Source organism: Lagenorhynchus albirostris, chromosome X (assembly GCF_949774975.1).
Source record: "Lagenorhynchus albirostris chromosome X, mLagAlb1.1, whole genome shotgun sequence".
NCBI lineage: Eukaryota > Metazoa > Chordata > Mammalia > Artiodactyla > Delphinidae > Lagenorhynchus > Lagenorhynchus albirostris.
In genome coordinates this window covers 16,329,339-16,401,427 of record NC_083116.1, presented here as the reverse complement: position 1 = coordinate 16,401,427, position 72,089 = coordinate 16,329,339, and the positions used below count along the sequence as shown (strand labels likewise).

Sequence of the window (72,089 nt, the reverse complement as noted above, 5' to 3'; positions counted from 1 at the left end):
GGAGCACAGAGTCTTAACCACTGGACCACCAGGGTAGTCCCTGTCTCTTTTCTTTTCTCAGCTTCTATACTACACATAAAATTATATAAAGTAATAATTGTAACATTGCATGTTTGGGTTTGTAACATATATAGATGTGATATGTATAACAATAATAGCACAAAATGGGGAAGAAGGAACGGAGCCATATAGGAGTATAATACTTCTATATGTTGCTGGAGTTAAGTTAGTATAAATGTAAAGTAGATTCTGGTAAGTTCAGATGTATATGAGAAGCCCTAGAGCAACCACTAAGAAAGCAACTTTAAAAGCAGAATAAAAAAATCATTAAAAGTATGAAATTGTTACACTAGGAAATACTTAATGCAAAAGAAAGCAGTAAGGAAGAATAGAGGAGTATAAAAGGCATGAGGTTACAGTTGACCCTTGAACAACATGGGGCGTCAACTCCCCCACCTCTGCGGTCGAAAATCCGAGTATAATTTAGAGTCAGCCCTCCATATGTGCAGTTCCTCTGTATCCACAGTTCTGCATCGGCGGATTCAACCAACCAGGGATTGTGTAGTAGTGTAGTATATGCATTTATTAAAAAAAAATCCATGTATAAGTGGACACACACAGTTCAAACCCATGTTGTTCAAAGGTCAAACGTATATAGTAAACAAAACCGGAAATATCAATGAAAGTCCAACTATATCAATAATAAAATCAAAAGTGAATGGATTAAACAAGCCAATCAAAAGGCAGAGAATGTCAGTCTTGAGAAAAGAAAATAAGATCCTACTATATGTTGTCTACTAGAGGAGTCACACTTTGGATTTAACGATGCAAATACGATAAAAATCAAAGGATGGAAAAAGATACATCATGCAAGTAGCAACCATAAGAAAGCTGGAGTGGCTATACTAATATCAGACAAAGTAGACACCAAGACAAAATCATCACTAGACACAAAGAAGGACATTTTATATTGATAAAAGAGTCACTCCATCAAGATCATATATGAAGGGTTTCCCTGGTGGCACAGTGGTTAAGAATCCACCTGCCAATGCAGGGGACACGGGTTCAAGCCCTGGTCCTGGAAGATCCCACATGCTGCGGAACAACTAAGCCTGTGCCCCACAACTACTGAGCCTGCGCTCTAGAGGCCGTGAGCCACAACTACTGAAGCCCGCATGCCTAGAGCCTGTGCTCCGCAACAGGAGAAGCCACCGCAAAGAGATGCCCGCGCACTGCAATGAAGAGTAGCCCCTGCTCGCTGCAACTAGAGAAAGCCCGTGCGCAGCAACAAAGACCCAACGAAGCCAAAGATAAATAAAATTAAAAAAAAATAATATATGAAGTATAAACATATACACCTACTACAGAGTCCCAAAATACATGAAGCAAAAACTGCCATAAGTGAAACAAGAAATTAGACAATTCAACAATAATAATTGAAGATTTCAATACTTCACTTCTGATAATGGATAGAAAAACCATGCAGAAGATGAAAAGGAAATAGTCTTTTTTTCTTCCAGTTTTATTGAGATATAATTGACATTTCTCACTGTATAAGTTTAAAGTGTACAGCATAATGATTTGACTTACATACGTCATGAAATGATGACCACAGTAAGTTTAGTGAACATCCATCGTCTCATAGAGATACAAGAATTAAGGAAATAGAAAAACAATGCTTTTTCCTTGTGATCAGAACTCTTAGGATTTACTCTCTCAACAGCTTTCATATATAACATATAGCAATGTTAATTCTATTGATCATGTTGTACATTACATCACTAGTACTTGTTTATCTTATAACTGCAAGTTTGTACCTTTTGACCACCTTCATCCAATTCCTCTTCCCCCTACCCCTTGTCTCGGGTAACCACAAATCTGATCTCTTTTTCTATGAGTTTGTTTGTTTTTGAAGTATAATTGACCTACAACACTACGCTAGTTCTTGCTACACAACCTACTGATTTGATATTTCTATACATTTCAAAATGATCAGCATGATAAGTCAAGTTATCATCTGTCACCATACAAAGGTATGGCATTATTATTGCATATATTCCCCACACTGTACATTTCATCCCTGTGACTCATTTATTTTGCAACTGGAAGTTTGTACCTCTCAATCTCCCTCACCTATTTCTCTCCTCCCCCCACCCCCATCTCCCCTGGAAACCACCTGTTTGTCCTCTGCATCCGTATCTCTATTTCTGTTTTGTTATGTTTGTTCATTGGTTTTGTTTTTTAGATTCCACATATAAGTGAAATCATACAGTATTTGTCTTTCTCTGACTTATTTGATTTAGCATAATACCTTCTAAGTCCCTTCATGTTGTCACAAATGGCAAGATTTCATTCTTTTTTATGGCTGAGTAGTATTCCATTGTATATATCTTCTTTATCCATTCATCTATTGATGGGCACTTAGGTTGCTTCTATATCTTGGCTATCGTAAATAATGCTGCAGTAAACATAGGAGTGCATATAGGAAATAGAAGTGTTAAATAACACTATAAACCAACTAGAACTAATAGATATATATGTATTGCTATATACAGATATATATGTATATCTATCTATCTATCTATCTATCTCCACAAAATAAAAGCAGAATATACATTCTTCTCAAGTGCACATGGGACATTTTTCAGGATAGACTATATATTAGGCAATATCATAAGCCTCAATACATTTAAAAGAATTGAAACCATACAATGTTATCTGATGACAGTGGAGTAAAATTAGAAATTAATAACATAAAAATACTGGGAAACTCACAAACATGTGGAAATTAAACAACATATTCCTAAATAAACAATGAGCCAAAGAAATCACAAGAGTGATTACAGAATATTTTGAGATAAATGAAACTGTAGGCACAACAAACAAAATTTATGGGATCCAACTGAAGTAGTGTTTACAGGGAAATGTATAGCTGTAAACACCTACATTAAAAAAGAAGAAAGATTCAAATCAATAACCTACCTTTCCACCTTAAGAAACTTAAGACAAAAGAACTAAACCCAAACCAATTAGAAGGAAATAATAAAGATTAGAGTAGAAATTAATAAAGTAGAGAATAGGAAAAGAATAGAGAAAATTAATGAACCAAAAAGTTGGTTCTTTGAAAAGTTCAAGAAAATTGAAAAAACATTTAACTAGATTAACCAGGAAAAAAAAGAGAAGACTCAATTTACTAAAAACAGGAATGAAATAGAGGACATTACTACCAACCTTGCAGAAATAAAAAGGATTATAAATGTATACTATGAACAACTATATAACAAATTAGTTAACAGACAAAATGAACAAATTGCTAGAGAGACACAAACTACCATACCTGACAGAAAAGGAAATAGAAAATTATGAATAGAACTATAATAAGCAGAGAGACTGAATTAGTAATTTTAAAACTACCCACAAGGAAAAAAACAAAACAAAACAAAACTAAGGATTTAAAGACTTTACTGGTGAATTCTACCAAATATTTAAAGAAGAATTAATAGCACTTTTTCATAAACTCTTCTAAAAACTAGAAGAGGAGGGAACACTTCCTAACTCATTTTATGAGGCCAGTATTACTTTGCCACCAAAATCAGACAAAAACATAGCAAGTAAAGAAAGCTAAAGACCAATATATCTTATGAAAACAGAAACAAAAATCCTCAACCAAATACTGGCAAACTGAATCCAGCAACATACAAAATTAATTATATACCATGACCAAGTGGGATTCATCCCAGGATTCCAAGGATGTTTTAACAACCAAAAATCAATTAATGTAATGCACCATATAAATAGAATAAAGGACAAAGCTCACATGATCATCTCAATAGATGCAGAAAAAGTATTTGACGAAATTCACCATCCCTTAATGATAAAAATGCTCCATAAACTAAGAATTGAAGGAAACTTTCTCAACCTGATGAAGGACGTCTTTGAAAAAACCCACAACTAACATTATATTTAATGGTGAAAGTTTTTCCCTAAGATCAGGAGTGAAACATGGATGTCTGCTCTAGTCACTTGTATTCAACATTTTTTACTGAAATATTTTTGACATATAACATTGTGTGAATTTAAGGTATACAACATTTTGTTTTGATACATTTATATATTATAATATGATTCTCATTGTAGGGATAGTTAGCACCTCCATCACATCATATAATTATCATTTCTTTTTTTGTGGTGGGAATAATTAAGATCTAGTCTCTTTGCAAGTTTGATAATCATAATACAATATTGTTGTCTATATTCACTACACTGTGTATTAGATTTCCAGGATTTATTTACCTACTAGTTGCAAGTTTTTATCCCTAAACAACGTCTCTTCTATTCAACATTGTACTGGTGGTTCTAACTAGGGCTTTGGCAAGAAAAAAAAAAAGGCATCCAGATTGGAAATGAAAAAGTAAATAATATTATCTCTATTTGCAGATAATATGATCCTGTATATAGCAAATCCTAAGGAATACACTAAAAACCTACTAGATATAATAAATGGTTCAGCAAGGTCATGGACACAGGACCAAAATACAAAAATCACTTGTATTTCTATACACTAGCAATGAACAAATTGAAAATGAAATTAAGAAAATGATTCCAGCAGATGCAAACTATTATATATAGAATGGATAAAAAACAAGGTCCTACTGTATAGCACAGGGAAATACATTCAATATCCTGTGATAAACCATAATAAAAAAATATAAAGAAGAATGTATATATACGTATGATCGAATCACTTTGCTGTACAGCAGAAATTAACACAACATTGTAAATCAACTATACTTCAATTTAAAAAAAATGATTCCATTTACAATGGTATCAAGGAGAAATAGGAATAAATTTACTTAGGAATAAATTTAACAAAAGATGTGCTGACTTGTACACTGAAAACTACAAAATACTGATGAAAGAAATTAAAAACCTAAAATATTAAAAATCATCCCTAAAAATCTGCTTAATGAAATATTTAAATAAATTTGAACACTTTAAAAAAAATCATCCCACATTCATGATTGGAAGACTTAATATTGCAAAGATGGCAATACTTTCCAAACTGACCTACAGATTCAAATCAATCCTTTATCAAGAACCCAGCTGTTTTTGTTGCAGAATTTGATAAGCTGATCCTAAAATTCATCTGTAACTTCAAAGGACCCAGAATAGCCAAAACGACCTTGCAAAGGAAGAACAAATTTGGAGGATTCACATTTCCTAATTTCAAAACTTTCTGCAAAGCTATAATAATCAAGACAGTGTGATCAATGGAAGAGCACTGAAAGTCCAGAAATAAACTCTTACATTTATGGTCAACTGATTGTCAACAAGGTGCCAAGACCATTCAATCGGGAAAGAATGGTGTTTTCAACAAACGGTGCTGGGGCAACTGGATATCCATGTGCAAAAGGATAAAGTTGAAACCCTACCTCCCACCATATGCAAAAATTAACTAAAAATTGATCAAAGACTTAAATGTAAGAGCTAAAATATCTTCTCAACAAAAGTGTTGAGCACAGAATACGTAGATTTTACTAAGTAGAAACATCAGATTTCTAGACTTGCAGGAATTAGTTTCCAGCTCTCCAAAAATGTACATTCATTCACTTTGTTATCTTCAAGATACCTTTGTTAGATTAGCTGTTTGCAATCAGGTCCTTTGCACCTATAAATTCATTGTATAGGCTTATCCATGCTTAAAATGCCCATAATTTTTACTCATCATAAAGGATTCTGGATGTCATCAAAACTTAACCCTTTTTTTCTCAGGAAAAGTGTTCTCGGGGAAAAAAAGTACAGAGGTGACTTGAAATTGTGAAATCAAAATTGGATTCCAAATAAGTTAGAGTTTTCATAAGAAATTGAGGAAGCACTGTTTAATTTGACTGCCCTTTACTGGGTGACATTTTATTTTGAGTTCTAAAGCCATCTGATTTCCAAAATTTACATTGGCACTGTCTACTGAATATGCAGAACGATGAGCAAAGTTGATAAGATATCAACAATCTTTAGTTTTATATTTTTTGCAGCTTCACTATGATCTTAAAAGAAATCAAGAAGATGATTTGAAATTCTCCTTTTAAAATCAAAGTATCTAAAAGCTAGGAGGAACATTTTTCAGTTGCCATGATTTGACACATCATTTGATTTACTGTAGAAAGCATGATTCTTGGTAAGATCTGACAAAATCAACTCCATACTGCTAGGGGCCAACCCATCTTGTACCAAAATTTCCCCTTTTGTTCACCCACAGGACATTTTAGTTGCTATCTTGGAATGAGGAAACGTAACTTTATTCAAAGAGCAATGAAGAGAAAGATAGAATAATGCATGTTTGTTGGTATGGTGTATCTAGGGTAAATCAGTGGCCACCAATTTCAGCTGAACATTAATGTCTTTCTGGAAGACCCAAAGCATCTAATTGATTTATAAGCACTTATCTGTCTTATACTTCACTTGTGATATTCAATCTCCATATATGCTTACACATCCTGTTCTCTGCCACGCCCAGTCCCAAATTCTTTTCAGTTTATTGCGCAGTTATGTTCTGTTTTGGTTGTTCACCTCCCTAAGCCAGTTGTATGTGCCCTTCTATCTGTCATCAAAATAACATAGTCATTTATTTAGTTTTCTTTTTGGGTGATTTCTGGGTCAAGCTGGAGTTGGTATTGTGATTGTATTCATTTTCTTTATCTGACCACTCAGAGCACAATGCTCATAATGTTAAAAATTAAAGTACCACTATCTCCATACAAATTGCAACAGTTAATCCACAGGCAAAGTCAAAGACAGAATGTTACAAATCATGACTGAAATACATGTAAATTACAAACAAAGTTGCATTCCTCTGAGTGATACAACAATGAATGATGGGCTATTGTGAACAGCGGATCATGGTTGCCAACATCAGTGGTCAGGGTTAAAGACAGCAACAGTGACTACGGATAGATAATCGATGCCATTGGACACTGAAAATAGCATTGCTTTCAGCCCCTGCTTTTGGAGCCACAGTATGGGTTTGGTACCTTTCCCTCAAACATGAGCAACCATTGCTGAAAATTGATTTTTTGCATACTGGGGAAGAGTTTCCTGGGATGCAGGACTTTCAGTGCTAAAACTGGGACAGTACCAAGGAAATCAGGATAATTGGTCCCCCTATTATGTCTTTGGTAGCCTTCCAGAACACTGGAAGGGCTGTTTCTGTCAGTTTTGTCCAGCTTTTTTTTTTTTTTGCGGTACGCGGGCCTCTCACTGCTGTGGCCTCTCCCGTTGCGGAGCACAGGTTCTGGACGCGCAGGCTCAGCGGCCATGGCTCACGGGCTCAGCCGCTCCGCGGCAAGTGGGATCTTCCCGGACCGGGGCACGAACCCGTGTCCCCTGCATCGGCAGGCGGACTCTCAACCGCTGCGCCACCAGGGAAGCCCCGTCCAGCTTTATAGTTGCTTTTGGGGGGAGAAGATGTGTTAACTTTCTTAATTTATCATGCTGGAAATAAATCTCTCATACTATGTATACTATATGTTATTTTTAGTGTGCCTCTCTTTTACTAAACTGTAAACTCCATGACAATGGGGATTTTTGCTTGTTTTGACCACTGCTGTATCTCCGGTGCTTCGCACATCATTCGTAGGCACTCAATAAATTTTTTTTTCTTTTTTTCAATAAATATTTTTTGATGAATAAATGAATTAATGACACCTGCAGGAGTGCTGGAGATTAAATTGGAAGAGGGAAAATTAAATCAGATAGCCAAGTCAGTAAACTGGTAGAGTGGTCCAGGTAGGAGATGGTAGAGACAGTGGAGATAATGAATAGTAGGCTGATTTTAGAGATAATTAGGAGTCAAAATTGCCACGATTACTGATAGAGTAATCTATCAGTAGATTGATGAGTGGGGGGAGTGAAATAGAGGGTGGTGTCAAGGATGACTCCTTGATCTATGGCCTAAAGAACTGGGTGGATAGAGGTGCCAGTCAGTGAGTTAGCAAACAGTGGACCAGGTTTATAGGGAGAAGATCACCAGTTCTGTTTCAGACATACTGAGTTTGAGATGCTTTTGAGGTGACTAAGCAATTTCAAATAGGCAGTTGGATATATGGCCCTAGAATTCAGAGGAGAAATGTTGACTAGAGAGCTAAATGAATGTTTTGTCAGTCCCAGTGGGTGGTAAATAAAGTGGTGGGTGTGAATGATTACCAAGGAAGAGAGAGAACAGGGTCTAAGATCAAGCTGCAATTGTACTCTGCATGTGCTTAAGTTTTTCCTTGGATTAAAGAAAGGAAATCACTTGATTGTCAACTGGAGCCTAAGTTAGGATTTCAAATCATAAACGTTTTAATGATTTTGCAATGCAACAATTAGAAGAAGTTTCCAGGTTTTCTCCTACTTTTCTTTTAGGTCCCATTTTTAGAGACGAGGCATGTTCATGGCATGTTCATGGTATCCATTGGTTGTGCTTTTTTTAAATTTTGGTGAAGGTTGTGACTTTTAAGTATTTCTCATGTCCTCTTGTGTTTTCAGCACTGTGCTAGGTGCTACGGAGAATATAAGAGATACCTACCTTGTTGACTCCTGAGGAGTCTTCTAACTATTGGTAGGAAGAATTGCATATTAAAATTGGAAGAGATCTTAAAGATAATCTAGTCTGATTTCATCATGTTTTTTAGAACCTGAAAGTGTGTCCCAGAAAGATGAAGTGACATTTCAAGTTCAACATGAAGTGATAGAGATCTGATTAGAAGCCAGGGCTCCTGATTTCTGTCTAATCAAGTTCACTACTGTTTTTCACTAAATCACTCATTCATTTAACAAACACTGAGTGTCTAAATGTTCTAGGCACTTGTGGTAAATTATGCTACTTTTTCTTTTTTCTCCCGCTGCGGAGCACAGGCTCCAGACGCGCAGGCCCAACGGCCATGGCTCACGGGCCCAGCCGCTCCGCGGCATGTGGGATCTTCCCGGACCGGGGCACGAACCCGTGTCCCCTGCATCGGCAGGCAGACTCTCAACCACTGTGCCACCAGGGAAGCCCTATGCTACTTTTTCATTAGCATTCACGTCTGGTGATTAATAGTAGCATCCATGATACCCTGGGCATTCAATAAGCAGACTTGATGGACAACTGGGTGTGGCTTATAGCTAGATCATCCACTTTCCATTTATAGCCATTTCTTCTCTTAATGCCCGAGGGAAGAGGAAGTAAGTGGTAGATTAACATATGAAGCAATTAGAGAATAACATAGTGTATACAGTGTGTAATTAATTGCTAAATTGCATTAAATGATTCTAAGTGCAACAGAGAGTTGTAGGAGCCAAGGCCCAGAATACAAGACAGCAGTCTCAGACAGGAAAACGTCTCCCAACAGCAGTAACCACTGGCTCCCTGGCATGTTCCTGGCATGTCCAACATTTATGGGACAAGCACTATGCTAGGTGCGAAAGGGTAGAAAAAGGATTAGGACATGGTCTCTCCTCCCAAAGAGCTCACTGTCTAGTGGGAAAGACAGAAGTACATATAATTTCAATATAATGTGGTAAATGATGAGATCGAGGTCTGGCCAGGATGCTATGGGAGCAGAGGAGGGGAGCTTCACCCAATCAAAGGGTAATTAAAGCTTCCAGGAAGTGAAGGGCTGACACCTGAACCAGGTTTTGAAGGCTGCTAGGTCCTAGCAAGTCGAAGAAAGCTGTCAGAGGAGTTGTAGGAAGCAAGAACAGCAGAAATAAAGAAACAAAGGCCTTTTGTCTCCCTATTCCACTTATCGGAAAACCTGGAGACAGCTATAGCTACTCTTAAGTAGAACACTCCATATGGCTGCCCATAAAGCTAGCTCTTGTAGCTAATGGTTATTGAGCTCTGTGGGCCAGGAACTGTGCCAGGTGCTGCATGTGGATTATCTCAAGCAATCCTCAAAAAACAAATCCTTGCGACAGGTACTTCCGTCATCCTCAGTTTACAGATGAGGAAACTAAGGCTGAAGTAACTGAGAAGTTAACCTGAAACTCGGATTTTTGTCCAGGCCATTTGGTTTTTGTCTCCTGGCACAGACTATATCTCATTGTGAATATTAGCTCCCCACAAATCTTATTCATATATAATTCCTCTAGTTTTTAGACTTATTATTATAATATGTGAGATTAGTGTAGACTTGTCTTATCATGTTATTTAACCAACAGCAAAAATAGGGCCAAGGAACAAAGATGCTCAAGATTACCTGGGACCCAATGGCAAAGCCAATTATAAGGATGTGACCTCACATGTCCTCACTAACAACTATGTCTAAGAATGATATTTATCAGAATGAAGTCTCTTGGGCACTCAGATGAAACTGATGACATGCCCAAGTGAAAAGGTTTGTTTTTTTTCTTGTTTTCAGCTTGAAGGCTATAGGTCAGTGGTTCTCAAACTTTCGTGTCTATAACAGTCTTACCTGGGGAGCTTGCTAAAAATATAGTAGCTGGGCCCCATTTCATATCTATGCCAGAATTACTGGGGTGGGGGGCTTGGGCTGCTGTTTTATTAACAAACTCTTGAGATGATGTCATTCCATTCCAATTCCACTTCTCCCTGTTCTTCATTACAGTCTCTTTCCCATTCTCCATTTTCTACTCTTTTCCATTGTCCATTCTCCACACCCAGCTTCAAATTGCTAAACTAGGGAAAGACATCAACACAAAGTCTCCCGAGGTCCCCATCTCCTCACTTAGGTACAAGGGTAGCTCCGTAGGGTGGCCAACAACAACAAAAACTAAGTAGAGGGACTTCCCTGGTGGCGCAGTGGTTAAGAATCTGCCTGCCAATGCAGGGGACAAGGGTTCAAGCCCTGGTCCGGCAAGATCCCACATGCCGCAGAGCAAATAATCCCATGCGCCACAACTACTGAGCCTGTGCTCTAGACCCCACGAGCCACAGCTACTGAGCCCCTGTGCTGCAACTATTGAAGCCCACACGCCTAGAGCCCGTGCTTTCACAACAAGAGAAGCCACCGTAATGAGAAGCCCGCGCACTGCATTGAAGAGTAGCCCCCGCTCGCTGCAACTAGAGAAAACCTGCGCACAGCAACGAAGACGCAATGCAGCCTAAAATAAAATAAATTAATTTTTTAAAAAACTTAGAAAAAACAACCTAAGTAGAAGAGCATAGGCACCAAATGCTGGTAGCCTACATTAGCAGGTAGACCAAACAGATGATATGGCAGTTAAGGGATACAAAGAATAATAATAATTGTCCTTCATATTTATTGGGGCAAGAACTTTAATGTACGTCATTATCTGTCTTTGTGCTCCATAACAGCTTTGCAAGTAACAGTAATCTCATTTGACTGATGTATAAACAAAGGCTCAGAGAAGTCAAATGAATAACCCGAGGTAACTCTGCTAGTTAGTGGCAGGCCAGCAATTCAAACCCAGGTCTTCTGACTCTTATGCAGCATCTCACACAAATATATAGCATTCTATCGTTTTTCACAGAAACATTTAATATACTTAATCCATCAACTTTAAAAATAAAGAATAAAAAATATAAAATGTATCCAACATACAAAACACAAGTAGACTTCAGTTCCATGTAAGTGACATTTGCTTCCTTCTGAACCAATCGTGCAAAAGTTGTCATAATTTTACAGTGGTTTATGTGATTAATTGATTAAGGTCTTTCTCCCCCACTACACCCAAATGGACCATGTCCATATTTATCTAACACATAGTAGGTGATCAATAGGTACTTAATGAATGAATGCATAATCCACTGGTGTTGATTACAGCTAGAAGGGAGTGAATTTAGGCACTACGTGAATTTAGCCTTTGGTTTAGGCAGGAGCAGAAATGCTAGCGGTATCTTACACAAAAACACTGAAGATGGGGAAAAAATTACTTTTTAGTTGCTGGATAGGATGAACTTGCTTGTACTAGACATAGTGATTTGAGCTCAAGGACAGGGCTAATCTAACCAGAGCAGATGCAGTTGCTAAATGGTTGTTTACAGGGTAGTGAAAGTCAAGAGACTGTATCAATTCTACAAAAAAAGAATGAGGGAAGTTTCTTAATGTGTGGTCCTCAACAGATTGGCATCAGACTATCTGGGCAGTTTAAGAAGGCAGATTCCTGGACCCAAACCTTCAGAATCCTCCAGGTGCCAAAGAATCTGCATTTTTAACAAACTTCCAAAGTTTAAGACTGGCTGGACTGGAAGGGGGTGGGGGTCTAGGACTCTGTCTAGGGAGAAGCCTACATTTAAAAAGAGAAGAAGAGAAACATACAAAAGAGACTGAAATAGCAGCCAGGGAGCCAGAGTCAGAGTCCATGTTACAAGACAAGGAAGGTGAAAGTTTCAGAACAAGTAAATGGCCTAAAGTGTCAAATGTAACAGAGACGTCAAGAATGAAGACGGAGAAAAGTTGTGAAGATGGGATCCAGATTTTTCTGGATCTGGACCTGTCTTTTAAGACCCAACTCAAAACATTTCCTCCCCAGGGATGTATTTCCTGCTCCACTGGACAGAGTCCACCAAACTTTGCCGTATGTAATTCTATTATAGCATTTCACCTATTGCACTGAAATTCTGTTTTTCTTTCTCATTAGAAATACCTGTTTTTCTTTCTCATTAGACTGAGAATTCCTTGAAGGCAGGAGCCGTGTCTTACTCCTTTTCAAATGTCCAATGTCTGGCATAATACCTGGCATACAGAAAATATCTGCAAATGTCTGCCGAATGAGTGATGGGAGAGCAATGGGAGGGAAAGAACACAGTCTGGCAGTGAAGGTAGAGTCTAGCACTGAAGGTAAATGAGAGCAGGGCAATTGATGCTGCTGGAGCAGAAAATAAGTAGGGAATCAGTTCCTCCAGAGTACAGAAAAGATGTGATTAAAGCCACAGCTTTAGCTTTAAAAAGCAGAAAGGACAATTCTCTCTCTGAATCTTGAAGGAAGCCAGAGAGGATGGGTGTACAAGATAAAGTAGCTTAGCTCAGATGGCCCTACTCTAAATAAGTCAGGAAGTTAAAGACTTTGCTGAGAGTGAGGTACAAAAAAAAGCAGGATCTAGGGCCTGAAGCAAAAAGTGAAAGGAAAAGGAAGAGTGTTGGTGGAAGTGTGCTGGTGAATCAATAAGAGATGAAGAGATCCAATGCTCTATCCTCAGGCATTGTTAAGAGCACGTTATCACAATCTGACTCCTTTCTGTAGCCCTTGAAATAACAGGCTGCATCTATCAGTCATGCTAACTGGAACTGGCTACCAGACCTGGGACCTGAAACTAACTGGAGTCACTGATCTCTTCCTCTCCTGAACTCTCCCTGCACTTCCTTTCCACCGCAAATGCACGTGCTGCAGTCCATCCTCTATAGTAGCTATTTGTCTTTTCCTTGTTAGACTGTAAATAGTTGAGGGCAAAGGCTGTGTCTTATTCACTGTTGCATTGTACCTTAGCATAGTGCTTTGTACATAATAGAGGATGTCTGTACCAGGCACACACCTAATATAGCATTTATCACATCATACTGTGTTTGTTTGCTTCTCTGTCTCCCTTTTTAGACCATGAGCTCAAGGTCAGGGATTGAGTTGATCTATGTCTCTCTTGTGTTTGGAACTTAGCAGCTGTGCAGATGTTTATTCAATCAAATTTTGTTAGAAGGAATGCATGGATGAGAGAATGAATAAAAGAGAGTAAAATATGGGGATTTGTGAAGAAATCTAAAAAGATGACATACTGCACAGGCACTAAATTTTGTCAATTACACAATCTTCAGTCTCATCCTGACATCAGTAAGTGTGTAAAGTTGGTGGAAAATGATGCTGGGCCTGGGGGGAGGACCTGTTTTCAAACACACTGTGAATATTTGGAATACACATTCTGGATCTTCTTATGTAAATTTCCAGCCACTCCCTTTCAAGGGTACAGGGCCTGGGTGAAAGGGCTAAGGGTGCTGCTTTATCCACCCTTATTAGGTACCTGTTCGTATGGGATACAAGGTTACATCAAACATGGTTACTGTTCCCTTGAGGATTACAATTTAATGTTGTCATTGCAGTGAAAAATAAAAAGAATGATGAAGTAGCATAGAAACAGCAGTGGATCAAAACAATGAAAATCCACTGCTTTCCCCCGCCCCCTTTTTTTTTACAGGAAAAATAGCTACTTGAAGGGCATCTTTAAAATTTCATTGGTTTGTTAGGAACTTCTTTTCTTTTCTTTTAAACCACTGGCTAGCAGTCTGTGAGCCCAGTAGAAAATAACAAAAGCTGACCCTTACATAGGGCATACTATGTGCCCAAGCGTTATTCTATGTGATTTACATATATTAACTCATTTCTCTTAACAATCCTATGAGATGGACACCACTGTGATCTCCATTTTGGATGTGCTGAAACTGAGGGACAGAGGTAATGCAACGTGCTCAAGGTCATAGAGCTAGAAGTGGGGGAGCTGAGATTCAAACCCACACAATCTGGCTTCATACATCAGAGGAAAGCGCTCAGTTTAGGTGTCAGGTTTACCTGTGTGAAATATGAAGAAAATCACTTATCTTTTCTGATTATGAAAAATCTCAGAATTTATACAGGGCCTGTTATACGCCAGGGACGCTAATACACGGTTTACTGGCATTATCTCATTTCTTCCTCACAATAAACCCGTGAGATACTATTTTTAATCCCCATTTTAAAGACACAAATTTAAGGCACGGAGATGAAAAATTATTCGCCCAAAGATTGAAATCCAGGCAGACTGACTCCACTACGAGCTTCTCAGTCTTTCCTGGCAGTAAAACGAGAGAACGGGGGACCTCAAAGGGATGCCACGAGAGTACAATGAAATAATGGATATGAAAAGGCCTCGGTGAACAAGTGCAAGGGATAAGGCCTACCCACTTGAATCACTGTTGAAAACTGGTTACCCGGGGCCTCTGGCCAACGGTTTCTAGTCCCAACCCAGCCCCTTCTCCGCCCAACCCACAGCGATATCTTTGAATCTCTTTCTCTATCTCCTCGGATCCTGCCCCCAAACACTTGGCTGAGCGGCGGACCGGAGAATAGAAGGTACGCGCGCGAGCAGGAGGCGGGGCCTGCCGCCCCGATCCGTACCGGGGGTGGCTTCTGCACATGCGTTGTGGCTCTACGGCTTCAGCTGCCTCCTCGCTGCAGCCAATCAGGGCCCGCGGCGCGCTCGAGACGTATTAACGCTGTGTGAGTCGTTGCGTGCGAGGGGGGCGACGTAAGGGCGCTCCGCGAGCCCGTCTGTTCTCGAATGAAAGGAAACAACCTCCGGCGACAGAACCCCGCTCCCAGGCGCTGCCGGAGAACCAAGACCGAGTTCTTTCTCTTTCCCCTCATTGGCGCTTCTCCCCTGCCGTTCGCCTCTGGGCCCCGCCGGTGAGTCCCCACGGTACCTTGGGGCCCCCCATTCTCTGCCCGGCGGGAGAAGACAAGGAGGATGGCGGTGGCCAGGCCGCCGCCCCTGCCCGTTGTTAAGGGGGACTCTTGGTGGTCTCGCTTTATTGTCAGGGACCCCAGAAGCGCCGCTCATTGAAGGCGCTTGGCAGAGAGGCTGCTGAGAAAAGTGCTTCGGAGGAGCCAAGGGAGAGGTTAGGCTTAAGCCTAGACTTCGGGGGAGGGGGCGCAACATTTAAGGAGGACAAAATACCGGGAATTTTTAGCCTTTGCCATCGCTTAGGACATATTTGGGAAGGAGGGAGACTCCCAGTTTGGGAAGAGTGAGAGGAAGAATTGTTAGGATGGCAAGAAGGGTAACCTTACGGAATGAGGAAAAACTCCGGGGTGGGGGGAATTAGGGGTGAAACTGAGATAGGAAACGAAGACTATTAGAGGGCGAACTCCTGGCGGGAGGAGGGTTAAAGAAAGTGGTAGGGTGATATTTTCCTGGATCCAGGAGGATTGGAAAAGGACAATTAGGGGACCCTGACTTTACGACCGAAAGGAACCTGCTAAAGTGCTTTATTGGAAGATAGTTTTGCGAGTTTATCTAGCGCTTGATTAGAGAGAGATCTTGGAGTCTAGTGTGTATTGAGGAATAAATAACGGAGAGGCTCCGGTACGTTATGTGTACCATCCTTTATTATATGGACGAGCAGCACGGCATTCTTTTGAAATTTCTTCGTTTCGATATTCTGCGTGGAAGTTGAAAAATCCTTTAATTTCGAAAAACCTTTTCTTTTTATCGGCTTACTACGTAATATCAGGTCTTATTCATACAGTTCAAATTCTTTCTCTACCCTTGGGTTTGAAACAACTGGAAAATTCCTTTAGTTTCCTTTTGAATAACCGCAAAAAGCAGTGCGAAGCATGTAATAATATCGTGCAACCAAATTCAGGTGCCCTTCCGGTTCATCTCTTATTCGTTTATTTCTCTCCAGTGTAACTTTCCTGACAGAAATACTGCTTCTTGGATCGTTTATATATTTTGATCTGTATATTTCAACTTCCTTGCGTGTGGAATTGTTTGATCTTCCGGAACTGCAGTTTTTGTTTTGTTTTGTTTTTCCGTGAAAATGGTCTTTCAGATATCAGACACTGAATGAGCTCTCGAGTTGGTTCTTGAATGCTCTCCTTGATGTTTCAGGTTATTTCCACCTTGGTGCTTTAAAGCATCTTGGAAAATCTGAAATGCACTGATTGCTTCAGCCTAACTAATCGGGTTTTTATATTTTTTCGGACATTTAAATTATGTTTCTCACGCTGTTATATTTGCCTCTTTATTTCTGCTTTATAACATTATCCATAATGCTATGTTTCTTTTAAGGAAAAGGTTTCATTGTTGGGTGGAAGCATCAAAGTTTGATCTCCGCATGCCCTGAAAAACCTTTTAGACTAAAATTAAAATGCCATATACTGTATGGATCATTATGAACCCCTTAATATTGGTCCTTGGAATGCCCTTATTCTCCTCAAGTAGAGACCACAAATGTGACAGCATTAGATAAAAATCTGCATTTTTATGATGAAGACATTTTTACTAGGAGTCATTGTTTCCATGATGTTCTCCACTTCATGTTTTACAAGGAGGCTGTAAAAAAAATTAGCAAGATATGCACAGATGCATTATTTGAATTTTAGTGGAAAAATCCATTTACTCATTGCACGTTGGGGAAAGTTTTTAATTGGTTTGGTGCACTTTTATGTGCGTTTCTGTTCACTTTACAAATTATATTTAAACTGATTACAGGAAAAATACACTAGAGTATTTTTGAATGCAAAATAAAGTGTACCTTTTTTTCTCTTTTAGATTTTGGGGTCTTTGATACCTAGAAAAGTAGGTTCTCAAAATTAGGATGAGAAATTTACCTGTTTATAAGTGGAAAGAGGCAGGATTCAATATGGGTAGAATTTTGGGGACACCATTTTCAGAATTAATTTTAAGAATAAAAAGTGATGTTCTAATCTAGGAATTTACTTTGTCTTAAGCTGTTTTTATAGCTTATGCTAAGGTTGTACAGAAATTACACATTAAGACGTCTGTATAGATTGGATTCATAATGTGCCATCCTTTCAGCTGGCCAAGGATGACCAGGAGAAATGCTGAATACATTACAGTGCTTTCAGAGTGCTTACTGTTCATTGCACAGTAGTAAAGAAAGCTAATTTAGAACTCAAGTAGCAAATTCTGGAGCTATTTATGAATTTTGATGTTTTGCATATTTAATTCTAAAGATGTTGGCAGCTACATTCTTGATAAAGCAACTGAACACATATTTGCCTGAGCAAATGCAAACACACTTCCCCTTTTGTTTCTTTTGTTTCTCTGTTATGTTCTTTTTTTTTTTCTTTAATCCTAAAAGTATTTGCTGCCTGTTTTCAATCAGTTTCACGGTTTATAGCCAGTGCTATGAATACAGTACTGTTGTAAAGTATCCGATGCCATTTGGAAGAGTGAAGTATTTAAAATTGTAAATAGCCTTAAGAGTTTGTTAAACCCATCAATGCAGAGACTGTCAGGGCCTTTGAAGTTTCATTAAAGAGAAAAACCTAGATGTAAATTGCTGAGAAGACCTGTTTCTTTGTGACTTCGTGCTCAGTTTTAAGCATTTGCGTTGTTACATTGTAAAGCACTGAATGGTTTGCAGCTACCACCTTGCTGGCTTCCAGCTGCTCCTGTTCTTGTTGGTGAGCAAGTGCTTCTCAGAAAGAAACAGTGTAGTGTTAGTGAGTCCATTTTTTCAACATATTTTGAAAATGTTCAAATGTATGGAGGAATGGAAAGAATTTAGTAAATGTTAACACAAAAATTTGAGATTTTATTGACTGTAATGTGTGTTGTGGTAACCTGGGTCCTGAACTGCTTAGTTATGTTGATTTGGGAAACCTCCACAGTTCAAATAACTGATTCTACATTTGTTTATAGTCTTCTGAAGAATCCATGTTGAGATTGATGATCTAAATCTGAAACCTTCCATGTTAGAGCTTTTCTTCCCTTTTTTTGTTTGACTATACTACCTATAGTTATAATTTGACTAAATTTAAGGCTCATTCAGAAAAATTTCCCTTTCTTTATACAGTATTACTAATTAAGGTATGAAAGTTACTACATTTAGAACACGACTGTCAGTTTGTAACTTTAATAAGCATATTTTTGGAGTAAATCTCAGAGTCAGATAATACAGTTGTTTTTATAAATGATTGGTTCCTAAAGTCTGCGTTTTTGAATAGACTGGTGTAAAGCTGAATGTTTTCCTTACTTGCAAAAGGAATACAATAGCAAAAACTAATAAAGATGTATAAATGGTTTTTTTAAACTTGAAAATAATTCAGCTTTTAAAAATAAGTGTTCCAAAGTCATGGTTATGTAAATTCATTTCTCATTTGTTGGACTATCAATATGTGAGCTTTAAGGAGTTGTGCAGTTACAGAATTCTGTTCACCCTGGATATTGTGTAGTTCTCTTATTAGTTTTTGCTCTGCTCTTAGATGTATAATTCTTTGTCTCCTTGAAGGGGCACCTAGCTAGCTATACATGAAAAATGTTTTTCATTAATTATGTCAGCAGATGACTATTTTAATATCATACACTGTTCGTGTTTTATGTATCCATGCAGAAATAGTTCTAATTATTTCACATGTCCCTTAATTTGAGAGCAGTTTGATTTTTCTCAGTACTTCATTAACTTATCTTTATGCATATGCTGTACATTTTTTAAAATTACAGAGGTTTGAATATTAATTTGTCTATACTAAATAGCTATTTTTAAATGCATATATTAAGACCTAGGTCAAATATTAAGCAATTTATATTACTGTGTAAACTGATTTTTAAAACAAAATTAACCATTTTGTTGCCCTTCTTATTCTCTGTAGCATTTCTTGAGACATAAAGTGGCATTCTAAAGGCAATTTAAAAATCATGTCAAGCTCAGTTGAACAGAAAAAAGGGCCTACAAGACAGCGCAAATGTGGCTTTTGTAAGTCAAATAGAGACAAGGAATGTGGACAGTTACTAATATCTGAAAACCAGAAGGTGGCAGCACACCATAAGTGCATGGTAAGTATGCCCGCAGCAACCAAGAGATCTGAAACCATGAGAATCTTAATAATGAATATTCCTGATTACTAAACAAAACAAAACAGCAAAACCAGTTAAACTTCTAAGAAATGGTTTCTCCCTAATGCTATGCCATTTTTACTTGAATATTTCCTTTTAAATTTAGCATCTTATTCACTGTTTCACTGTAATTTCTTTATATATGAACCTTAATTTTTTTTAAATGTAATTTATAGCTCTTTTCATCTGCTTTGGTATCATCACACTCTGATAACGAAAGTCTTGGTGGATTTTCTATTGAAGATGTCCAAAAGGAAATTAAAAGAGGCACGAAGCTGGTAAGTTGGTATTTCTGCCTCTTGAGAATAAAACTTACTTTAAGCTCATTAAGGAGGAAATTGCTTATTTTAGAGCGTATCGTGTTATTAACTGAGTGTAATTTTTTTAATTGCAGTCTTATTTTTTTCCCCAAATCAGCAAATTGCAAGGCTAGGTTTAACTTATTTGTCAATCAGTGAAAAAGGAGTGAATCAATATGTATATTCATTTTTTTCTTTTCAAAAAGAATTAAAATCTTCTTGGAGGCCATGTTGACTTACAAAACAAGCAGTTTGCTTAATTTGAATATTTCATGTGTTAAAGTCTTCATTCACGTATATTTTGATAATTAAAATTCTGAAATGTTTTCATTTTCCATTAATAAAGTAATTGTGATCATTACAAATGAAGATGACAGAACCCTTTCAACAGGAAAATGTTAGTAGTTGCTGCACAACGTATTTTACCATGGTTCAGCTATACAACACAGCATTTCTGACTTTGGATAACTTTTGGTGAATCTTACAGTTTTTCTGAAGCTGTGCTAAGTGTAATGTTCCTACAGTTGTCTTCACTACCAAGTAACCAGTTTGGCAAGATACTGTATTGCTCTGTTGGAGAGGTAGTGTCGTCTCTGTTGCTATTTAATACATTATGGTTTACATTGAGACAGTGTCTTCTCATTTGGTTATTTTTCTCCTCTGAGCTCTTTATTGAAATTACATCTGTAAATGTACCTTCAGTAGCTCCACTATCAAGTGTTTCATTATTTTAAAGATGGGTTTGGCAGAACATATATCTATGTTCCTAGGCACTAAGTAATCTCATATTTCGTAAAGAATCTAATGGGAAAGGGGGGGGCTATCATTTTTTTTTTTTTTTTTTTTGCGGTACGTGGGCCTCTCACTGTTGTGGCCTCTCCCGCTGCGGAGCACAGGCTCCGGACGCGCAGGCTCAGCAGCCATGGCTCACGGGCCCAGCCGCTCCGCGGCATGTGGGATCTTCCCGGACCGGGGCACGAACCCGTGTCCCCTGCATCGGCAGGCGGACTCTCAACCACTGTGCCACCAGGGAAGCCCGGGGGCTATCATTTTGATGTCAGGAATAATCTATTTTGAAAAGTAGTCAGTTTTCTAGTATTAGTTGAAAAAAAAGAGAAAAGCAATATGAAGAAGTTCAAAGATAACATTTGAGATTTGTTTTAAGGATAAATAGTCTCAAACCCTAGAATCAGTATTGGCACAAATGGGAATTCAGAGGTCAGACAGTTTTTGTTGTAGTGAGACCTTAACTGTGAAAATGTTTATATTCCCCACCCTCAAAACTGTAGATAGCAATAGAATGCTGCATTTTTTTAAAAATGAGTTTTTTTTTTAATTTGGTGGTTTTAGATTTCTTCATGTTACTGTGGCTTGCTGAGTTTTGAGAACCAGAGCAGTTATGTTTTTATTTCCTAGTCCTTAAAAACAACTTTGGGTACAAAGAAAGAATACTATTTACTTGAAGCTAGTTGTACTGTAACCCTTATCACCCCATTATTTATTCCTTGTCATTATGAATATTCCTGGAAAATGCATCTACATCCTGACTTGTTAGCATTTTTGTTATTTGACATGGCTGCTCTAGTCAGAACAGAAGCAGTTTTGGTCCCTGATGTTACTGTGTTATTAACAAATGCAGTGCCTAGTTTTATATGAAGCAGCAGCATACATCTGGCAGTATTGCTGAATTCAATGGAGATTTAATTTATTTGTACCTGTTTGTGCAGAAAGCATCAGAACTTTGTACAGATTTCACTATTATAAATGGTTTTGATTAATTTTTAATGGTATGGTGTAGGGAGTTAATTTTTTTGCCCAAGTGTAGTGAGTTATAAATAACTAAGCTTGTTCCTTGATCTAGGGAGTAGAACAGTATTGGAGGTTAAGACCACAAGCTTTAGTAACTAACTAGCTGGGTGACCCTGGGCAAGTTGATTTACTTCTCTACACCATGTTTTCTTCGCCTGCCAAAAGGAGATAACGGTAGTACTTGCCTTCCAGGGATATTGTGAGAATCAAAAAAGAGACGATACAGGATTTAGCATGGTACCTGGTACATGGTTAAGACTTGATAAATGGTAGCCCCTGTTGTAGTTATTGTTCGTAAGTAATAATAAGATCCTGCTAATATTGTTGTAGGCTAATGAAAAGGATGCTGGGCTGGGAATTCACGAGGCCTGTTTTTAAATAACTGCCACTGACACATTATATAACTTAGGACAAGTCACCAACAGTAAACGGATAATGCTGTATCACTGCTTACTAAACAGTGATGTTGCATAACTAAAGAGTGCTATAAGAGATATAAAGAGTTACCTTAGGAAAGGTGTGGGTTTTTTCTTTTTTCTTTTCTTTTTTGGCTGTGCCGCATGACTCGTGGGATCTTAGTTCCCCGACCAGGGATTGAACCTGCGCCCTTGGCAGTGACAGCATGGAGTTTTAGCTAGTGGACCACCAGGGAATTCCCTTAGGAAAGGTGTTTTGTAGCCATTTTGAGGCTGTGGGCATCCAGCATTGAGGAATAGTGGCAGAAGGAGAGAACTTTTGAGCCAGGTATATAATTTTGCTCCCTTTCCTTCTCTTAAAATGTCAGAATTTAAATAATTTACATAGGGGCTAGGACTGGAGTAGCATTTGTATGTTTAATTTTGAAATAATTTTTAAGTCACCTTTTAACCTTTAGTTTTGTCCCTTCCATTACATCATTTTTACGTGAAATACTATCAAGTAACCAAAATTCCAGATTTTGGTTTTCTTATTTACTTTTCCCTTTGTAGATTTGTCTAAGCAATAAAAGGGCCATAAATCAAATAGAAAGGGAGAAAAAAAGTGAAGAGTTTCATGTAAGTAGGTAAGCTACGTGTAAACTAGATAATCAGTTTCCATAATTGACTTTTTAAGGCATTTTATCCTGTGAGTCTGCCCTGGCTCCTGTTCATCTAGATTTTAGGTGAAAAGTGGGTCATGAATTCCTGTTGAAAATAATGAAAAACAGGAGTGCTGGTCCATGGGTGCTTTTAAGACAGGTTCCAGTCTGTATCTCGTGCTGGCTCCAGAGGTTCTCACTTGCCCCAAAGAAAAGTATAAAGAGAAGAGTCTGGGGTTTGAGGTGAAAGTATATAGGCGGCCAGATGGGTCAGAGTCTTGAGAGGATGGGAATTCACAGTAGAGCAGGAGGTATGGGTGGCAAGTGTGTTCTTGCTGCCATAGGCCATTTTCCAAGATTTTCATGTCAGCCACAAGGATCAGGGAGGAAAGCCATTCCACACGAACATATTCATCTCTTTTACATCACCTTTAAGCACCAAGATGGACCAGGAGACATTTGCCAGCCTACTAAGGTTTTTATAATTTGAGACTCTGTTTTTGCAATTAAGACAGATTTTTTTTTTCCAGAATGGTTTCTAGTTCCTCTTGAATTCATATGTGGAGACACCACATCTGTACCATCTACGCTTATTCTCCAGCCATCTAGCCAAGAAATGCAAATTTCCAAGTAAGATTATGAGTTATCGTTGCCGTTTTCATTTGTTTAAGGAGACACTTGAGTATATTTGAAGAACATACTCTTGCTGGATGAAACTAGGTGGTGAGATCATTAAGAGTATCTACATCGGGGGAATTCCCTGGCAGTCCAGTGGTTAGGACTCGGCACTTTCACTGCTGGGACCAGGATTCAATCCCTGGTCAGGGAACTAAGATCCCACCACAAAAAAAAAAAGGAAAAGAAAAAGAGTATCCACATCAGATAGTTACTGTTAAAATTGGTACCTATGTCACATATATCACAGACTCTAGGAACAGAAGGAGTTGAGAGGCCATTTAGTTCACTTTCCTTCCCCTTAGGCAAGATTACCTAAAAGCCATGTAACATAGATTTTTTTTGTCTATCTTATTTTAAATATATCAAGAAATTGTGATTCTACCCAAGCAACCTGAAACAGGACCAGTATTATATAACACTCTTCACAGTTGCGAAATTCATCCTCCTGTATAACTCAAGTATCTCACTTAAGTTAGAGTCATTTATTCTAGGTCTGCCTCTTTCCATTAAAAGAAATATTTGGTTTTTTCTATATTAAAAATGAAAAGTCCTTCATAAACTTGATGACTATCCTCAGGTCATTCCTAAACTTTCCCTTTTTCAAACTAAATTTTACTCACATGTCTTAAGAAGTCCTTTGAACATTTTTCCTGCTTTTTTCAGTAGCAGAAATAGCTAACATTTATTGAACACTTAATATGTGCTAGGAACTGGGCTAAGTACTTTAAATACATGAACCTTTTTAATCCTTACAGTCATATTGTGAGATAGGAAGGTATTCATTCTCACTTTACAGATTAGGAAACTGAGGCTCAGAGAAGTAACCTGACTATGGTCATATAGCTAGTAAGTGGCAGAGCTGGAATTTGAATCCAGGGCCAGTTAACTCCAAAGCCAGAACTCTTAATCTCCAAAGCCAGAACTCTTACTCTCTAGGTTATACTAGACTGCCTTTTAAGCTACCTAACCAAAAATCACATTTTAAAAAATGTAATGATTAGCGCTTAGAAGTTTTCTAATAAAGATGGAAATAGTACTGAACTTAGGACATAATCAGACTCCTATTAATATATTCTGTTAATAGCATTGTTTTGGGGACAAAAATCCTACATACATACTATGTAAGAATATGCCAAGTCTCTGTTGCCCTCAAGATACTTTTTGTAGCCTCTGAAAATAAAAAGACAAATTTTACATAGTGTTTAGTTTATTTACTCAGTACCAGTAGAGTGCTTGGCACCCCAAACAGGGTGTCTCATTTTGAGAGTTCATGATCTAGATATTGGGCATGCCATGAATCTGCATACATGACAATTTATAGATACACCTTTTTATTCTGTGCGGGAGGGATCTTGCCAATTTAGGTGGTTAAGACTACTTCCTAGAGATGGTAAGTTTAAAAAAAAAAAGGATGAGTCCATGAAATAGGTTAACTATAACAGAATGGGTCATTGAGACTGGCAGTAATGGATTAGAATTGAGAAAGGTGGGATGATTACAGGGTCTTCAAACATTAGCAGGAATTTCAACTTAGATAGGAGGGGTAAAGCAGGATTTTTCAGGAGACAGGTGATACACAGTAGTCATTGTGGAGGATGAAGTATAATAATGGCAGCATATTTGTCTGCTGTACATAGATGTCCTGCAGGCATCTTAAACTCAACCAGTATTTATCATCTCCCTACCCTGAAACCAGATTCTCTTTCTGAATCATTTACCTTCAGTTCTTCCTTCTTCCACATCAGTCACATCGATTCTACTTCTGGGATGTCTCAGCCCTCTTGTCTTTCTTACTGCGACCCTGTATCCAGTCTTCCTCTTCCCATCCTTCCAACATACTGCTGGTATTTACTTGATCTCTACTTTTATAACCTAGTATCACTCACTTCCTGACTCCAAACCTTTACTGATTCCTTACTGCCTACAAAATAATATCTGCCCTTCAGAAGTCGTACCTTAACCCACTTTTTCCATTCCTAATGTCATCCCCTCTCCTCTCGGTTTCCCAAGTATCCTCTGCTTGTCCCCATATCTGTGCATGTACAGATGTTATTCATCTCCTAGCTGCCTCTCAGAACTTCTGTCTGTTTCTGAGTCTAACTCAACCTTCACCTCTGTCATAGAGTTTAACAATATGCATTGTACTTGTTACACGTGCGCAAGCCATTCTTCTCCACTGTGTTGTGAACTCTGGGAGAGCAGACTGTATTTTCTTTGCCCAGCATAGGATTGAGTGGGGGAAATGCATGGAAAACACTTAGCATGATGCTTGGCGTATCATTTGTGCTCAGTTACACTCTAGTAAGTGGGCACTCATTAACTGTTGGCTGAATTTGAAGGAGGGAAGGGCTTCAATTGGATGATAGTGTGAAGCTTAAATAATGGGCTAGGTGTAAATTGACCACGGAAGTAATAGTATAAGCATAAAATTCCTGTGTTTTGGTTAATCAGTGTTTTAGTGTTGTTTGCAGCTCTAGCAGTTTGAAGAGGAAGGAGAGAAATCTAGAGGGAAAAATCAGGTTGGTTATTTGTTCAGGATGGTGGAGAGCTGTGTATGCCTCAAACAAGGGCGTTTTCATGTTTCTTCAACCTTCACTCTACCAGTAGGGTGTTAAATTTTTGTTGTTTTCCTCAGGCATTGTATTCGTCAAGGCCTCCATCTAGATTCTAGAAATCATCTGTCTGTCCATTTATCAGATACTTAATTGGGTGCCTACTTTGTACCAAGCACAATGCTAGACACTTTGTATGCAATCATGAATAAATGTACTTTAGCCTTAGAAGTATGTAAAGAATGCCACAGGGGAGCTGGGAGAGAGGACCATAATTAATTTTACTTGAGAAGTCAAAAGACTTCATAGAAAGTGACATTTGAAGTGTGTTCCACTGGGGAAATGATGCTGTAGAACTCAAAGGGGGAAGAGTTTCAAGGAGGAGGAAGTACTTTTGACAAGTATTAAATGAATATTAAATGCCAGTGCTATTTAAAGTGGAGTGTGTGTGGCTTATTTGGCATTCAGTAAGGGTAAAATGGAGCACCCAAAGTGTATAGAACGCAACCACTGCTTACTACATACAAAGAAGCAGAAGATGCCAGGTAATTAATGGTGCTACCAAATCCTTAGAGCACTGGTACTTAACCAACTATTAAACCAGAAAGGGGTGTGGGTGGGTTGCAGATAGGTATTTTCTGAAAAAGATTCCCAAGTGATTTTTGATGAACACTCTCCGTTACGGACCATTGCCTTAGGACAGGGGTTGGGACACTTTGTGTAAAGGATCAGATAATAAATACTTAAGGCTTTGCTAGCCATATCGTTTCAGCTGCGGTCACAGACTGTACACAAAGAAGCGAACATGTCTGTGTGCCAGTAAAACTTTATTTATGAAAACAGGTGATGGGCCGAATTGGGCTTGCAGGATCCTTGCCTTACAGTATTTTGGGGGAAAAACAGGTAAATTTTTTCCTGAAGATTTGTTCACTGGCTTCGTTGTCATCTGTGTAACTAAGTGTACGTGCGTCATGAATGTATTCGTATAAATGTGAATTTTTTGAAAGCTCATCATGGCATGCAGATTAATTTAAATGTGCGCAGATACTTTACCTGTCGTTTATATAAAATGAACTTTGTTTTACTTTGGAGGTGATTAAGGAGAATGAATGTGAGGCCAAAGAGAAACTTCAGATCTAATGATGAAGAAAATCAGGTCTTTGACTATTACTGAATAAATTAATTTTTAAAAAATTCACAAATTTTTTTCCTTTGCCTTCATTGAATATTGATACTTCTTTGTAATTGAGAATACTGTAAATTTATGTCATTATATAATCACTTCTCGCTTATTTGTGCTAATGGAAGAGAACCCAAACCAGTAGTATAAAATAATCTATGTCTGGTTTTGGGGGGATGTCTTGGTACTTATTTGAGCATGGATTATAGTTGGTGTTCTTCACAGATTAAGTATAGTAAGCAGCGTGGCACTTTAGAGTACCCTCAGCCTGAAAGACCTACATCTTAGAAGAGCTTAAACAAAAAGATCTGAGCTCAGAAAAACTCTGAATCTTTCAGATGAATAAAACAAACTTCAAAAGCTCCGATAAGATAATTTTATATTCCTCATAATGATGATTCATAAAGTTGGATGGAGTTGGAGTATGTGATATTGAGAGCTAGGTCAGGAGACTAGGTTAAGTAAGAGCTTGACAGGCTTACTTGCCCTCTGATTTCCAAGAGACTTCTGAAATTATTTATTCAGTAACTGCTTAGAATTATCTATTACTTTAGTAAAAAACAAGTGCTTTTCAGTAGCCCTGTTTTTTAGAAGCACTTGGAATTTAAGGTCCTAATCTATCAAGTCACTTTTCAGTGACTTTGACAGCTTTCAGATTTCATTTTTGCTTTCTAGCTTTCTACTTAGACCTAATTATTTTATTATATAACCCTTATTAAGAATATTTTATTAAGTTTGTATTTTTTGAGACCTTCTTCAAAATGCTGTATATATATATTTTTTTTTAATTGTAGCTGTAGGATAAACCAGAAACAGTTATGAGTTCATGTTCCACCTTTCCGGGCAATGGTAATTTTTTTTAGGGGTTTTTAACAAATCAAGTGGACAGCATCTGCTAACCAGATAATTCAGAGGTTACTCTGTTTTCTGACTGTGTTGGATATATGAGGTATTACTCTATATAAAGTAATGAACCTGGAGTTAGGAGCATTTTTTAGGCAGCTCTGAAAACTTGCCCCAACCGCACTGTCCTCCATTCTAGTTTTAACCGGAGGTAGTGTTTTCTGTTATTAAAAATAACACAGAATAACAAACACCAGTGTAAGGTGAACTACTCTCACTTTATTTTTGTCTCGTTTCTCCTGTGAAAATATCCTAGGTACACTATTCCCAACTCCCAAGTGCTTTTTTTAAAAAGATTTTTTGACCTGGACCATTTTTAAAGTCTATTGAATTTGCTACAATATTGCTTCTGTTTTATGTTTTTGGCCCCGAGGCATGTGGGATCTTAGCTCCCCAACCGGGGATGGAATGCGCACCCTCTGCATTGGAAGGCGAAGTCTTAACCACTGGACCACCAGGGAAGTCCCTCTGATTTTTCTTTGTTTTGCTTTTGTTTTTTTTTCCTACAGACTTTTTTTTTTGAAACCTCTTTCATTCTCTGTACATTTGTAGCAGTTTTCTTGCAGCAGGTATCTTGAGAGTAGTAAGTACTTGGCTGTGAGAATTTATATTTATACACTGGTGGTCAGTTACTGACATGCATAGTAGATATACAGCAGTTAAGCTGAGCAAGCTAAGACTTAGAGCTTTTCCCCAAGAGCCTTCTCTTTCTGCCTGTCCTAGAAGTTGGCAATCTCATTTGTTTTGCCTTGTCTCTGTCTGTGGTCTTAGTTGAGTTTTCCCTGAGCTTCCCCCATAGCAACTAAGAAAGCAGTATTTTTCCTTTTATTACTTAAGACTTCTTCCTTTTGCAAAGTGAATTTCAGTCCTGGCCTATTTCAGTTGACTGAGGAGCAGGTATGTCCCAGCCTCTGTCTTCTGCGGGACTTTAGCTAAGTCATAGTCCTTTCAGTTCCGTTTGTCTCCTCTCATGCGTGACTTAGTTCCTCTTTCGTCTGTGGATCAGCTCCTTGAGACTCTGCTTGTGTGGCACAACTTAATCTTAACATAGTAAAGCTTCACAGACAGTAGAACCCTGGTTAGCAGGGGCAGGAGGGGTGGGGGAAATGGGAGATGTTTGTCAAAAGGTACAAAGTTGCAGTTATGTAGGATAAATAAGTCTAGAGATCTCCTGTACAGCATGATGACCGTAGTTAATAATACCCTATGGTATCGTGGAAATTTGTTGAGAGTGGATTTCTGGTGCTTGTACCACATGCACTAAAAAAATGGCAATTATATGAAGAGATGGATATGTTAATTAGCTCAACTCTAGTAATCATTTCACTATGTATATGTATATTAAAACGTATACATCCTAAATATGTATAATTTTTATTAACATTTTTTAAAAAGATAGTATGATATGTAAACATCTATAAGAGTCTCTTTTTCTAATCTCCCCATTTTGGAAGAAGTAATTGATTATTGAAATTTATTAGGTCTACTAGGTAGCAAACTGAATAGAGGAATAAAAGTAAAAGAAAAATCATTAACAACAAAGAAATTTTCACCTCTATTTAAAGAACTTGAAATCAGGGTATAGGCAGGATAAGCTGAGAATTGACATTTATACCTATATTGAAGACAGGAAGTTGGCCTTCAACAGAATATTTGATATGTGGGACAGACCTTTTTTCAGGGAGGAGGAAGTCCGCCACTGTCCTTGAGAAATGTCTTCCTGTCAGATTAACTTTGATTTGCCCACATGGAGAGCAACCTGGCTACAGTGCAAGCATGACACTCGTTCTGCTGAGGGCCCAGTAGGGCCTGTGACAGATTGGAGGGCAAATAAATGTTTTGTATAAAGAGGAATACAGGATAACATCACTCAGGTCCAACCAACTGGTGCCTTGCTGTGTCGGGGGGGCCCATTTTCCTATTATTCTACTTTTTTTTCAATAGAAGTCCTCTTTGTTTTATTTTCCATAATACTTTTTCTTTTAAAGAAAAGTATACTAGCCACCTATCTATTTTCTCAACTTCTTTAATTTTCTTCTTATCTCTTCTTGATTCTCTCTGCTCATTCTGTGTCCCTTCAATTGGATTGTTCGCAATTTCACCTTTCCAAATCAGACTTTTAAAATATTTTTAGATGTATTTTAAGATAATTATGTCAAGTCTGCAGGTATTAGAAACGTGAATGAGAAAAAGATATGCCATATGATATTAAAATCTTCAATAACAGAGTAACCTGAGTTTCTGTAGTTAACTGGTTATACTTTGGGCAGATTTGAATTTATAACCAGCCAAAACACGTTTTGATATATTTTGGGCATTTGGTTTCCTTCTCATTCTCGATAATTGAGTACTACATGGTAAGTCACAGTGTTTGTCTTCCAAAAAACTCATTCTAGAAGCACTTGATGGATGAAGTCTATACATTTATAAAGATAAATTAGTCATACAAGGAAGTAAAATGGTAAGAGCCAAAATGAATACTCTAAGTCCCATAGGCGTTCAAGTAAAAAGAATTATTTCAGGTGTTGCAATATAGTAGTGATGTCTTGAACACAGTAGTGTTCCCATTCTGTATTCATAGGTACACAAGCAGATATACATTTTATATTTAGTTTTATTATGGACACTTTTTTGGTATTTTCTTAGTACTTTGCCAGAATTTCTTATACAAGCAGAAATACCTGCTTGTGTATGAATGCTGCATAAAATAGATCCTGTGAATTCTAATTAAGAAAAATTCCTACTCCTAACCTTGAGAAGAATCTTCCACTCTCTGAAAACATTTTTATTGGGATATCTTCCTCTTTCTTTTCTTCCTTGAGATAAACTGACAAAATAAAAATGAGAATAAGCTTTTTGTCACTTAAAAAATTTTTATTTGTTCTGAGTTGCTGTAGTTAACTGGTTATACTTTGGGCAGATTTGAATTTATAACCAGCCAAAACACATTTTGATATATTTTGGGCATTTGGTTTCCTTCTTATTCTCAGTAAACTGAGAGATGGGTATTGAAATCATTTGCTAGAGTATTTCCAATGGTTTTTAAATCATTTTTTGTAATTTCCCCTTTGTAGAAAAATCAGAAAATATATGAAATGATGAAGAAGAAAACCAATCACACACAGATAGTCACTCAGCATTTTGCTATGTTTACTTCCACCTATTTTCAGAGTATATGTTGTAAACATAATTAGCATACCTAACTCTGCATCCTGCTTTATTTTTTCACTTAATGTTATACATAAACCTTTTCCCATGCCATTAAAATGTTTTTGAAAAGAGTAAAGAACATTCCTACATATGGTTGTACCGTAATTTATTTAAACATTTTTCAGTGGTTGTTTTCCACAGGTGGTTTTACATTTTGGGCTATTCCAACTTTGCAGTGAAAATGATTGCATATAAATCGTTTAAGTATGATTTATTTTGTAGACTAGATTAATTCAAGGAAAATTACTGGATCAGAGAGTATAAACTTTTAATAAGTTCTAAGATAAATAAGGCAAGTTGCTGTCCAGAGAGTATACCAATTTCCAGCAGTATCTGAGAGTGCCCATCTCACTGTGTCTGCCAGTGCCGAGCCTCTACAGGATTTTTAACAGTACCTCTCCTTTTATTTTTGCTTGCTCATTGAACTCAATAATTTTTTTCAGAATGTACCCATGCAAACACATTTTCGATGTAATTTCAAAATGAGCTACTTGCAGTACAGTTCTTAATGAAGTAATGGTAATGTTCAATTTATTAAGTTAAAAACCAAGTGACAGTATGTACAAAATTACATAGAAAAATACTTTCACGTAAGCATAGCAACACTGTAATGGTGTCTACACTTGGTGAGTATGAGTGATCTTTTAATTTTCGTTGTGCTCTTTCGTGTTTTCCACAATTTCTGTAAGTCTATGATTTTTTTGATTAGAAGTATAATTTACTAAAATAGTAGAACCTCATAAATAAGTTGTAGTACAAATGCTCCACCTCCTCAAGAATTTATAAGCCACCCAAAAGCATTTAACAGCTTTCCCTGCTTGATAATTTGGCACAGTGTTTCTTTTTACAGTATTGCTTTGAAGTTTCTATATTTATTTAAGGAAGTGGTGTATTTCTTTCGCATTAATAATGGGCACTGGCCATCATGTTTTCTGGGAAGTACCTGTATTGAGAATGTTTGTTTCTGACTTACATAGGAGTCTTTTTTAAATGATAGCTTGAATGAGAGGTTGAGTGTTTGACTTGCTTAGAGAAATGTAAGGCAATTTATTAGAATTTACATTAGCCTCTTGGTACACTAAAATTGCTTAGGAGCCAAGTAATGCAAAAATTAGGATGTTCTTTATGTTAAAATTAATCAAGAGGAAGGAGAACAGTTCCAAATGAGGCATCTAGCAACAAAGAAACAAATGAACAGATTTTAAGATTTACCTTACTGTGAATTTATTTTTGCATGGCATTTATAGCTTAGGAGACAGCCTGATTAAAAGTCCACTCAGTACCGTATACTATGATATGTTAATCAAAACCACTAACAGTCATTGTTATGTACTTTTCTTAAAGAATTTGTTTCTAAATTTAGACATGAGCTAGTTAAACAGTATGAATTATCCAATAAAGTCAGAAGGTAAGGTATATTAAAATATCTTGAAAGAATCTGTTTTATCTACTTCCTTGACTTCATAATGTGAGAGGTAAGTAACAGATTAAATTAAAATAGATGAGCATGTTTTCACAATCAATTTGACATCACAAAATATTTTTAGGGCTCGAGGTATTTGAAAATCTACCTAATTCTTTTATCTTCTCTCCTTCCCTCACTTGAAATTGATTTTACCAGGTTCCCAAATAGTATGTGAGTTTTTTTCTAAAAATTCTCATTGATAAGTGGAAATGTGAAAGAAAATTTTTTCTGGAATGAGCCATTTTCTCCAGTTACTCATTTCCAGGAAGATCTGGATTGTGAAAAGGTCTACAGCTTACATTCCTGATTTGCAACATTTCAGATTTTCTCTTAACCACAATGAACCAATAGATATTAATAATATTCCATTAATTTTGTCATAGTTTAACATGGGAAAAAATACTCCCAGTAGAATTTGATTTGAATTATTTCTAGGTGAGAAAACAAGAAAAGTAGCATTATTAGTTACAGAACTTTTCAATAACCAATTTGTTTTCCTTGACAGAGATTTGATATGCCTCTAACCTGATTTCATAGCCATAGCAAAATCACACACTAATAATATTATTTTATTGTTTTCCTGTAGATGTGTTCTTTGTGCCATTGTCCTGGAGCTACAATTGGTTGTGATGTGAAAACATGTCACAGGACATACCACTACCACTGTGCATTGCATGATAAAGCTCAGATACGAGAGAAACCTTCACAAGGAATTTACATGTAATTATTTAACTTCTCTTTTAGTTTTTTTAAAACAGTCATACTTTCTTTAGGCCTTTGTAAAAATTTGTTCCCATTTCAAAGCATTTCATCATCATCGTAAAGGGTGTTTTTGGTAGGGAATTTAATGCTTAGAGAAATGGCATAGAAAGTTTAATGATAAGGTTTTTGGAATCCAGCTTGTGAATGGGGTGAAGTGTACTGCTCATTCTTAATTTGAAAAATGAATTTGGTTTGTTTACTTTTAATTTCTTCATTTTTTGTAGGGTTTATTGCCGAAAACACAAGAAAACTGCACATAACTCTGAAGGTACGTTATTCAGCCACTTTTCAATTTCAAGAGGAAATTTGAGTAAAATATGAGTGAATTATACTGTATTGACTTTTACCACAAGACATATCTCAATATTGAATACATTTTGAAGAATTAAAAGCATTCGGGTGCTTTCTTCAGTAGCACATATACTAATATTGGAACGATACAGAGAAGATTAGCATGGCCCCTGTGCAAGGATGACACGCAAATTCGTGAAGCGTTCCATATTTTTCACAACATTGTAAATCATCTATACTTCAATTAAAAAAAATAGAATGCTTAACCCAGTTCCTACAGAGATTCAAAGCCTTTTGAGAGCAGTTTTATTATATCTGTAAATTAATTCCCTTTTTATTCCTATTATTAAGATTTATAACTAAGATATTTAAGTATAGAGAACACGTTCTGTTCGCTTTTAAGTTTAAGCCCTATAAAAATTATTCAAGTTATGAATGAACCATTATGAGGGGGAAAAAAGAGAGAGAAGCATTCAAATAAACTAATGTACATAGTGAAAAAGATCTGAATTTTTAAGAAAACTTTTACCCCAAAATTCTTATGAAGAGTATGTTGAGAATGTATTTATCTTTAGGGGGAAATGATGCTAGTGGTTACAGATTTCTGTGTTCAGGTAAGTATGTTAGTAGATTGTAAATGTAATAATTAGAAACCTTGCTACTGTCAGATAAAGAAAACGTGAACTGGGGATACTAGTGCATTTTGTGATAAACAGGCTTTCTGTTAAATTTTTATCCACATTGTAGTACTTCTTTTTCTTAATACAGACATGTTCATAAGAGGTAATCACTTTTAAAATACAAAGTTTTAAAATTGTTTTATAGTTTATTTCCACTTAAATTTATACAAAACCAGGATAGTCATGTTCATGTATAGTTAGCCAAGCTGTAGTTGGTCTTTAAAAGGTATGGGAAAGTTCTCAAATTGAATTCTGACTTGTTTCAAACCTTTTCAAACAGATGGTTTTGATACCTTTACTAGCAATATAAAAAGGCTCAGATTTAATTTGAGATTGTTCTATCCTTCCATTTAGATTAGAGATCTTTAAAGTTTTTGTTAGCTTCTGAGAACGTGTTGCTTAGAATTAAGAATGGTTTGAGCCTGTTGTTTTAGGAAGTTGTTGCTTTTATAAAGACTTACCTAGTTATCAGTGTTAGCATATTAAAATTTGTGGCCCTTTTTTGATCTCTTAGATCTTGGTTTTATAATACAAAATAGTATTGTTTCCCCTTCAGGACCAGATTGGTCTAAATACTTTAGAAGTGCTAGTTAAAAATTCAGTGTTTAGCAAAAACTTGTCATTAAGGTAAACATATTGGACAAATAATAAGAACAGAATGTTTTTGAGGTGATAAAGTACAACTGATAAACTTTATAGTGTTTTCCTTCAGTTTTTTCCTCACTTAATTCTGTAATTGAATTGAAAAACCTTTCGTGAAAGGTTAAGAGTAAGCTTTCCCACCTTTCATTGCTTCAGGTTTTAACAGCGGATTTATTTGATTCTCTTCACAATTGTAGTGAGCATATATGAAAAGGCAAGGATTGAGACTTAATAATCTGACGAATACAAGTGTGTCAGCATACTGGGGCAGGATATTTGAGGGTGGCAACAATGATTAATATAGTCATCTCCCCTTTTATTTCCTCAGTTTCTGAGGCTGATAGTACCATCTAGTGGTAGAGATAAGTCAGTGCAGACTACATAAAAATAATTTTGACCACCTTTTTGCTTTGAGAAACTTTTTAATGAGGAAGATCTAAATTCATGCTTTTCAGGAGGGCTTTCCGTTTTTTTTAAGATTTTTTCATGTGGACCATTTTTAAAGTCTTTATTGAATTTTTTACCATATTGCTTCTGTTTTCTCTTTTGGTTTTTTGGCCCTGAGGAATGTGGGATCTTAGTTCCCCGACCAGGGATCAAACCTGCATCCCCTGCATTGGAAGGTGAAATCTTAACCACTGGACTGCCAGGGAAGTCCCAAGAGGACTTTTCTTTCAATATAGCTGGCAGGAATACTACAATTCAAATTTGTGATACGATTGATTTGAATTTTGGGTTCAGTGTATAGTTTGGTAGCACATTTGGGTTCCCTGTATTATTGACACATGTAGTATGTTTATACTCATCTTGTAGAACTTGAAAGGATAATATTACAGTTTAAAAGTATGACAGAGTTTCTGTTTATTGAATTTTGACTTTTTTTTTTTTTTTTTGCGGTACGCGGGCCTCTCACTGTTGTGGCCTCTCCCATTGCGGAGCACAGGCTCCGGACGCGCAGGCTCAGCGGCCATGGCTCACGGGCCCAGCCGCTCCGCGGCATGCGGGATCTTCCCGGACCGGGGCACGAACCCGCGTCCCCTGCATCGGCAGGTGGACTCTCAACCACTGCGCCACCAGGGAAGCCCTGAATTTTGACTTTTATCACATTCATCTAGCTTGAATTTATTAGATATTGAGTGCTTTGTCAGAAACAGAACTTCCAATTATTTCATTATTCTAATGGGAAACATATATGCTACTTTATGATTGTAATTTATGTTGGGGGTTTATAGGATTGTATTTCAGGGACTGTCTTTGAGAATTGTATGGCACTAATCTATACAGCAAAGAGGAATTGATACCTTTGGCGATTTCTTGATCGTTTTTGCCATTTGTGGCTCAGTACCTACTTTGCTAATACTCAAAACGATAAATACTATGTAATTCAGTCTGTCATGTTAGCTTGATATAACATGAACTGTGCTTTGAAATATTAAATTTGAGAATCTCTTTACCATCTCCATACTTTTGCCTTTTCCAGAATGTCATATAGTTGGAATCATACAGTATGTAGCCTTTTCAGATTGGTTTCTTTCACTTCGTTGGCCTTTTTTTTGGTGGGGGGGGATTAGTTGTTAATGCTTACAAGAAAGGATCCAATGAACGAGAAGAGATTGAAGGTACAAGAAGGAGGATTCAGTGCACAAGTGGAACAATTGTCCTGTGATAAGGAGGTCCTTTCCACTGTAATAGGAGAGAAGGAAGAGGATAAGTGGTTCCTATCAGGTCTGTTTTCTCTGTGAGGGAGAATGTAGGGGGAGGGGTGAGGGTTGGAAGTTGAAGGAGAGAGAAGTTGTTTTGAAAGAATAGTTGTGAAGACCAGGGGAGGAAGTTTGCCTAGAGAAATGTAAAGTTTCTGGACTGAATTGGACCAGTTGAGGTTGGTAACCGTGAATTTATAAAGTGATGCCATCAGTCAGGTTGTGTGACATTTCCTACAGCAGTACAGGATCCTGGGTGTAGAATAGAGAAAGTATCTAGTTGGTTCATTCAGAATCGGAATTTTTCCAAGTGGGTTCAACATAAGAGTAAAGGGATAAGGGAGTTTAGAATATTTGCGAGAGTAAAGAAACTGAAAGTAATTAATAGACTGGAGGTCCTGGTAAGATTGAAGAACAATGAGAATGAAAGTACTTGGGAAAGCAATCATCTGTGGTTCCAAAGTATGATATAGTGATTTCAGAGGTAGAATCCTTTTAGGTGACTATGAGGTATCTGGGTATGATTATAGGGATTAGGTGGTTGATGGAGGACATCAGTGAAGTCTAAGGAACTGAATGGCTGGGTGTTGCTTGGATTGTCCATGTGGATAGTGAAATCACCCAGCATGATGGGCAGGGGTCAGGATGGAGAAGAGGGCTGTGAGCTGTGTGCTAAAGAAAGTGATGTGTGAGTGGAATGATTGGAAGTTGGCAATTATTAGCAAGAAGGAGAGGAAGAAGGTAGCATAGTCTGTGGACCAGCAGAATGGACGTCATCTGGGAGTTGTTAGAAATGCCTGATCTGAAGCCCCACCCCTGACCTACTTAATAGGAATTTAAACAAGATCCCAGGTGGTTTGTATGCATATTAATTTGGGAAGCAGTGGTTTAGTTGAATGACATGGACCTCAAAGGTGCAGGGCTTTTTACAAGGGAATGGAGAATTAATGGCTCAACAATGCTGTCTAGCAGAATTTTCTGTGACGATGGAAATGTTCTATATTTGCACTGTCCAATATGGTAGCCACTAGCCACATGTGGTGATTGAGTGCTTAAAATGGTGTAGTGCCCTCCTATATGTTAGAAATGGACAGGAATAGCCAGAATTAAATCCTACATCTTATGTTCCCCCCCCCCGTTGGTCTGTGTTTAGATAATAGGTATATCCTTTACCTTTTTTTTAATAACTTAATTTATTTTATTTATTTATTTTTGGCTGTGTTGGGTCTTCATTGCTGCGCGCGGGCTTTCTCTAGTTGAGGTGAGCGGGGGCTACTCTTCATTGTGGTGTGCCGGCTTCTCATGACTGTGGCTTCTCTTGTTGCAGAGCACGGGCTCTAGGCGCACGGGCTTCAGTAGTTGTGGCGCGCAGGCTCAGTAGTTGTGGCTTACGGGCTTAGTTGCTCTGCAGCATGTGGGATCTTCCCGGACCAGGGCTCGAACCCATGTCCCCTGCATTGGCAGGCGGATTCTTAACCACTGTGCCACCAGGGAAGCCCTTTTACCTTTTTTTTAAAGCAATATTTCAAAAATGTCAAATGTTCGCAATAGCAAATAGCTTTAGCTTGTAACAGATGCCAGTCTGTATTTTGTAGAAGTACTTTAATATGATAATTTGTCATCACTAAACATATGACTACTTATAAGGAACTGTGATTACAAATGAATGGTGGTTCTTTTAAAATCATTTTCATTAAGGGTATTACGGTCTTTGCATTAAATAATTTATATGGAGCAAAGTAATCTGTGAAGAGATAGAAAACAGTATCTAGAGTAGATGCTGGGTGTTAGATATTCACAGCAAGAATGTGTAGAATGTAAATCATCATCACAAACATAACCTCAGCTCAGTTTAAATTCTTAATTGTAAGGAGCCAAACTTGTAGTTTATTATACTTCTTAAATTACCCAATATAGAATGTTTTGCATGGGATGGGTACTCGAGAAATGTTTGTAACTTATTCATTTTCTTTGGCTTGAAACTAAGAACGGTATTTAACGTGTCACTTGTTCTGGGGTGACACTTCTTGTCCTGTAGCTTCTCTTGTGCTGGGTGTCAGTAGAGAAAGATGAATTAATAAAACAGGGTTTCACTCTGGGGGGAGTTACAGAATTTAGCAGCAGATATGTGACTAACTGATTAAAATACAGTGGTGATACATGGAAGTACTTAGAGATAAAGGGGCATCATGTTTGCATCTTACTCTTTAACCTTTCAGAAAAAGGTATATGGATAGAGAGAATGAATGATAACGTATATATGGTAAGATATTAACATTTGGGTGAAGGGTATATAGGAATTTTTTTTACAGATTTTTATAAGTCTGAAATTAGTGATAAGTGCCACAATTACAGTGACCATAAAATCCCAGGTGTTCTGAGACAGTGTAAACAAATCAGGGACTTGGTGGAGCCCCTGATGGACAATTTGGGAGCTTTATTAGAGGTGTTTGTCAAATCATATAACTCAGTTTATGTTTCAGGAAATAGTTATATTGGAAGTATGTTGAAAGTGTGTTGTCATTTATGTAGATTCAAGCCTTTGCCTGGTTTAATACTCCCTTAATATTTTCTTTCCCTTGTTCTTTTTCTCTAGATTATGCTGCAGTTTCCAATCTACATTACTTTTATTAAGTGGAAGTTTAGGGAGATTTTAATATGGTATCAAAGTGTTTAAAAACCTTTTTAATTTAGGTGCATTGAATAGATTTATTAAGTACTGGAAAGGCAGTTTTGTACACTGGTTGAATATGGGCTTTGAATTCAGATGTATATTTGAATCTTAGCTCTGCCACTTACTAGTCACATGATCTTGGGCAAGTTATTTAGTATCTCTTAGAACCTTAATACTGCATCTGTAAAATGGGGATTAAAAAAAACCCACCTGTAGGATTATTGTAAGAATTAAATGAAATGATGCATGTGAAGCTCTTAGCAATGTGCCTGGCACATAGTAAGTTGCTCAGTAAATACTACATTCTGTATCATTATGGTTGTAACCATTATTCCTTGAAAACTCTACCTACCTCTCTTACCACTCATCTTTTCATGTGCTCTTCCTTGGAAGATAATAGAATTTAAACTGTGTGATTTAACTCGGAAAATTTTAGTAGTGTATTCATACTGTGCTCTTTGCTAGAATTGACTCCATTTTCTTTCTTTGATTCACCAGATTTGTTGACTACCCATGTGCAAAGTGCTGTGCTAGGCATTATTTACACTCATCTTTGTTTTAGCACACTTTATAAACTTTCATTATAGGAAGTTTGAAACATACGCAAAAGTATGTTTGAAAAAAAAAATCCCAATTCACAGAAAGATAGACAAGATGAAAAGTCAGAGGGCTATGTACCGGATGAAGGAAAAGATAAGACCCCAGAAAAACAACTAAATGAAGTGGAGATAGGCAACCTTCTAGAAAAAGAATTCAGAATAATGATAGTGAAGATGATCCAGGACCTCGGAAAAAGAATGGAGGCAAAGATCGAGAAGATGCAAGAAATGTTTAACAAAGACCTAGAAAAATTAAAGAACAAACAAACAGAGATGAACAATACAATAACTGAAATGAAAACTACACTAGAAGGAGTCAGTAGCAGAATAACTGAGGCAGAAGAACAGATAAGTGACCTGGAAGACAGAATGGTGGAATTCACTGCTGTGCAACAGAATAAAGAAAAAAGAATGAAAAGAAATGAAAACAGCCTAAGAGACCTCCGGGACAACATTAAATGCAACAACACTTGCATTATAGGGGTCCCAGAAGGAGAAGAGAGAGAGAAAGGACCCGAGAAAATATTTGAAGAGATTATAGTAGAAAACTTCCCTAACATGGGAAAGGAAATAGCCACCCAAGTCCAGGAAGCGCAGAGTCCCATACAGGATAAACCCAAGGAGTAACACACTGAGACACATAGTAATCAAATTGGGAAAAATTAAAGGCACAGAAAAATTATTGAAAGCAAAAAGGGAAAAACGACAGATAACATACAAGGGGACTCCCATAAGGTTAACAGCTGATTTCTCAGCAGAAACTCTACAAGCCAGAAGGGAGTGGCATGATATACTTAAAGTGATGAAAGGGAAGAACCTACAACCAAGGTTACTCTACCCGGCAAGGACCTCATTCAGATTCGATGGAGAAATCAAAAGCTTTACAGACAAGCAAAAGCTAAGAGAATTCAGTACCACCAAACCAGCTCTACAACAAATGCTAAAGGAACTTCTCTAAGTGAGAAACACAAGAGAAGAAAAGGACCTACAAAAACAGACCCAAAACAATTAAGAAAATGGTCATAGGAACATACATATCGATAATTACCTTAAACATGAATGGATTAAATGCTCCGACCAAAAGACACAGGCTCGCTGAATGGATACAAAAACAAGACCCATCTATATGCTGTCTACAAGAGACCCCCTTCAGATCTAGGGACACATACAGACTGAAAGTGAGGGGATGGAAAAAGATATTCCATGCAAGTGGAAATCAAAAGAAAGCTAGAGTAGCAATACTCATATCAGATAAAATAGATTTTAAAGAATGTTACAAGAGACAAGGAAGGATACTACGTAATTATCAAGTGATCAATCCAAGAAGAAGATATAACAATTATAAATATATATGCACCCAACATAGGAGCACCTCAATACATAAGGCAACTGCTAACAGCTATAAAAGAGGAAAACGACAGTAGCACAGTAATAGTGGGGGACTCTAATACCTCACTTACACAAATGGACAGATCATCCAAACAGAAAATTAATAAGGAAACACAAGCTTTAAATGACACAATAGACCAGATAGATTTAATTGATATTTACCGGACATTCCATCCAAAAACAGCAGATTACACTTTTTTCTCAAGTGCGCATGGAACATTCTCCAGGATAGATCACATCTTGGGTCACAAATCAAGCCTCAGTAAATTTAAGAAAATTGAAATCATACCAAGCATCTCTTCTGACCACAGTGCTATGAGATTAGAAATGAATTACGGGGAAAAAAACGTAAAAAACACAAACACATGGAGGCTAAACAACACGTTACTAAATAACCAAGAGATCACTGAAGGAATCAAAGAGGAAATCAGAAAATACCTGGAGACAAATGACAATGAAAACACGACGATCCAAAACCTATGGGATGCAGCAAAAGCAGTTCTAAGAGGGAAGTTTATAGCTATACAAGCCTACTTCAAGAAACAAGAAAAATCTCAAACAATCTAACCTTACACCTAAAGGAACTAGAGAAAGAAGAACAAACAAAACCCAAAGTTAGTAGAAGAAAAGAAACCATAAAGATCAGAGCAGAAATAAATGAAATAGAAACAAAGAAAACAATAGCAAAGATTAGTAAAAATAAAAACTGGTTCTTTGAGGGCTTCCCTGGTGGCACAGTGGTTGAGAGTCCGCCTGCCAGTGCAGGGGACACGGGTTCGTGCCCCGGTCTGGGAAGATCCCACATGCTGCGGAGCAGCTAGGCCTGTGAGCCATGGCCGCTGAGCCTGTGCATCCAGAGCCTGTGCTCTGCAACGGGAGAGGCCACAACAATGAGAGGCCCACGTACCATAAAAAAATAAATAAATAAAAGTAAAAGCTGGTTCTTTGAGAAGATAAACAATATTGATAAACCATTAGCCAGACTCGTCAAGAAGAAGAGGGAGAGGACTCAAATCAATAAAATTAGAAATGAAAAAGGAGAAGTTACAACAGACACTGCAGAAATACAAAGCATCCTAAGAGACTACTACAAGCAACTCTGTGCCAATCAAATGGACAAACTGGAAGAAATGGACAAATTCTTAGAAAGGTTTAACCTTCCAAGACTGAACCAGGAAGAAATAGAAAATACGAACAGACCAATCAAAAGTAATGAAATTGAAACTGTGATTAAAAATCTTCCAACAAAAGTCCCGGACCAGATGGCTTCACAGGTGAATTCTATCAAACATTTAGAGAAGAGATAACACCCATCCTTCTCAAACTCTTCCAAAAAATTGCAGAAGAAGGAACACTCCCAAACTCATTCTATGAGGCCACCATCACCCTGATACCAAAACCAGACAGATACTACAAAAGAAGAAAATTACAGACCAATATCACTGATGAATATAGATGCAAAAATCCTCAACAAAATACTAGCAAACAGAATCCAACAACACATTAAAAGGTTCATACACCGTGATCAAGTGGGATTTATCCCAGGGATGCAAGGATTCTTCAGTATATGCAAATCAATCAACGTGATACACCATATTAACAAGTTGAAGCAGAAAAACCATATGATCATCTCAATAGATGCAGAAAAAGCTTTCAACAAAATTCAACACCCATTTATGATAAAAACTCTCCAGAAAGTGGGCACAGAGGGAACCTACCTCAACATAATAAAGGCCATATACGACAAACCCACAGCAAACATCATTCTCAATGGTGAAAAACTGAAACCATTTCCTCTAAGATCAGGAACAGGACGAGGATGTCCACTCTCACCACTGTTATTCAACATGGTTTTGGAAGTCCTTGCCACGGCAATCAGAGAAGAAAAAGAAATAAAAGCAATACAAATTGGAAAAGAAGAAGTAAAACTGTCAGCATTTGCAGATGTCATGATACTATACATAGAGTATCTTAAAGATGCCACCAGAAAACTACTAGAGCTAATCAATGAATTTGGTAAAGTTGCAGGATATAAGATTAATGCACAGAAATCTCTTGCATTCCTATACACTAAGGATGAAAAATCTGAAAGAAATTAAGGAAACACTCCCATTTACCATTGCAACAAAAAGAATAAAATACCTAGGAATAAACCTACCTAGGGAGACAAAAGACCTGTATGCAGAAAACTATAAGACACTGATGAAAGAAATTAAAGATATACAAACAGATGGAGAGATATACCATGTTCTTGGATTGGAAGAATCAATATTGTGAAAATGACTATACTACCCAAAGCAATCTACAGATTCAGTGCAATCCCTATCAAATTACCAATGGCATTTTTTACGCAACTAGAACAAAAAATCTTAAAATTTGTATGGAGACACAAAAGACCCCGAATAGCCAAAGCAGTCTTGAGGGAAAAAAACGGAGCTGGAGGAATCAGACTCTCTGACTTCAGACTATACTACAAAGCTACAGTAATCAAGACAGTATGGTACTGGCACAAAAACAGAAACATAGATCAATGGAACAGGATAGAAAGCCCAGAGATAAACCCACGCACTTATGGTCAACTAATCTATGACAAAGGAGGCAAGGATATACAATGAAGAAAAGACAGCCTCTTTAATAAGTGGTGCTGGGAAAACTGGACATCTACGTGTAAAAGAATGAAATTAGAACACTCCCTAACACCATACACAAAAATCAACTCAAAATAGAGGAGAGACCTAAATGTAAGACTGGACACTATAAAACTCTTAGAGGAAAACATAGGAAGAACACTGTTTGACATAAGTCACAGCAAGGTCTTTTTTGATCCACCTCCTAGAATAATGGAAATAAAAACAAAAATAAATAAATGGGACCTAATGAAACGTAGATTCTTTTGCAAAGCAAAGGAAACTACAAACAAGACAAACAGACAACCCTCAGAATGGGGGAAAATATTTGCAAATGAATCAATGGACAAAGGATTAATCTCCAAAATACATAAACAGCTTGTGCAGCTCAATATTAGAAAAACAAACAACCCAATCGAAAAATGGGCAGAAGACCTAAATAGACATTTCTCCAAAGAAGATATACAGATGGCCAAGAAGCGCACGAAAAGCTGCTCAACATCACTAATTATTAGAGAAATGCCAATCAAAAGTACAATGAGGTATCACCTCACTCCAGTTAGAATGGGCTTCATCAGAAAATCTACAAACAACAAATGCTGGAGAGGGTGTGGAGAAAAGGGAACCCTCTTTCACTGTTGGTGGGAATGTAAATTGATACAGCCACTATGGAGAACTGTATGGAGGTTCGTTAAAAAACTAAAAATAGAACTACCATACGACCAAGCAATCCCACTACTGGGCATATACCCTGAGAAAACCATAATTCAAAAAGAGTCATGTACCACAATGTTCATTGCAGCTGTATTTACAATAGCCAGGTCATGGAAGCAACCTAAATGCCCATCGACAGACAATTGGATAAAGAAGATGTGGTACATATATACAATGGAATATTACTCAGCCATAAAAAGGAACGAAATTGGGTCATTTGTTGAGACATGGATGCATCTATAGACTCATACAGAGTAAAGTAAGTCAGAAAGAGAAAAGCTAATATCGTATATTAACGCATATATGTGGAACCTAGAAAAGTGGTACAGATGAACCAGTTTGCAGGGCAGAAATAGACACAGATGTAGAGAACAAACGTATGGACACCAAGGGGGGAAGCGGCAGGGGGGTGGTGGTGGTGGTGTGATGAACTGAGCGATTGGGATTGACATATATACACTGATGTGTATAAAATTGATGACTAATAAGGACCTGCTGTATAAAAAAATAAAATTAAGAAATTTAAAAAAATGTAGGGACATGAGGAGAGCATAAAAAAAAAAAGCCCCATCACCCAGCTTTAGTAACCGTCAGCTCCTGGCCAGTCTTGTTTCATCTATACCCTTACCCACTTCGTCCACCTGGATTATTTTAAATTCAATCCCAGCTATCCTATTTCATTTTGGCACACTTAATTAAGAATAATATATTTATGTATGTTACATATTTATATATGTATATGCATATGCCTAAAAGAAATCATTTTTCTAATAACTTTACTGGAAAAGCAGAGTTTACTTGTGACCAGGGGCATGCAGAGCAAGTGCTCACCACGTTCCCATTGGAGACGGCAGGGCAGATGACCTCCAGTCTTGCTTTTGTAGCTGCCCTAAAGATTCAAAGCAGATGTGGTAATGCTTACCCCAACTTGAATGCTTGGCCTTTTTCTTAAAAAAAACATTCCGACAAATGTTATTGAGTGCCTGCTGGGTGTAGGCACATTGGGAGTTTAGAAAAGAAGCCCCTTGTGGACAAAGAGCTTAAAATCTACACAAGGTATGACAAGTAATAATTAACAATTGAATAGAATTTCATAGTTTATAAAGTGCTTTTCTCAAACATTTTCTTAAAGCAGCCTTTTCAGGAAGGTGTTCTTATTAGTCCCATTTGATATACCAGGAGACTTGCGAGTGTTAAGTAACTTCACCAAGTTAAGGCCTAGAAAGTGGCAGACTTCAGACTTTCTGTCCAGGGGTCCTTTCTACTTCATACTGTTAAGTGATGTGAGAATTTAGGAGAAGGAAGGAAATGGGGCTTAAACCAGGAAGATATAAGATGAGGAAAACATTGATTAGGAGGGAGAAGAGAATTGGTAAAGGGACAGATAGGGCTTATACAATACTAGGAGGAGGGGAGAGTTGGTTTCCTGGTAAGTTGGTCACCCCCCTGTCGCATAGGGGCAATCAGAAGGGTAACAGAGAAGGGCCTGGCCATTCTAAGGTGACATGGACATCTGTACTCATAAAGGTGGGGAACACTTGGTGGCACAGGAAAGGAGGACAACCTTATTTTGCTACCTACCTTATCAAGTCTGGATTTTTAGAAATTGTAGTTGTGAATACAAGGGTAAGGTTTTATTTTCTCCCATATTCTTTTGTTTGAATAGGTATATGAACATTGTACAAAAATCAGCAATACAAAAGAGTGTAGACTGTAAGTAAGCTTTCCTCTCATCCTTGTCCTTGTATCTCAGTTTCCAAATTTTTTTTGCTAAAAGCAACACCTACTGTCAGTTTCTTTTGTGTCCTTCCAGAGCGATGCATACATAAGCATATGTATAGCTATCCTTTTTCTAACTTGCAGGAGCATATGAAGATGTTTATTTCCATGATAGTGGGTATTACTACTTCCAAAGCATATAGTAGTGACTCACTGACATGTGTTTGTCCCAACTCTGCTACTCCCTAGCTTTATGATCTTAGGCAAAATTATTTAACTTTTCTGAATTTACTTATCTATAAAACGGAGGATGGGGATGGTGACTGATACAACCTCATGGGGCTGTTTTGAGATTGAATAAGATAATGCATGTAAACTGCATAGCACATCCTGTATAGTCAAAACTCAAAAAGCTCTAATGTTAGCTCTTATATTTTGGGTATTTGCATTTACATATTAAATGGAAAAGGGCAAGATGCAGAATAGTATGCTTAGAATGCCATTTGTTTGTATATGCTTTTAAAACGGATTTGCATATGCATAGAAAATAATAGCTGACATTTATTGAGAGTGTCTTATGTGCCAGGCCCTGTTCTAGATTAAGTACTTTACAGGAACTAACTCATTTAATTCAAGAACCCTCTGAGGTAGGTCTCAGGTCCAAGGACACACAGTCTGTGACAGATCCAGGATTCAAAACCAGGCTCTCTACCCTTGAGATTGAGAAAAGAAGCGTTAAGTTAACGGTACCTTGAGAGGAAGGGAGTGAGTATGAAGAAAGGGAAGCAAGGAAGCTAGGGTACCAGCTGGGAGTGCAGAGCAGATGGAATTGGAAGGTGGAAAGGAAGATTTTCCCTACTTTTATGCAGATAGTTCTTTATAATTATTATTAAAAATAACTTTTAAGAATGTTAAAACATTTTCACAGTTTTGAATTGGAAAAATAAACAATAAGTAACCATGAAAAATTTAAACAAAGGTGCTGTGACTAGCTTCATACTCACATTTTCATGTGCAAATAATTTTCAAATATTTTCTAGGATAAATTCCCAAAAATAAAATCACTGGGTCAAAGGGTTTAATCTTTTTAAGGTTCTCAATATGCATTGCCATATTACTTTCTAGAAAGGTTGTGCTAGATTATATTCCCGTCAGCAGTGGCTGACTTTACCCCCTCCTTTCACCACACTGGATGTTATAAATTCTTTTAAATACAAACGTAATACATAGCCCATTGTTAAAAAAATTAAAATAGTACAAAAGTACTATAAAAATAATTCAGAAAGCCCTCTCTTCACCCCAAAATCACACTCTCAGTAGTAGTAGAGTTCCTACTACTAACAGTTTGTAAATCTTCCTAGAACCTTTCTTACATACGTACAATCTTACATATATATGCATATGCTCACTATTTGTGATACAATGGCATCATAGTATACACAGATAATGTTATGCAACTTGTTTTTTTCATTCTGTGATGTATCAGACACCCTTCTCTGTGCATACAGATCAACCTCATTCTTTTTAACAGTTGTGTTACATCCCATAGAATAAATAGAACCATAGTTTATTTAAGGATTTCTCTTAATAAAAATCAGTTATATTTATTTTTTATGTGAAATGGGAATAAAACTGCATTGATCTTCCTCATACGTATGTGCTTATGTACTTATGCAAGTGATTCTATAGGATAAAGTTCTAGAAATGGGGATGCCAGGAGAGACTCTGTGCATTTAACATTGGGAATCAGTACTGTCACATGTACCAACAGTGTATGAGAGTGTCCAGTTCCCTACAACTGTGCTGGATATTATCAGTCTTATAATTTTTACGAATCTGATTATCTCATTTAATTTCCATTTCTCTTGTAATTAGTAAGGTTGTGCTTCTGCCCATGTTTTTTCAGTCATTTATGTTTCTTCTGTGAATTGTCAGTCCTATCCTTTGCATGTTTTTCTTTCAAGGTTTGTCTTTTTAAAATTGATTTGAAGTGCTGTCTGTAAAATATAGATATTAATTCCCTGCCACTAAATGGCTTCTTAGGTGTCCTAACCCCAAGATTATAAAAAAAATAATCTCTTCCATTTTCTTCTGTTACATTTCTGGTTTGTTATTTTATTAGATTTTTTGGATCCATCTCTAATTTTTTCATATAGTATGAGAAAAGGAATCTGAATTTTTAGAAAATGGGTACCCAGTTGTGCCATTATGTCTCTCCCCCACTCATTTGAAATGCTACCATTATCATACTCTGATTTCCCATATGCATGTGGGTCTCTTTTCAACCTGGCTTCCTCTTCTGACATGTGTCTATTCCTATGCCAGTGTTTTAACTACTGTTGCTTTATGGTATATTTTGATACCTTTTTTTAAAAAAGATAGTCTTGTGTATTATATATTTACTCTTCTAGAAAACTGTGGAATCAACTTTCAATTCTGTTTTATCAGCGTTTCATTAAATTAGGTTAGCAAGAACTGACACCATTCTAATGTTGATCCTATTCATCCAGAAGCATGGCTTATCTCAACATTTTTGTGGGGCTTCTTTTATATTTGTATTTCTAACACATTTTTTGTTGGGTTTATTGAAGTTTCTTACAACTACTTAAAGACTGCTATTTTGATAGGTGAAAATGGTATATCACTTAATTTACACTTCTTTGACTTAGAGACATCAAATTTTCTAAAAGTGTATTTATTTATTTATTTTAAAGTTTACTTTGGCTGTGTTGGGTCTTTGTTGCTGTGCGCGGGCTTTCTCTAGTTGCGGCGAGCGGGGGCTACTCTTCATTGCGGTGCGCAGGCTTCTCATTGCGGTGGCTTCTCTTGTTGCAGAGCATGGGCTCTAGACGCGTGGGCCTCAGTAGTTGCAGCACGTGGGCTCTGTAGTTGTGGCTCACAGGCTCTAGGGTGCAGGCTCAGTAGTTATGACGCACAGGCTTAGTTGCTCCGTGGCATGTGGGATCTTCCTGGACCAGGGATTGAACCCGTGTCCCCTGCATTGGCAGGGGGATTCTTAACCACTGTGCCACCAGGGAAGTCCCTAAAAGTATATTTAACTACTTATGTTCTACGAATTATTTGATCATACGGTTCACCCATTTTTCTGTTGAGGTCTTAATCTTTTATGAGCTTATCAGATCATAAAGATACTAATCCTTTGTCATAAGTACAGCAGATATTCTTCCAGTTTGTTTGCCTTCTAATTTTATCACTTTTTTTTACTTTCAGAAGTTTAAAAGTCTAATATAATTAAATCTGTCAATCTTTTGTGATTTTTTTTTTTTTTTTACTATTGCTGGTAAAGTCCCCTAAAATTTTATACTGAACGATTCCATGTTTAGGACAGACAAATACGCCATCTGGAAAACTAGCCATGTTGGCCTGATAATGGAATCAGTTAAGTAATTTCTTTATAGGTGTTTAACAATGTAGTGTTATTATAGTGTTAGTGATTATTTGTTTTCATTGTAAATAACAGAATATTATGTATATCATATATATGCTGTAATATATATCAGGATGATTGGAACATTTGGTTATGATTTTTCATTTTAATTTTTGGCACATGCAAGTAATTCTAATAGCTTTAATGAAATTCTGTGTCTTAAAAATTGTCAGATTGAATGTTTAAAGTAGGTGGCGTGTTCTGATGTGAAATTTGCTATAGTGTTAAGATCAGAATTATCTTTAATTGACTTGTCTGTCTTCACAGGGAGAGTTATTCACATGAATTTGTCTTATTGCCTATAAAACACTATCCACTTTTACCTTCCCCCCCCTTTCTTCCCTTAAATCCTACCATAGTTAGGTGAAGTTACATTGATATAAATTTTTATTAACTGTTTTGCAAATGGTCTAATGCTCTCAGTTCTTAGAGTTTATATATTCAAATATACTGATTAAATTACCCTTTTCTTATCATAATGAATGTGCTTTTATTGCTTAGGAAAAAACCCTTTAAAGTATTTATTAGGAAAGATCAGCATCTGAGAAGAGGAGTTGATATGCTTTCTCATGGAAGAAATTAGTCCGTGGAATTATAGTCGATAATTTATGGTAAAAGAAAAAACAATGTAGGTATTAGAACTATGCCTAAAACTTTCTATAGTTTGACACTAAGACAAGTGAATATTTGATTTTTATACCTTTTTGAACACTAAGTACATTGTCTTATATACAGTAGGCCCTCAATAAATATTTTTAGTGAATAACTGAATGAAGCACCTCTATTAATGGTAGAAATACTTTTCAAATTACTGGCAAGCACAGTTCTAAAACTTCTCCATAAATTTTGTTTAATCCATTAACGTATACACAGACAACCTGCACCATAGCTTTTCTACCACTTATGTTAGAAATTCCTTTTATACTTAATATTTGTTTAATTACTTGATCAATTGGTTAGTTCATTTGTAGATATGTTCCTTGGTGAATTTGATCTTTTGATTTTCATGATAGTTTAAAGAGCTATCTAGAGCAGTGCTGTACAATAGAACTTGTCTGTAATGATAGAAACATTCTATATCTGTGATGTCCAGTAGAGACTCAGCTTGCCACATGTGACTAATAAACACGTGAAATGTGGTCAGTGTGGCTGAGAAACTGAAGGTTTAATTTTTTTTTTTTTTTTTGCGGTACGGGGGCCTCTCACTGTTGTGGCCTCTCCCGTTGCGGAGCACAGGCTCCGGACGCGCAGGCTCAGCGGCCATGGCTCACAGGCCCAGCCGCTCCGCGGCATGTGGGATCTTCCCGGACCAGGGCACGAACCCATGTCCCCTGCCTCGGCAGGCAGACTCTCAACCACTGTGCCACCAGGGAAGCCCTAATTTCATTTAATTATAAATGACTTAAATTTTAAAAAGCCACATGTTGCCAGTGGCTACTATATTGGACAGCACAGATACACCTACTTTATTTTCATTTAGCTTTCCAAGTTATAGCAAGTTTATTTTCTGGGTAATTGTTCTGATTTCACCAACAGTGTGAGGTAAAACTCTTTGAAACCTATGGTAAAAAAAAAATTATACAAGATCTAATTCTAAAAAATTCCCTTATTAGAGTTTAGAAATGTTTATTGAATTATGTGCACAGTTAAGATCACAAAACTCATTTTCATAGAATTATAACTTTGATGGAAATAATTAATTTTACAGTTATTATAGTAAAACTATTTCTTTGTATTTCATTTTTGTTGCATTTATATGAAATGTTAGGCCACTATATCAAACATACCACAGATCATTTCTCCCCATATCTTGAGGTGATTTTATTCTAAGGAGAAACATATGTTCTAAGGACCCATGAACTAATGCTCATTTTAAGATTGGTCCATGTAAAGCTTTTATTCATTTTTAAGCAGCTGATCTAGAAGAAAGTTTTAATGAACATGAACTGGAGCCCTCATCACCTAAAAGTAAAAAGAAAAGTCGCAAAGGAAGGCCGCGAAAAACTAATTTTAAAGGACTGTCGGAAGATACCAGGTCCACATCCTCCCATGGAACAGATGAAATGGAGAGTAGTTCCTATGTAAGTAGAAAAATGTTGGATTCTTTCTTTTTGTTGCACCATGAATATTTCATCTGAACTGTATTGATAGGTAAAGTTAATCATTTGAAGTGTTAACTAAGCTTGAGGTACTGATAGCATATTTTCATGGATTTTTTTTCAAGGTTTTCATTTTCTTTTACATTTGCAGAGAGATAGGTCTCCACACAGAAGCAGCCCTAGTGACACCAGGCCTAAATGTGGATTTTGTCATGTAGGGGAGGAAGAAAATGAAGCAAGAGGAAAACTGCATATATTTAATGCCAAGAAGGCAGCTGCACATTATAAGTGCATGGTAAGTATGGTTCTTTTTATGTGCTTTTAAACACAAGTTTTGGAAAAGCATTTAGCTAGTAACCAAATATAGAACTTTCCTCCCCAGCATTAGTGTTTTAGAATTATGAATAGTGTATCCTATAATCTCAAATCTTTTTTTAAAAGTATAATTGACTTACAATATTATATTAGTTTCAGGTATACAACATAGTGATTCGATATTTTTATACATTACAAAATGATCACCACGATAAGACTACTTACCATCTGTCACCATACAAAGTTATTACAATATTATTGACTCTGTTTCCTATGCTGTACATTATATCCCCATGACTTATTTATTTTATAACTGGAAGTTCTATAAGCCCAAAATCTTCATAAACTCTAGATTTTAAAAAATATAGCCTTTATGATTTAGTGCGATTTAAAGTAATCCTAAGTATAGTTACTATGTTCCAGATAATCCATAATTAATGATTTTATAACTGTAAAAATTTCAGCTTTATAAACTTGTCTTGGAAGCTATGTTTGGCCTCCACTATAACCTCGTAGAAGTCTTTCTTATTGCACTTCATATACTATATTGCAGTTATTCATTTATGAACCTCTTTCCCCTAATAGACTCTTAAATCCCTTGAGGGTAAGAACTATATCTTATCTTTGCATCCTTAGATCCAGGTCTGACATATAGCATATGTAAACATTTTTGAACTAGATTGTATTGAATTACTCATCCCATTTATGATTAGGTTTTAAAAAATTATATTATTTAGGGAATTCCATGGCAGTCCAGTGGTTAGGAGTCCACGCTCTCACTGCCAAGGGCCCGGGTTCAATTCCTGGTCGGGGAACTAAGATCCCACAAGCCACATGGCATGGCCAAAAAAAATTTTTTTTTAAATTATATTATTCATATCAGAGGTTCTTAACCAGAGATGCATATCAAATTTACCTGGGGAGCTTTTTCCATAATATGTACCCTTGGAGTAGATCCCAAACATGTCTAGTTTGAAAAAAAAATCTCTAGGTGATTCTCATCTGCATCTATGATGGAAATTTGTCATTTTAAACTATTTTTGAAACTGTGGAAATGTAAAATAGTTGAGATGACAGGGTGACACTGCTGAACTCTCCTTGTTAAATGAAGCATTTAATCTTGGCTCCACACTGGCAACCTTAGTTTTATTCCATTGTCCTTATTTTGGGTTATATTTTAATCAGACGTGAATAGATTAAAAAATATTTGAGTCAGTACTTGATTATTATTAAAGAAAAGTCATCTTTCTCAGGATATTAAAATAATGTAACGTAAGTGTTCTTAAGTTGTTTAATCTTTTTCTCACAAGGATTCTGAATATTAAATGTTCCTGCATTTTTCTTTTCTAGTTATTTTCTTCTGGCACAGTCCAGCTCACAACAACATCAAGAGCAGAATTTGGAGATTTTGATATTAAAACTGTACTTCAGGAGATTAAGCGAGGAAAAAGAATGGTCTGTGCTTTTATGTTTATGCTATGCAACATTACTCTTCTGACTTTGTGCTTTAAATTTAGAACACATCTCAAATTTATCCAGTCATCAAAAAATTTAATATAAAGTAGTTCATATGTGAAAGTGAAGTATATATTTGACTTATTTGTAATATAATAAAGGATGCTGATGTTACTGAAAGTTATTCCTCTTTCTATGTAACTTCATTACCTAAGACAATTATACTGAGATTTATACTTCAGGGTATCTGAGAGTCTTTTAGTAAAATAAATGAAGATGTGAACATGACACACCTTATTAAGTTTAAAATGTTAAATTGTTTAAGCTCGCTTAAAGAAAAATTCCATGACCCCAATAGAACATTGAGAATCCCCCCTTGTTGTTATTCATTCTTTTTTTTTAAATAAAAGGAGATTTTTTCAGAGCCTTCTGTTTAGTTAAAGTTCACATACATAGTTATATCTTTTAATATGTTTATCATAGCTTTAAAGTTTCCTTTATAAAATGTGCCTAAGTCTCATGTTTTTAAACATACTGAATTACTAATAAATAGCTTTAAGAAATAATGGCATCTTTATTTGATGACTTACTCCTTTACAGTCTGTGAATATTATAAAATGTCATTGGAATGCAGAATCTTTTCTTTAAGACAGCAGTTGTCTCTAGAAATGACTATTTAAAAATTTTTTTATTGTGAAAATTTTCAAACATCAAAATTAGAAAGACTAGTAACACACGTCTATCCATCACCTTGACTCATCAGTTATCAAGAATTTGCGGCACTCGTTTCATCTATGCCTTTTATTCTTGTTGCTTGAAGTATTTTAAAGCAGAGCTGAGACTTCATATCATTTCACCTCTACATATTTCAGTATGTATCTCTTAAAAGTTGGACATTTTCTTACCTAACCACAATGTCATTACACCTTATAAATTAACAATGAGTCTTCAGTGTTATTTAATACCTAGTTCGTATTTCCCCAGTTGTATCAAAACTATCTTTTTAAAGTTGGTTTGTGTGAATCAGAGGAGGTTCACATATTACATTTGGTTGTTATATTTCCCTTAAGTAATCTAGGGCACTCCCTCCTCCCTGTCTCTGTTGTCTCTGTTTTTGTTTTGTTGTATGCCATTGACATGTTGAAGAAAACAAATTAATTGTCCTGTAGAATATCCCACATGTTTTATTTGTCTGTTTGCTTTTTCACAATGCTATTTAACTTGTCCCTCTATCCGCCAGATTTTCTTTTAAAGTGGAAGTTAGATGTAAAGCTTGATTAGATTCATTTTCAACATTTTGGGGGGTAAGAACACTTCACAGGTGGGACTATATCATCCATATTTTATCACATCAGACAAGTCATAATGTCTGACCTTGGATTCAGGTGGTGAGTTGATCCCTCCGTTGTGAAGCTCCCCTTCGATCTTTCATCTGGTGGTTTCAGGCATTGTTGATCTTTGTCTGAATCCATAAGAAATGACTTTTTCTTTGTGGAACTGCATTTTTGAAGGTATAAAGATTTTTGATGTCAGTTGTTCCATTTAAACCCAGTTCAGTTTTTTGATACTTTGATTACTCTTCTAAAAATGAAACTCCTTTAAAACAGAATGTGGAGTACTAAAAAAAAAATAAAGGGGAAAAAATCACTTCATCGTATGTAGCACAATGTTGTGTCATACAGCTAAAGTCAAATAGGTGACTAGGATAACAATTCATATTCTCTTGATCAACTTATTTACCTCTGCACTGTTGAATCTTAGTGTCAACACTAACCTAGCATTTCCCCAAGTGTGCTCCAAAGGAAGTCAGTCCATCGGGATGCTCTCCCACTGCTCCAAAGTTAAAAGGGCATCTGGAGTTCAGTAAACTTGGGAACTGTTTACTATACCCTCCTTCCTGGAGGAAGGCTGTCAGAAGTTCTACAATCAAGTAATCTGTTGAAAACTAGCATTTCTCAAACTTCTCTGACTATGAAACCCTTCTTCCAACAATCACCTTAAGTCTTAAAAAGATGTCAGCCCCTTTAGTCTGTTTCTGCCCTTTTGCCTACTTGGTAGCAATCCCTCTCTGAGAATCTTCTCATTCTTCCCCCCAGCCATAATAGGAAAGGAACTGATCTCAGGGAGAAAAAGAAGCCAACCACTAAAATACAGAATATATTTTTGTGTGTGTGTTTGGCAGTATTAAGGAGTGTTCCCTTTATGTTTAGATGTCAGCTCTCTGATGGTTAGTAGAGTTAAATAATGGAAACATCAGGGGTGACTACATATTAGAAAGTCTATCAAAGTATGATTTAAATTGCAGTGTTATTTAATACATATGCTATACAATAAGTTCAGTGCACTCTTTTTCAATAGAAAAACTGGCTGTTTTCTTTGTAACGTGGACTGTTTGGCTGAAATAGCTAAAATAGAAGAAATAAGATTGCATAAACTTTGAAATACTGCTTATGATTATTCTTTCTCTTCCCTTAAACAGAAATGTACACTTTGCAGTCAGCCCGGTGCTACTATTGGATGTGAAATAAAAGCCTGTGTTAAGACTTACCATTACCACTGTGGAGTACAAGACAAAGCTAAATACATTGAAAATATGTCACGAGGAATTTACAAGTAAGAGAACAATTGTCCATTTTCCTAAACTTGTCAGTAAGTAACTGCCCTTAAATAGATGACATTAGTTTACTTGCTCACTCTTCTTAGGTGGTGTTTAGCCAAGTGTAGAATACTAAGGACTCTGTATAAGAAATGAGTACTGCAATTGACATTTTCCTCTGCCTACACATCCCTGGATTAGCATTCATTCAATCAGTATTTTTATGCTTCCTGTGTGCCAGGCATTGTGCTAGGAGCTGGGCATACAATAGTGATCAAAACAGACAGAGACAGTGTCCTCATGAAAGCTTACAGTCTAGTGGGAGAGAGATATATCAATTAAATGGTCACATAAATATACAATCATAAACTTCGTAAGTGCTGTAAAAGATGTTACAAAGCGCTGTGACAGCATGTAACAAGGAGGAGCTAACCTACTAGTCTGTAGTGGGGGAGTGTTTGGGAATTTCCTTAAGGAAATAGTGCTTGAGCAGAGATATGAAGGGCGAAATGAATGTGGGCATTGGGAAGGCGTTCTAGGCAGAGAGAACAGCGTGTGCAAGGCCCTAAGATGGGAGAGAAACAAGGGTGCAAATGAGGGGGTGGGTGGTAGGAGGCTACTGCTGAGGGTCCAGGTGAGAATTGTGGGTAACTTAGAATAGGATATAGTTGTGAAGGCAGAAGTTGAAAAGATACACTTGGAAGACTGATGAAAGAGTAAGGTTTGGAGATTTGGGATTACATGTTACCCTCCTTTTTATGGGCCTCCACTTACCAGTGCTGCGTTGGGCTAGTGTTATCAATGTGAATCTACAATGGTTCCCTTTGTTTAATCGAATGGAGAATAAGTTGGTAGAGATCCCTGAATATTTATTTGGTTTGCCTTTGCAAGTTGTAAAGCACTTCCTCGCTCTCACATTCCCAGCGTGCAATAAACCAGTGACTCAGGGTCTCCTATTCCATGGACAAAGCAGTTTGCGTAAGCAGTCACCAAGTCATTTGGGTGATTGCGTGAGGTGCTAATGCTGTATTATAAAATTGGCCAAACTTCGCTTAATAATAAAGGCACATGTTTTTCAAGTGAGTTCTATCAAGCCTTGAAGGAACAGATAATTCCAATGTTATTTAAAGACGTCCAGCACATAGCAAAAAATGGAAAACTTCTTGGTTCATTCTGTAACACGTGCATAGCTGTGACACCAAACCTAACAAAGACAGCATTTAACAACAAAAATTTTAAAACTAGAGACCAGTCTTAACTTTTATAAATATATGTACCAAAATCTGAAATAAAATATTAGAAAATCAAATCCAGGGCTGTAGTCTAACAATTTAAAGATTATTCAAAATTAGGAAATATATAAATGTGACCTGTTACAATTAATAAAGAAAAATCCTAGTGGATAGTGAAAAGACATTTGATACCATTCAACATCCATTTCTGAATTTTAAAGTAAGGTAGCAAGAGTGCTCTTGGTGGTAAGCTAGGAGTCTTAATAGAGTGTTAGGAGAGACAAAAACGGCAAACAGCTTATTTAGTGTTAAAGTAAATGGACCATGGTTCTTAGCCAGAGCTGAGCCTCAGAATCGCCTGGAGGTGGATACGGCCCTCTTTAGAAATGTTCATGCCTAGGCCCTACCCTCAGATTTAAATTCAGTGGGTTGAGGCCCAAACCATGTATTTTGATGACTCTGCAGGTGATTCTCAGGTTCATCTCTAATTGAGAGCCACTATATCAATACACTTTCATTCAGATCAGGAACAAGACAAGGGTGCCAACTGCCAACGTTAACTTTCACTCTTTTTCTGGAGGGTTAAGCCTGTGCAATGAGAAAAGGAAGGAAAATGTATAGTAAATGTTGTGAAGGAGAAAAATACAATTGTCAATATTATTGATATTACTGTCTACTAAGAAAATCCAAAGAAATCAGCTCTGAATTTATTAAAACTTATAAGAGCTCGGTAAGGCTGCTGAATATGAGATGAATTCTTAAAAACAATTCCAGTAATAACTACTTAGGAAATGTAAAGGAAAAATGTCTATCCCACCACACACACACACACACACACACACACACACACACACACACACACACACACACACACACACACACACACACACACACGTACGTGCATACACATACACCAATGGTGAACCTTTTTTAAAAATAGCATTTTACATAGGACCCCAATGAATGACGAAATATATTATGTTCCTTGATAGGCTCAACTTTGAAAGATACCTATTCTCCCCAAATTAATCTATATACTTAATACAATTTTAATGAAATCCAACTTTTTGAGTTTTATCTAAAAAAGTAAATGTGGTATTATTGTCTATTAGTAATGATTGTTACCTTATATAACAGGAAAAGAAATAGAAGCTTAAACAAGATAGAAGTTTGTTTCTCCCCTAAAAGACGTCCAGAGGAAAGAAGTGCAGATGTGGTAGGCAGCTTTTCAGTGTTATCGTTGGCCTCCATTAGCGTCTTTCTGCTGTCTCCTCCTTGGGCTTCCTTCCATAGGAAGCAGGAGGAAGCAAGGGCAAAGGAAGATGGAAGGACAAAGTAGCTGTTGCTCCAGCTGAGTCAGGCTTTAATCAGCCTTCCTAGAAGTTCCATACATGCTTCTGCTCAGCATCTCATTTGCCAGAATTTAGTCATATGTCCAAAGGAGGCTGGGAAATATACTCTTAGTGGACACATTGCTACCCAAACAAAATATGGTTTAGTACTATGGAGGGTGGTGGGGGATAGATAGTGGGGTAGCCAACTAGTATAGCACATGAAGCCAAGAAAATTTTTAATGCAATTGAGAGGAGAAATCCCCTGTTAGATATCAAAGCCAATCATATAGTAATTAAAACAGTATCACATAAGATAGATCACAGAAGATCACAGAAGACAGATCCGTGTCTTTGTTGGAATCTTATAAATAATTGTGGTAGCATTTTATATATGTGGAGACAATGGATTAATTCAGTACCTGATATCTATACAGTTGGCTCTCCATTTAGAAAACGGTCTTGACCCAGGGAACTCTACTCAATATTCTCTAATAACCTATATGGGAAAAGAATCACTGATTCACTTTGCTGTACACCTGAAACTAACACAACATTGTAAGTTAACTATACTCCAATAAAAATTTAAAAACAAAGAAAAAGAAAAGAAAACAATCTTGAGTATAGGTGGCCTTTCTAAGCATGATAGGGAACTCAGAACTTTTATTTGACTACATTAAAATTAGACTACCTAAAGAGAACTCCAAATCATTACGAAAAACACAACCCAGTTTAAAAAATGGGTAAAGGACGTGAACAGGCAGTTTATAGAAGAAATAGCCATGGGTTATAAGCACATGAAAAACTGTTCAACCTTATTAGTAATGAATCAAATGCAAATTAAAACAAGATCTTACCAATTTTGGCAAAGATGAATAGGATTTAGACTATCTACTGTTAGCTAGGTTTTTGAGACACAGGCATTCTTATTCCATGTTAAGGTTGAATATAATAAATTGGTACAATTTTTTAGGAGAGCAATTTATTATTGGAGATGAAAACCTTAAAATAGTATATATCTTTTGCTACTAGTGTGCTTGTAGGGATTGAGCAGACAACAGTGCAGAGATGTATGTGCAAGAAGTGTCATTGCATTATCGTTAGTGATAGTGGCAACACCCACTAGGGCATCTTCTTAGACTCAACTATACTTCAAACTGACAAGATTACCCCAGATGGCATCAGTCTACTCAGGAAGAATATAGACAAGAACTACAGCTTGCCAGCAGGGTGGCATCAAATATTCGTCTTCTCTGAGAGTCCTTGCAGCAGTCATTGTAGCAGTACAGCTCAGGTCCAATAAGATATGATCCACATTGGGGAAAAGCCTCATACCCCATTGGAGTCAGCACCTCTTAACAATACAGTCATATAGGCATAGATAATTTTCAGGTTACACCACACTGAAAGAGGACCAAAGATAAGACTTCTTATCAGAATATGCATATTTTTCCCAGTCCAGGTACAGTCTACCAACTGGGGGGGTAACATAGCCTAGTAAAATAGTTGACACACTAATTTTTGTTAAGTTGCTAGAGGAAGAGAGCTAAAGAGTTAACCAAAGGTGAAATTCTCATGTGGAATGGGAAAAGATTTTTAACTTTTCACCCACAATAGCAAAGAAAGAAAGAGAGAGAGAGGGAGGGAGGGAGGGAGGGAGAAAGAGAGAAAGGAAGGAAGGGAGGAAGGAAGGAAGGAAGGGGAGAGAGAAAGAAAGAAGGAAAGAAAGAAAATCAAATCAGAATTCTATCAGGAGATTTAGTAAATAAATTTTAGTACATACATGTATCTAGTGGAATACTATGCAGAAATTAAAGAATAAAGTAGACCCATGTGTAGAGTTGTGGAGAGGCATTTCAGTGATTGAGTCAGGGGAAAAAGTTGCATAATTCTATTTTAGCATATAAAAAGTACGTGTGTACACACACGTACAAGATTTGTGTATGTTTTTTATACATAGAAAATTTTCTAGGAGCATAGTCAGCAAACTTAATAGTTGTCATCTCTCATTCGTTGCATAGGGGTGGAGAAGAGGCAATTTTATATTCTCCTTTATATGTTTCATGAGCAATCCATTATTTTTAAAAGTAGCCAATAATATTTTAAAATAACAGGCCCATTTAAAATGTCTAGAATTAGATATGTGGAGAATTATTGTGTTTACATTTTAACTTTATTTAGATATTTTCACAATAGTTACCCGTTTTCATTTCAGGAAAAGATGGAAAATGTAGATAAGAAAAATAAAACTAAATGTCAACTTTAATTCTACCACCAGAGATAATAACTTTAAATCTTTTGGAATATTTTCTTCTAGACATTTGTGTCATTGTGTATATGTGTATATTTATAAAAACAAAACTTTCTTATATATACTCTTTTATAACCTGTTTTCCACTTACTATATCTTTAGTAGAGGCATTTTTTTTCTGTGACGTTAAACAGTTGTACATCACCATTTTAATGGTTGCATAGTATTCCAGTGTATGGGTGTATTAGTTTGTTTAATCAGTTCTCTTTTTAGACATTTAGATGGCTTTTATTTTTTAGCTGTTAGAAAACCATGTTGCAGTGATCATTTCTAAACAAAAGTATTTGGACTGGGATCCATGATGATTTGAAATGCTCTTTTTACTTTTTCACATTGAAATTTGTTTCTTAAATCTGCTTAGAAGTGGATTCCAGATTTTTTCATAGAGACCATGGAGTTCAAATGAGTCCGTAAGCAGGCAGTTTGGGGAGAGAAGAATGGACAAATGAAAGGAAATGCAAGGAGGAATATTTCTGAATGAAGTGGCTTCCTTCCCTCCTACATGTGACTTGCTTTCTTTCTTTACCAGCCCTTTCTGGATCCTGAATATATTCATATTAAAAAGGCGAGGGAAGATTATATAGTGATCTGTTTATCCTGTTTTATTGTCTTTATTGTATTTCTAAGCTATTTAAATATGTATTTTTCTAAAATGTCAGCCTCCCACCATAAAACAGTAAGTTCTGTGACAGCAGAGATCTTGTTTGACTGGTCAGTACCTGCGGCCTTGGTGTCCAGACTGGTGAAAGACACATAATAGGCCTATGGGAAATAGTCCTTGAGTGAAAAATAATCCGATAAAAAGATTAAAATTTGTTCTAACAAGAAAGGGCTCATCCTTTTAGATAAAACTCTGTTATAAAAATTTCTAAAAGCCCACAAAAATAGAAGAGTATAACAACCCCAGTCTCAGCAGGTACCAACTTATTGCTACGGTTGTTTCATCTACATTTTTTTTCTTTCTGAGGTATGTTAAAGCAGAATCCCAGATCTCTTGTCATTTTATCCTTACATACTTCAATATCACTATGCTATCATCACATCTTATAAAATTAACAGTAAATTCTTATTATCATCTTATACCTGGTTCACTTTGGCATTTCCCCAATTGTCTTGAAGATGTCTTTTTAGACTTGATTTGTTCAAACCTCAATACATGCAAGGTCCTTACATTGCATTTAATGGATGTCTCTTAAGTCTCTCTCAATATAGAGCAGTCCCCACTCCACCCTTGCCTTTTCCTTCTACCTGTTAAGGAACCCTGATAAGTTGTCCTGTAAAAGTCCCATATTCTAGATTTATCAATTTGCATTTTCCTGATGTCATTTACCTCATTTCTCTACCCCTCTGTATATCCTGTAATTTATAAGTTGGCTCAAAGGCTTAATTAGATTCAGGTTATATTTGGGGGAAGATACTTAATAGGTGCACTATATAGAAGTGATATTTGATACTTGAACTCATGATTGAACTCATGATTTAAAGTGATTCCTAACATGCAGCGTTTGAAGAGTAGAAATTCTCCATAGTTCTTTGAAAATGTTTTAAGAATAAAAAATGATGAGCAAAACTAGGTCAGAAGTCAGTTGTTATTGCTGCCCCCCCAGCCCCACCCCTGCCGTTTATTCTACTCACTTGTTAGAAACTTTTCATGTTAAACCTAGTCTTACACCATTTGTGGCAGATGAATTCCTGTGATCATCTTTTATCCGTTGCTGACCACAAGAGGGCATCCACTGAACATTTTCTAAGCATTGTTCCATCTTGTCATCTTGTGTATAATTGACCTAAAACTGAGCTCAGATCAGCTCCCACCCTTCTTTGATTATTGTAGGGGTATTTAACTATAAAAAATATAGTGATGTATATACAGTAAAGTGGCCTAAACCTTTGTTCAAAATCACCTGCATTGCTATTTTCATTAAAAACAATGAATTTCAAGTATATACCCAAGTAAAAGGTTGTCGGAACAGCATGATGTCAAAGTATCCCTCCAGAGATGGTTTGTTAATTTCAAAGAGGGAATACTTACCCTTACGATAGAGAAATCTGGCCGTTTCTACCACCTTAAAGCAAGTGAAAACAGCACACTCATAGCAGGACATTCTGAAATTACATGCATCCTGAGGTATGCAGGATTACCTACAAAGTATCCTGGACTAACAAAGGAAAGTTGAACCTAAACTTAACCAAGGCCTTAGACCTTGTTTCTAGTTTACAGGAAATAAAGGGTGAGAGAAAACCAAATAAAACATTCACAGGGACTTCCCTGGCGGTCTAGTGGTTAGGACTCGGCGCTTCCGCTGCCGTGGCCTGGGTTCAGTCCCTGGTCAGGGAACTAAGATCCCACAAGCTGTGCAGAGCGGCCAAAAAATGAAAAAAAAAAACTGTAGAAAAGACTCTTAAAAACCAAACCAAAACAAAAACATTACCACAGTTAGATAAATCCAAAATGTGGTGTAGTTGACGAGGCATATGGTCTGACTCTTCCCAGAAGGTCAGTGTCATGGGGAAAAAAAGAAATTAAAGGAGCCAGTCTACATCATGAGAAACATAGCTAAATGCAGTACCTGGAAAACTGTTAGGTGACTCATAAAGGTGTTCTAGTAAAGGCCAGGACACTAATGATGAAAAGGTACTTGAGGAGTTTGAGTAAAATTGTTTCATGAAATGTGAGCAGAAAGCAGCAGCATGTATACAATTTATATTATTTCCTAAAATGTGCTTTGAAATTATGTATATGAACCATTATAGAATTTCATTATTTCATATATATACCTAAAAGTTGATATTTTCATGTTGGCCAAGAACTTTTTTTAATCTCATTGGGCAAAGTGAGGAATTGCCTTATATTTGGACATATGTGGTTTTATTTCAGACGAACTTTTATTATTTCATTAATAGAGTGCTTTCCTTTCTATCTTTTAGACAGAGATGGACCTATAGCTAATTGTGGGGTGTTTTTTTAGTGTGGATGAGGAAACCCAGATTTTAAATGGGCATGGACCTCATCCACTAATGACATAAATATATTCTCATCAACAATGACAAAACATTTTGAGATTTTTATCTTTCATCATTGTAGACTATATTGTAAAAATCATAGTGGAAATGATGAGAGAGATGAAGAAGATGAGGAACGAGAGAGTAAAAGCCGGGGAAAAGTAGAAATTGATCAGCAACAACTAACTCAGCAGCAACTTAATGGAAACTAGGTATGAAAGTTAATTATATTGGCTCTGTTGTCAGGATACAGTATACACACTGATAAATACGTATTGAGGTAATAATGTGCAGTATGATTTTCTTAATGCTATTATGTTTAGTTAAGCATGTTACTAGAATGCTGAGGATGTGTAGGCTTGCATAGTTTTTTTCTTTTAACTAGCTGATTTTGTAATAATAAACACAAGCTATCCACTTTATCAATAAATGTAGTTGTAATGTCAAACCAATAAGATATTCTTGCTCCTCAATAACATTATATTATTGTGTTCCCCTCAAGCATCATATTTTACATTTTTTTATCATCTTTTAAACAGGTTCATGGGACAGAGTTAGAAAACTGGGAATGAATAAGACATCCATAACTACTATTCTTTTTTCACTGTTTTCTAAAATCAAAAAGGGTTTGTAACTTTTTACTGCCCAACTCTTAGATCCTTCATTGAACTGCCTAAAAACATCTTGTTTGTTTTATGAGCCTTCACTAGATGGCAGAGTTTGACATGTTGATATTACGTAGCTGTAGTTTGCAGTTTCTGGGAAGCAATTGAAACACTATTAACCCTGTGTATAGTGTCAACAGTTAAAGCAGACATTGAAATGAAGTAAGCTATATTTCTGGACTGAACAAAGTTCTACTGTTTAGAGTGTCTAAGTTTGTTTAGTGGATTCATACTCAAGGGAAAGCATAAGCAAATTTCACTTTACAGTGCAAACACGCCTCTGGTGGCAGCACATGGGAATTTATGAATTTTTTTTCCGCACTCAAGTAATGGAGGCGAGAAATGAAGAGAACCTTCTTTTTCTCTTGGCTTCGACAGCACATGCTAAAAATCTCTTCCAAGAAGTGTGCTAAAGCTTTTCATTTGGTTCCTGTTAAAGTTGTTCTCACTGACCAGCATGAACTCAGGCAACTGGTGATTGATTATAAGCTCTGAGCTCCAGTGCTTACAGCAAAATTCTCTTGACAGTAACCCTCTTCTCTTTTCATGTCATACAAAGAGCTTCTAGCAAAATGATTGGATCCTTTCAAGTTTAAACTAACATTTGGCAACAGCAAATTAAGCCTCTTTAACCTTTAAAGGGTTACCACTTACTAAGGACTTTAGCCACCGTGTCTGAAACCCGTTCCTCTCAAGTGCCGTGTTGTTGTGGAACACTTCATATATTGGCCCAAAGTATGTAAGGAGATCTCATGTGCTGTAGAAGTAAAAAAAAAAAAAACAGTCTTTGCATAAAGCAGTATTTATTTTTAATTTTGTGACCACTATTTTAGAAACTTTATTTAATATTTTTAATGTTTTCATTAATTGCTTTGCTTATCTATAAAATAGGATTCTGTGTCCTATTTTTCTTCTGGTAGGGTTCAGTGGTGTTTTATTGATCATCTGAATTGTTCCTCAAAGCCTAAGAACCCAGCTTTTTAGAAAGGATTTTCACACTGGCATTTCTAGCTAGTGATATTTTCTTCCACTTACCTGCTGAAGCACATTTATATATTTCTTTATGGCAAAACCAAAAAATTTTAGTTGTGTTCTGCCGAATATTACCATAGCACCTCAATATCAAGGGTAGGGATTCTGATTTCTGAATTATTAGTTAACCTACCACATTAAAGCAAATTAGCCAACAAGAAATAACATGTTAACTTGACTGTACATTGAGATATTCTGCAGCTTATGGAAAAGCATTTTAAAAATGTAACAGGTGGAAAATTACACTGTGCTTAACGACTGATTTTTTTTAACTGCTAGTCCCTTAAAGTCACATTTGTCAAGTGTGTATTCACACATTTACTTAAACCAAGGGACTCGATGACTGCTTTATTTTAACCATCTTTTATTATTTTTAGAAGGAAACTAGCTTTTAGTAGTGGATTGCCCTATATGTTTTTCTCCTTTTGCTCTAAATATACCATTGGATTTTTTGTGTGTGTATGTGATGAATTTTCAAAATTCACCATGACTTGAAGTGCAACGACAGATCTAGATGTTTGTTTACCAAGCTATGTGACTTTTCCCAAAGGATCTGTACTTTATTTCCCTACAGCAGCTTGAAACCCATTATTTTAAATCTTTGAATCACTGTGTCTAGATCATTTTTACATTGTGTGCCATAGACTTACCCATGGAATAATAGAGCACCTTCATTTTTGGACAACTACTGTAATGATGTTTTAGGAAAAATGGAAGGTGCCGGGGGTAATAATGGCCAGTCAATAATCATGTAATGGACTTCAAATACAATAGCTGTCAGTTAATGGATTTGTTATGTAATAAACTGTATGACTTTGTATGGGTTTCTTCAACCCTTTCTCTGCCACTAGCAACCAGAATAGCACTTTACCATTTGGTTGGCTAGATAAGTGGCTGGCTACCTATTTTTCTCACTGTGGTGTGATTGGCTAAATAGTCTTTCATTAAAAATTGAAATGTAAATTGAAGTCACATGAAAAATCACCTTTGGTTGTAAACCTCCAATATTTTGATTCTCTATCCATGTTTTCGTCACATGCTGAGTAAAAGTGCCTTACAATGTAAAAATTGTACAGTACTTATGTTCCCAAGTAGCATCATCATCTTCTGGGTAGTAATTACATCGTGGTATGACTATTTAGAAAAATGGACCTCAGCAGTGTATTTACCGTTCATCTCCTAAGTCCTTAACTGTAGTTTTAATAAGCATGACATTATTTGATAAGTATATAACATTTACATCATTTCAAAAAATACTGCCATGACTGTCTTTTATGCGTATTTTAGCTTGAAATTTTGAAGCGTCTTTTCTTTTCTCCTTTTTTTTTCCCTTTTTTGTTTTGTTTTCGTTATCGATATTAAACAGTGTAATCTTTGCAAGCGTATATTGAAGATTATTCTGGAGCATTTATTGCCTTACCAGAAATGTTAGTAAGAAATGTTCTTTAGAGTAGAAAGATAGACTTGAGTTTCTATACTTTAATAAGAGCTCTTTGTTCCTGGGGGGAGGGGGGATGGGAGGGGTGAGTTTTACTTTCATCTCAGTTTATTAAATACCCACAAATGAAATACATTTTATTTCAAGGATCATCCATTTTAGAATTTCAGATAGTACTTGCTCAGGAGTACATGCTACTCAAGATATTAAGAGAATAACAAGATATGTAGATCTACTGTTGAATCAGAATCTATGTACTTGAACAAATGTGTGACTCAAATATCTCAAAGCAAAAGAAAAGTGTTCTAGAATGTTGTTGCTTTTTTAAAAAGCACTAAAGTTAGACCAAGGTATACAGTTTTGTTCTAACAGACATTTAGGTTAATTGTAAAGATAAGGAATGCATTATGGGTCAAAATCAAACATTCCTCTCATGTTATGTATATTTTGTTCCTGTTATATTGGCTTTATTTTCAGAATTGTAGTTTGTAGTATTAGTTTCCTTTTATTGGTATTCTTGCATATACTATTCATTCAATAAATGAGTTATGACTTTCATGTTCGTATTTATGTCTTTTTTGTGCAAGGGTATGATGAAGCTTATTTGTAACAGCAATAGTACTGTGTTCCTTTTAGTCTTGCTTTTATTTCAAGGTGAAATACCTAGTTTGTTTAATAAATTTGTCGTTAAACAAGTATGAGAGAGAAAAATGTGAATTTGAGTTTAGTTCAAAGTTTCACACATAAGGCTTTATCAGGGAGAGAATCAGCACTCTTTCAAAAGTATGATAGAACTGCATTACATTTTGGTTCTTTTATCATTCCATGATAAAGATACCTACAACTTAAATCGGGTCCTCTGGAACCTAGTTAGAAGGTGATTTTAAAAATAAACCAAAACTCGTAGTACAATTTATCTGCTTGCTAATAAGGGTGCAGGATAATATCCTTGTCATAAAGGGATTCCACCTTAAAGATTTAAATGTACTCCCTTTACTCTGGACAGCTTACTTCTAGCAGTAGTGCTCATGTATTGAGATGGTCCTATCCAGGGCAGAAATCAAAGTTTTAATTGGTAGAATTTGCTCATTCCATACATACAATTCCTAACCTGTGTTCCTGCATTCCTACTCAAAAGGAAAAAGAAATCAAGTAAGAGGTTCTGATTAATGCTGGAACTATAGGAGAGTGTGCTTTATTGCAACTGCTACACACATGCTTGGCAAGTGTGTGTGTGTGTGTGTGTGTGTGTGTTGAAAATCCATTACTTAGTTTCATTTTAATTACCCCATAAAATTATAAAGAGAATTATGTGGTTTTCTTTACCTAATTGAAACTGTTGACAGCTGGGGTTGGGGTGTTTTTTGTTTGTTTTCTTTTCTCAGCTGCAGTCATCAGCAATTGCTGATGATCATTCCAAAGCATAAACGTGCTAGAATTTCCTACGAAAATCCTATGGCCAGCAAATGGCCAGTCCATGTTTTTAAGGGAAAACCCAGTCCCTGAGACAGTGCTGCTTTATGTATCAACCAGTGTTACATAATTTTGCCGTGTTCAGATAATGAGGTAACTGGGACATTAAGGACAAGGCAAAGGTGCATTCTTGATTTTTCTTCAGAAGATGAAAGCTATAAAATACCAGTTATGATGAAAGTTAATGATAGTATTTTACCTTGTTAACTGTAGCAGACGTGTTCTCCATGTGGTCAGTGTACTGAAGTTAGTCAACCAGACCTGGGTCTTTGTCAAAAGATAGCAGATCCATAAACATCCAAATTCTACCTTTGCCTATACCTCTATAGGCTATAAATGTGTTTTTATGTTGGGGGTGAGGGTAGCAGTGGGGAGATAGGGAAGGTACAGCTGGGCAAAGAGCTAACTAGATCTGCTGTGTGGATGAAGGGCAACCTTTTAAATGGAACCTGAGAGAGTAGATATTCAAGGGAGTGTTAGGAGCAGGGAGATAGAAATAAACTGTACTTTAATGTGGACATTGGATTTAGACTGTTGAGTTTCTACAAAGTCATTTGTACAAAAGGGTAAGGTTTTTCTGTTTGAGTAGCTTTAAAATCACAGCTATTTACAGATTTCTTTTGAATTTTATTTTATTTTTTATACAGCAGGTTCTCATCAGTTATCTCTTTTATACATATTAGTGTATACATGTCAATCCCAATTTCCCAATTCATCCCACCACCACCACCCCACCACCAGATTTTTTTATTTATAAAAGTAATATATATACCCATAAAAAGAAATGAAGTACTGATACATGCTACAGCCTGGATGAAGCTAGCTAAGAAGGGGCTAAGAAGGCAGCACAAAGTGTCACATATTGTAGGATTCCATTTATATGAAATGTCCAGAAGAGGCAGATTCATAAGAGACAGAATGCAGTTTAGTGGGTGCCAGGAGCTGGGGGGAGGGGAGGATGAGAGTAACTGGCATGGAATTTCTTTTGGGGGTGATGAAAATTAGATAGTGGTGATGGTTATATAACTTTGTGACTATACTAAAAACCACAAATTATATGCTTTAAAAGGGTGAATTTTAGGGAATTGCCTGGTGGTCCAGTGGTTAAGGCTCCGCGCTTCCACTGCATGCCACACGGCACAGCCAAAAACAAAAAGGTGAATTTTATGTTATGTGAACTTTACCTCAATTAAAAAAATATGTAGTCATTGTACAAAATTAAAATATAAGATATATCAAGCAAAATGTGAGAATCCCCCCCTTTTCCACAAGCCTACTCCCCAGTATTTGATGTGTATTCTGCCAAATGCCTGTGTACAGATATAACTTAGATGCGCTTTTTTTTTAGCATAAATAGGCTCATGCTGTACCTACAGTTCTGCACCTTGTCTTTTTCGCTTGAACAACATCACAAGGTGTCATCACAACTAGATTTCTCACATGCTGTTTAGCGGCTCCATGGCATTGTAGGGTATGGTTCTGTCCAGTCTCACGTGCACCTTCATGTCCTTAAGCAAGTAATTTCTTAGGCTAAATTTCCAGAAGTGGAACTGCTACGTAAAGGGCATGTACATTTAGAGTTTGGATAAAAATTGCCCTCCAGAAAATTGGTACCAATTTAAAAGTCCACCTGTAGGGATTAAGCTTCCTTGCTCTGCTACTCCAAAGAAGTGCTTTTTAATGAAAAGAGGTGTGGTACCTTTTTAAAAAAAAAATAAAACCATACATGCTCTACAGAAAATTCTATGGGGTTTTGATTTTGTTGTAAAGACCAGATAGACTGTATCTCAAAGTGGAATATGAATTATCTTCGGGAAAATGGACACTATATTTCATTTGTGAAAAGATTAAGTCAAAAGGTTTTGTTTTGTATGTATTATTAACAGTAGTAATTGGTGAATCATTTTCCTTCTTTCTGCTTTCTGAACAGTAACAGCTTGCTCGTAGCTGTTCATTGTTGCCAGATGGATCTGCTTCTCTTTGTGTCCAGGGTCGAATATGGCTCAGTTTAGTGTACTTGAAGGGGTTGTGTACTGTTTTGTTGAAGAATTCCTATGACCTTTATCTGTCGTGATGGTTCCTACTCCCCAAATCATGACTCCAACAACTGGTCAATTATGTAAAAATAAGATAGAATCACTTGACCTTTTCAACTAGTTGTTTTGTCCTTGTATGAATAAAATCTAAGACTAACTAGAAAAATTGACTTGATATTTATATCATGCTTTTAGCTTATTTGCTAGAAAATTGTTTTTTTCATTTAAGAATTTCAAGCAACAGTTAGTTACCTGCATGTCTGAAAATAAAATAAGAAATAAGAGTAAAAATAACATGAATATTTGGTTATCAAGAAAGTTCCTAATTAAAGAATAAATTGAATGTAGTCAGGATGAATTGATGCCGTATGATGCCGTTAGTTTTTTTCTAATTCTCAAAGTCACATTTTGTGCTAACTGGGTATTTATGACATTAGCCAAACAACTATTTTACTTAAAAAGATTTTTTAAGTCAGATGTATAATATTACAAAAATAATTTTTAAGTATTTTACCAATAACCTGACCTTTGGTCATGTTTCCTTCCCCCCCCTTTTTTTATATGCTTATAAAATAATTAAGTCTTTAAGGAGGGGTGACAAAACAGGATGACTACACTAGAGAGTTCTTTCTGTAACTTTGAACTGCAGCAATCATGGAGACTGGTGTTACTTTCACTTCAGAGGTTAGCCATACAACTTAACACAAAGGCTTATTTTCAAATGTTCCTGACCCTTAAGCCCAATAGGCTTATGTTCTATATTTAGTATTGATTTAGTATTACCAGGAAGCAATAATTCTTTGGACCCTGGTCTCATATGTTCTTGGTTAGAGAGCAAGCACAAAAGATAAGCAGTGTCTGAAAGTTTGCAGATCAGAGAGCTGGAATTTTGGCATTATTCTCAAATACAACAGTCTTTCCGGACCTCCCTTAGAAGAGTTGTTCTTAAGCATTTCAGCTCATCCCATGTGCCCAAACAGCCTAGGGCAGCTATCCAGTATGCTGGGGGTGGGGGTACAGGAAGAGGGGTTAAGGAAAATGTATGTCGCTTAGGGAAAAGACTTGACAGGGTTTCTTTCTCCCTGGGAAAGAGGCAAGGTAGGAGATTTAGGTAGCCTTTACTGCATTTAATAACTGAGGTCACTCCATTCCATGA

General features: G+C 36.6%; 1 protein-coding gene and 1 non-coding gene across 5 annotated transcripts; both read left to right on the top strand.

The window, feature by feature from the left end:
* Positions 1-15,229: 15,229 nt before the first annotated feature.
* On the top strand, positions 15,230-67,965 carry PHF6 (PHD finger protein 6). 4 transcript variants are annotated; one of them, XM_060137015.1, is made up of 12 exons: positions 15,230-15,369; positions 19,306-19,489; positions 19,726-19,827; positions 33,289-33,422; positions 33,689-33,732; positions 51,859-52,028; positions 52,198-52,341; positions 53,712-53,816; positions 54,580-54,687; positions 56,296-56,429; positions 64,372-64,501; positions 64,829-67,965. In XM_060137015.1, the coding sequence occupies exons 2-11, from the start codon at positions 19,352-19,354 to the stop codon at positions 64,499-64,501; spliced, it is 1,209 nt and encodes a 402-aa protein (XP_059992998.1). In that variant the 5' UTR covers positions 15,230-15,369; positions 19,306-19,351; the 3' UTR covers positions 64,829-67,965. The 4 variants fall into 4 exon arrangements, with proteins under 4 accessions (XP_059992998.1, XP_059993000.1, XP_059992999.1 ...); XM_060137017.1 differs by lacking the exon at positions 54,580-54,687 and having other exon boundaries at positions 51,862-52,028; XM_060137016.1 differs by lacking the exon at positions 54,580-54,687.
* Positions 33,864-33,970, top strand: LOC132514184 (U6 spliceosomal RNA). Its single transcript, XR_009538672.1, has one exon. It is a non-coding gene; the product is annotated as a U6 spliceosomal RNA (small nuclear RNA).
* Positions 67,966-72,089: the final 4,124 nt, after the last annotated feature.

Excerpts from the sequence above, each read along its gene's own strand:
- PHF6 (XM_060137015.1), top strand. The coding sequence starts at position 19,352 with ATGTCAAGCTCAGTTGAACAGAAAAAAGGGCCTACAAGACAGCGCAAA. Across the intron at positions 19,828-33,288 it reads TTAAAAGAGGCACGAAGCTG|ATGTGTTCTTTGTGCCATTG; the intron begins GTAAGTTGGTAT and ends GTTTTCCTGTAG. Across the intron at positions 33,423-33,688 it reads CCTTCACAAGGAATTTACAT|GGTTTATTGCCGAAAACACA; the intron begins GTAATTATTTAA and ends CATTTTTTGTAG.